This window comes from Cornus florida, unplaced genomic scaffold, assembly GCF_030987335.1.
Source record: "Cornus florida cultivar Cherokee Brave unplaced genomic scaffold, ASM3098733v1 CherokeeBrave_3.0.0_Hap2_Chr10, whole genome shotgun sequence".
NCBI classification, from domain to species: Eukaryota; Viridiplantae; Streptophyta; class Magnoliopsida; order Cornales; family Cornaceae; genus Cornus; species Cornus florida.
In genome coordinates, this window is record NW_026775580.1 from 91,984,443 (window position 1) to 92,056,531 (window position 72,089).

The following is a 72,089-nucleotide window of genomic DNA, read 5'->3' on the forward strand; positions in this document are numbered from 1 at the left end:
AATAATCGAACACAGAATACAAATAAGAAAAACAAGAATAAATAAATTGCTGAAGAGAAACTAGAATAATAATCCAAAACCTCATAATAAAATTACAAACTATCAATAACAGTACAGCAATTTAATAACTAAAACCAAAAGCCAGGTAATTGCAGAATAGTTTATACAACACTACACCAATTACAGTTCAAAACCATAATCCAATTACTTGTAAGATAATATCTAAGATCCCACAATTAACATCCAAACCATGTAAATTACAACCTATAAATAACAGTATAGCAATTTACAATCCAGAACCATCCCAAATAATTACAGAAGACTATTTATAGTTTCAGCAATTTAAATCCAAGAGTTAAACCATGTATTTGCAGGAAACGGTTTAAAGGTTCAACAACTAGCATCCATAGCATGCGTAGATCACATCTAATATATCAATGACTCTATAATGCATTAAAAATAAGTTTTTAAATCACATTATAGTCCCATAAATTGCTAGATTAATTTGAGCAACTTAATTTTCTCCATCAGGTTGCGTGCTAAGTTGTATACTGATATTCTGTTTAATCTGTTAGTACAGAGCCCCAAGAAGCTACAAGTCTAATTGTTATTCAAAAGACTCCATCACACATTTAAACTTTAATTTAGAACTATATTATAGCCCCTTAAATTGTCAAATTAAAATTAGACAATAAATTTCCTTCCAGCCGTTACCCGTACGCACAATTGTTAAATTAGCACACTGTTAATTTCATTCACTTAGAGGTCAAGCTTACTCAATTTAAGGACTTAATAACTCTCAAATCCAACCTTCTAATCCCTCTGTAAAACCCCAGAGTCAATAGAAATGTTCCCATGCTCCAATAGTATCCAAACAGTTCGTAGAATTTTTTTCAGAAAATTACTATTTGAAAGAGCCTGCTCTAAATTCCAAGAGCAGGCTCTTTTTTGAGCCTGGAGCCGGCTCTAAGAATGTAGAGCCGGCTCAATGAGTGTGGGAGCTGGCTCCCACATCCATGGAGCCGGCTCTCACCTCCTTTGAGAGCTTCCAGTCCCCGTTTGCTCCGTCCTCGTCCTTCTGCTTCTTCTCCGGCCTATGTCCACCCTTCAGTTGATTTCTAAAACTTATCCTAGGGTCTTATTAATACCAAAACAGACTCCCAATGGTTTTAGAACAACAATTGAAATCAAATACAGAGATTTAACTAAGCAATTTACTAGCATGCTTAAAGAGCAAAACTGGAACAGACAATAACGAATTTATTTCAGACCACTTTCTCAGACAACAGATAATGAAATTTGACATATAATAATCATGCAAGATCCATTTAAGACTCAACAAATTCCCTAGAGTCTAAAATTACAACCGGACTAACAAGCTTTTCCAATAAAACTGAAAACAGATGTGTACGAATTCTGTAATAGATTCGATTACAACCCAAACAGATTATCAATATAACATACAATTAGCATGTAAGTTTTAGTTTATAATTTATTTAACCCTAGAGACTACCTAGGTGCACAGAACATAAGCCAAAGGGAAGGAGAAAGTAGAAGAACTTGCCTGTAGCTTTGGTCTCAAAACTGTGTTGTCGTCTTCCTAATTTCCGGCAACCACTGACCACCTTCAAGCCTCCTATGGTTTTGGTTTAATCCACCACAACTCTCCCTTGGCCCTCTCTGTTCTCCTTCTAAGTTTTGTTCTGTTTTTACTCTCGTTCAATTCTCTCCAAACTCTTTGTATTTTCACTGTGTCGTGAACAGGGTTATCAAACCCTAGGGACGTATAAGTTATATATTTATAACTAACTCAAAATCCTAAGTCAATAAAAACCCTAGACGTAAATCCTAATTAATTATGTCGGCAAGTCCATAAAAATACTAAAACCCTAAAAGATAATTCATATACTTAATTTAATTAAACAGTTACGTCCATGCAAGAAAATAATTAATAATACAATTAAAGTAAGCATAACAACCAAAAATACAATTAATTTAATTAAAATATACTTAACTAAATAAGGCAATTCAAATACAAAACTAACAGTTTAAAACAAATAAACCAATTAAACATTTAAGCAACTAGCCACATAAAAATAAATAAATAAATAAATAAAGATAATTGAAATTCCAATTTTATTCTTTTTAAAACTAGGGGGTATTACAAATTCCCCCTTTATAAAATGTCCTTGGAGTAGTGAACAAGTCAGAAAATAAACCCTTAAAATATCTAATCCCGCAACTATGTGGTAGGTAGAGTTCGGGAGCATAGGAATAAAACAGTTCGCTCCCAGCACATTTTTGATCGATTAAAGAAATCTTCGATCGATCGATCCAAAATATCTTCGATCAATAGAATAAATCTTCAATCGATCCAAATTTTCAGCATTTTTAACTTTTTTTCTGGATTTTTCTGAAATATTTCTGGAACTTTTGCTTAATTCCAAAAAGGCTGTAATAGACCATTTTTAGCCCGTTTGAACCTTATTAACCTGAAATAGACAAAAACACAAATAAGTACTAAAACGGAAAAATAAAGATAGATGAATGGACTAAAATACCCTCGCTTAGGTGCTAAAATGTGTCACATTTGAGCGTTCATCATCTGTCGTCCACCGCCACCTTCCACCACTGCGACCACCCGCCGCCTTCCAAACCACCACCTATACCACTACTGTATATTTTCCACCTCCACTATCATCTTCATCTCCATCCAACACCACCACCATTTCTTTTATAAAAATTATAAAAGAATGTTATTTTGTTAACTTAATTTATTGTCATTAAGAGGGGTATTTTGGAGAATTCAATTCAAATTCATTATATTCTAAATTTTAAATTTGTCCAACCAAACACTAGAATGATTATTCATATACATATCATATTTGCAACCAAATAATAGAATTAGAATGACTATTCCATTATAATCCCATGCTCATTACATACTTGCATTTCATTCCATTCCTGCAAAACAAATGCAACATAATAGCAATCATATTTGTGGAAGGAGATGAAAGGAACCATTTTATTGAATTTACAACTATACCCTTTTTATAGATTTAATTTTTTATAAAATAATGACAAATTTGATATTAACAAAGTTGCATTAGAAATATTTGTCTTTCATCCCATTTTGAAATGATAACAAAAGTTACTATTCATGCCTTATTGCATTCCACTGAATCCTTTATTTTCCTTCCAACATTTCATACTAGAAACAATCTATCATCTTTATTACCATTATTATTATTTTTTTCCTTTCATTTCCATTGTGCCAAATTGGCCCTAAAATCGCAACATAAGAGATTACCGATTATATATTAAAATTAGAGGTGCAACTTGGGTTACGTAACCCGAACCCACCCAAGCCCAGCTTGATTTTTTATGGGCTTAGACAATCATTTTTATGATTAAGTTTGGGTTTTGGATGAAAAATTCTAACCCAAACTTAATTAGGGTTGAGTTTGGGTTGAGGTGCTATAAACCCGGGTCGAACCTGAACCCGGATTCTATATATTTTTTTTTCCATATATATTTTTATTTGAAATGCATTATATATACTATTCAAATTACGATCACCTTTTTTCTTTCTAACTTCATTTGGTAAATCGTAATTTATTTTATGTTAACATTTAGTAGAATTAATTTTCTAAGAGTTTGTTGGTAATTTATTTATAAATTTGCAATAAGTTTTTAAAACTTTTTTTAAGAGTAATTTAATCATAAAGTAATTCAAGCCCACATTAAATTTGCACCGTGGAGATTGGTCATATGGATAACTTGAATTAGTCTGACTTTCTAACCCGAAATTTAAGTTCGAATTGTAAACCCGAGTTCAAAAAAAAAAAAGAAAAAAAAAAAAGAGATGAACTTGGGTTTAATAGCTAGGGTTGAATATAGAGTTAAGTTTAAGATCGGATTGAATGTAAGGTTAGGATTGGACTCGATTGAACATTTTATATATTGAGTTGCTCCAGTTCGCTTGAGTTGCAGCCTAATTTAAATCTACCGGGTCTAACAATTTTCGAGAAAAAAATGGGGAAGGGGCGGCGCAGATTAGGCCAAGTTATTATACTTACAACTCGCTCGAGTTCCACAGTTATAGGTTAAAAAAAGGAGAAAGGAATTGTGGCGTTTGTAAGTCACAAGGCGCGTTGGAGTTTTGTATGCCTCCCACCCCAACCAAAAAAGGAAAAGAAAAACCTACACCCTTCCCATCTCTCTCACCCAAAAACTTGCAACAAAAGCTCTATACCCATTTTCTCTCACACCCGAAAGCCCTAGATGCAACAATGGCATTAAGCTACTCCCTCTCACACCGAAAAACCCTAGATGCAACAATGGCATTAAGAGCTCTCAACACAATCTACTCGAAGCTCCTCTCTCGAATGGCTGTTTGTTCCCTCCGCACATTCGCTCCCATCAACTCCAATTCCGAATCAGATAATCCAACTAATAATTCGGATTCGGACTTACGTTCAAAACAACTTCCTCATGCCGAAGGTAAGAAAAACAGAGCATTCAATCGATTTATGAAAGACGGGTCAACGTTCCCCCGCAAGGTGTTGAACGACGACGAGAAATATGCGAGGATGGACATGCCGGTGACCCGGAAGCAAGGGCTGAAACTGCTGGTTGCAGACAACTCTCTGAATGCCGTGGAAGAGGTGGATGATGATCCTCTGTCCGTGGAGGAGTACCGAATGAGTTACTTCGGCAACATCGATCTTCCTCAGAGCCTCTACAAGATGGGAAATATCGTAACGGAGCTCAAGGACATTGCGTTTAGCTTGAAAGTAAGTATTACTTTAGTAGAATCGGATATTTAAGTTGTGCTTGTAACTAATAGGTTTTTTTATTTTTATAAAAGAATTTGCTTTATCAATTTGGGACTACAATTGATGGGATTTCAAATACCGGGTAGATTGGAGAAGAAAAATTTAATCCTTTGAATTAATTTTTCTTTAATTAATTCCAAAGCACCAAATCCATGCAAACCCACACCGTCTATAAGGAAACAAATGTCTAAGATCTTCTTACTCTCTAGTTTATATTTATCTCTAGACTCTTGAGTGCTTTCCGTATGTCTAATGTCTTCCTACCCTGTAGTTTTTCTTTTATTTCTATATTCCATTCCATATCACATCTTCCAACTGCACTCAAGTTTAAACACTAAACTATTATATCACGCTCAATGAATTTGCGCCTACTCTTATTTATATTATAAAATTGGTTCTAGAATTATTAAAAAACATATTTTAAAGATATTTACGAGCAATCAGACAAATTTCTAGTTTAGAACATTTTGAGAAGTTAAAGTTCATTTTTTTTATATACTCATTTTACAATTTTATATCTATATATAATAATATTTTCACTTCGAATCCCATCTTACATCCAAACTAAAAACTGAATTTCTTTCTTTCTTTCGAATCCAATTGTTCCAAACATACAAATGGAATTTCATTTTAATTCCTATCTAATCCCAATTCCAACTCCTTTTTCATATTCAAATCCCAAAAGGAACTTTTTTTGGATAAGTAAGGTTTTATAAAAGGCCCTCAAAAGGGGAGCGATCCCAAAGAAGACAACGGCGGACCCACAATCGGCTCTATAGCTTTAAGCTATCCACAAAATTCAAAAGACTATCCATTGAATTACAATCCCGCCCATATACGCAAAAAAATAAAGAAGTAAGAATATTGTATTTAATAGCCCAAATGGGAGACTCCTCTCCTTTAAAGAATCTCCTATTTTTTTCGCACCACAGACCTTACCAAATACAAAGGGGAGTGGCCCTCCAAGCATCTCTGACTCGACTTTCCACTGTCCATCCTTTCTAAGTCTTTAACAAGTCGACCGTGGATTTTGGGAACACCCATGGAAGACCAAACGCAACCCAAAACATAGCCCAAACATCCCTAGCTACTGAGCAATGAATAAGGAGATGGTTGACAAATTCCCCCATCTTCTTGCACATGTAACACATGTCAACCACAATATGACTTCTTTCTCTAAGGTTATCAATAGTAAGGCTACTTCCCAAAGTGACAGTCCACGAGAATAATGCCACCTTCAGAGGAGCTTTTGTCCTCCAAATGGCTTTCCAAGGAAACATAGGGCCAGGGCGCTCCAACATGCATTTGTAGAAAGAATTGACCTCGAACACTCCTCTCGGGGTACCCACCCACAACATCTCGTCCATTCTCACCCTAACCACCACCTGTTTATAGATGAATGCTAGGAAGTCTGTAACCTCCAAAAGTTCCCAATCGTGAAACTGTCTGCGGAACTACACATCCCAAGTCACCTTCCCATTATCGAGTCGATAATAGTTAGCGACCACCGCATCTCTAGCCATAGCAATCCGGTAAATGCGAGAGAATCTACTGGCTAAATCCGAATCCCCACACCATTTGTTTTCCCAAAACTTGGCATTACTTCCGCTTCTAACTTTGAACCGAATACGTTTGGAGAATTCATCCCAACCTCTACGGATAAGTTTCCAAGAGCCCATACCTGCTAGGGTTCTAGGCTCCTAGCCTCCCTAGAAATCCACCCTTCATCGCCCTCCCCGTAATGACAAGCTATAACACGCCTCCAAAGCTTGAACCTTTCTCTCCCGAACCTCCACAACCACTTGCCCAACAATGCCTTATTTAACACATCTAGCCTTCGAATCCCCAAACCCCCTTTATTAATTGGAGAGCACACCCTCTCCCAGTTAACCAAGTGGTACTTGAACTCACCTCCTACACCCCCCACAGAAACTTCCTTTGAATATTATCAAGTCTTCGAACAACTGTCTTAGGCATCGGAAATAGCGACATATAGTAGGTCGGAAGATTTGAAGTGTGCTTTTCATAAGTGTAACCCTCCCCCCTTTGGACAAGTATTGCTTTTTCCAACTTGCAAGCCTCTTCCCAAACCGCTCAACAATCGGATCCCACACAGAAACTCTCCTTGATGAGGCTCCCAAAGGGAGTCCCAAGTAGGAGATCGGAAAAGAGCCAACCCCACACCCCAGAGTATGCCAAGGCATGAATATCATCCACCTCTCCAACTGGTACAATCTCGCTTTTCACAGTGTTAATCTTCAACCCTGAAACAACTTGGAAGCAGGCCAGTACGCACCGTAAATACCTCAACTGAAGGTGGATAGCATCACAAAAGACAATGGTGTCATTCACAAAAAGCAGGTGGGAGATGACCAACTGATTTGGAGCTTTACCCACCGAGAATCCATGAATGAACCCAAGATCACCCGCCCTCCCCATCAGATGGCTAAAGGCCTCCATGACGATAATAAATAAGAATGGGGAAAGAGGGTCCCCCTGCCTCAATCCAAGGGAACTAGCAAAAAAACCAGCTGGGGATCCATTCACTAAAACAGAGAATCGAGCAGTCGAAATACAGAAAAAAATCCACGACCTCCACTTTTGCCCAAAGCTCATTCTCTCCCTCAGGTACATCAAAAAATTCCAGCAAATATGATCATAAGCCTTTTTGATATCCAGCTTGCAAACAACCCCCGGAATACCACTTCTCTCCCTAGCCTCAATGCATTCACTAGCAATCAAAATTGAATCCAGAATTTGACGCCCTCCACCAAATGCATTCTGGGAGTTTGAAATCACCCCTTTGAGAACTCTCCACAACTGAAAACTTTTGTAATAATTTTATACACCACCCCAACAACACTAACTCCTTCGCCTCACATGCTCCACCCTCTTTGGGAATAAGAGTGATGAAGGAAGCGTTGAGGCTCTTCTCAAAAGAACCATGCAGAAAAAAAGAATCCAATGCCCCCATCACCTCAGCCTTCACCACCTCCTAATTCTGATGAAAGAAAGCTAAAGTAAACCCCTCCGGCCCTGGAGCTTTATCCCCATCACAGCTTCTTAGAGCCGCCAACTCCTCATCTTCCCCAAACGGCATTTCAAGCCCGTTTCTATCGCCTTCCGAGATTGTTGCAAACTCAAGCTCATTTGAAAAGTTGTTCATTTGAACTAGACTTGGTTTATAGCGTGCCCCTGTAGAGAGGTGATGATATGCTGTGTTTACATTTTTCTGAAGGAAAGAGGCATTGAAGGTTACAATGACAGAGAGGGCTCTTTCTGCAGTGAGGTCCTATGTTCATATAGAGTAAATTAAATAGAGGAGTCCTCTCCTTCTGAAAGCTTCTAAGGACTAATCCATGTGAGGAAGCCTTTAGTTTCTGGGAGACATTGATTCGCAAAAGATGGAATTTTGCCAGCGGTGGGATTCATGGGCGTAATAGGAAACTATGATTTGTAGTCTCTGCCTATTTTTACATGTCAATTACCTTAGTTCTGTTTTTGCTTCATGTTCTTTTTAAATATTGGAGATTATAGCAGAATAGGTGGTTTATTTTTGCAGTATTTCAATTAAGCTCAACATTTCTGGAAGGGGAATTGTAGCATCAGGCTAGATTGTTTGTCAGGAACCTTTTATTATGACCCCCATAGTAATTATTCAATTAATTTGTGAGTTTCATTGAACAAGATTATGTGCCATGTAGACCACTTTCTTGTGTATTTCTGGTATTCTCCATCCCTTAGAATGAATACTGTTGTTATAGGTGGAATATGAAGCATCCGGAGTGAGCTTTTGGTAGAAATAGCTAGGGGCACTTCCATACAGGATCTTCATGCAAGGTTAACAAATTACTTCAGAAACCCTCCCTCACCAACCCCCCCCTCCCCTCTCCTTTTCTTCTCTCTCTCTCTCTCTCTCTCTCGTGTTTTCAAAAACAAACTCATGAGATGGTGGATAACAATTAGGAAGTGCGAAAAATCGAGAGCCCACTTAGTGACACTGACAGTGCTCCCTTGGCTGTTTTTCTTTGGTAGAACACTTCCATTGATTTTAAAAGTGACATTTATATTGGGACGGAGGGAGTATTATTTATAAGTAACATATCATAAAATAGCGCTTGAAAAGGGAGCATAACCCAAATAGAAAGCTCACAGCCAAAACAATATGCTATATCCTCAAAATATCCCTAAAATTATCATATCTTCTACAAATTTACAATTTCAACCGTTTACCATAACAACTAACAAAAATAAGAATATAGAAAGAATAGAGAATTTGAGTGCCCAAGTAGGAGTCTCCTTCCCATCAAGAGATCTCCTATTACTCTCTCTACCAAATACCTGACCACGAGCAAAGAGGAGCAATTTTCCAAGCATCTCGAACTTGCTTCTATTGTACTTTCTCTTCAAGCTGTAAGCATGCTGTTTGTAGAATGAGGCATGACCAAAGAAACACCAAAGCAGGCAAGAATAAAGCCCTATCTGTCCCTAGTCACTGGGCAATGCAAGAGTAGATTGTTCACCGACTTCTCATCCATCTTACACATACAACACCAATTGACGATCAGCTACGCTGACTCTGCCTTCTCCTGAGGTTTATCAATGGTCAGAATCCTCTCTAAGGTTGTCCGCCCTAAGACCATGGTTGTTAAAATCGCGTTTCTAACTCGTATAATCGCACGATTTTACGATCCAACACACCCAAATGGATCCGAATCGCCTAAAAATCGTTGCTTGTGTAGAATCGCTGGGAGTGTGGGTAGAATCGTGGGATCGTACGATTCTATACGATCCCAGTGATTCTAAATGACTCCATGTTTGTGGTCTTGTTTTGGGTTTAAGAGTTGTCAGAATAAGAAGAAGCCCTAGATCGATTAGCATAGTGCCACAATTCCTTCTCTTTCGCGGTCGACAAAGCAGCTCCGACGAAGAGATAAGATGCCTGAGGAAAAAAAAAAGGAAAAAAAGAGTCGCTGGGGTTTTGGTGAAGAAGAAGAAGAAGCGGAGGAGGAGGAGGAGAGAGAGAGAACAAGAGATTAAGAGGGCTTACCTGAGAAACACGAGAGGGGCTGCCGGCTGCCACTGATATTTGGGAAATTGCAATAGGGGAACAGGGAAATTTGCTCTCTCTCATCTGTTGCTATGGTTTTATCCAACCAGATTGGTCTTGTGCCTTGTTCTTTTCTTTTTTCTTTGTTCTATTGTATAGTTGGGGCTGACGGGCTTTGCAAACTTCAGGTTTTTGAAGCCCAATGTAATATTTGCATTTATATAAATTTTGTCTTACCTCCCAAAAAAAAAAAAAAAATAGGGAAATAGAAAATTTAAAATTTAAAAATTAAAAGATCTGTTTGAATATTTTTATATGAACATACTCCTTAGACAATTGTTTAAGGATAGTTTTTGTTTAGAAAGTTACTTTGAGTTGTATTTTTATTAGTTTGGTATAATCTTACTATTCACGATCCGATTCTACGATTCCAATTCTGCGGAGCCCAAAACGATTGTACGTAGAATCCCGATTCTAACAACCTTGCCTAAGACAGCTACCTCTAAAGGGGTTTTTGTGTGCCCAAATAGCCTTACAAGAAAAAATGCAGCCCTTCCACATTCACTAATCACTTATAAAAGGGAGGACCTCAAATTCATCCTTCTCCTCCTCACCGATCTACAAATTATACAACAGCCCCAATAGCTCAACAAAGTCCTCAACCTTCCAATCTTGAGATGGTCTTATGAATTGTATATATCAAATCAGCCTCCTGTTTTAAGGCGATAACAATCGGTTATGGTAGGAAGTTTGTGTGCTGCAATCCGAAACAGTCTTTGAAAAACCACGAGTAATAATCTCTCTCCACACCAGTTAACCTTGCGGGGTAGCTCAGCTAGTCAGGCTTTGGGTTTTGCTCCCCAATGGTCACTAGTTCGAGACTCCGCAAGGCCATTGGAGGCTTGCGGCTTGTCCGATCGTTAACTTTAGGGCCTCATGGGATTAGTCGAGGTGCGCGCAAGCTGGCCCGGACACCCACGATTACCTTATTTATTGGTCTTTCTGTTTTACTTATCAAAAAAAAAAAATAATCTCTCTCCACACCAGTCATCTACCCAAAACCATATACTCCTCCCATTATTCACTCGAAACCTAACATGTGTTGAGAATTCATCCAACCCTTCCTGATAACTTCCTCACCCACCCCTGCCAGCGCACGCACCTCCAAGGAGCACCAACCACCCCTCCCTTTCCTGAATTATAACTAATGACCCTCCTCCATAACACTTGATCACGCATCTCCAAAGCAACTTCCCCAACAAGGTTTTGTTGAACAAGTCCAACCTTTGAATCCCGAGACCATGTACTTGAATGGGCCTCCTCCCAATTAAAAAGTTGATACTTGAACTTGTCCTCCTTACTGCCCCGCAAGAAGTTCCTTTGGAATCTCTCCATCTTCTGAACAACGATGCTGGAGTTTAAAAGAGGGAGAGAAACTAGGTTCGAAGACTCAAAAGGGTATTCTTCAAGAGTAGAAGTCGCCCCCCTTTGATACATATTGCTTTTTCCACCTTGTAAGTTTCCTCTTGAACCGATCTAACTAGTGGATCCCACGAAGCCACCCTTGTCAGTGGATCTACCAATGGTAAACCCAAATACGTTGACCAGAATGTCCCACTGCACACCCTAGAATATCAGCCAGAAAGTCTCATTTCCCCCACCTTCGCACCGACGCACTTTTCCCTATATTGACCTTTAGGCCAGACACAACCACAAAGCACACCAAAGCACTTGAAGATACCTGAATTGAGCCTCATCTGCCTCACAGATACAACTATTTCATCAACAAACAAAACATGGGATTATCTCCAACTGCAAAGACGTATCCCTGCCCACTCTAAAACCTCTAATATTGCCCAGATCCACTGCTCTCCTCGTCAGCTTACTGAATGCCTCCCTCACATTAATAAACAACAAAGGGGACAAGGGGAACCCCCTACCTCAACCCTCTAGAGCTACCAAAGAACCCAAATGGGGCCCCATTCACCAAAATTGAAAACCTCACTATAGAGATGCAAAAATAAATCCACCTCCTCCACCTCTCCTTGAAACCCATCCTCTTTAGCATACAAAGCAGGAAAGTCCTACATCTTTAGACTTCTCTACATCACGCTTACACATCACACGGGCACGTTGCTCCTCAGCATGGAGCCACATGCTGGCAATTAGAGCAGAATCCAATATTTGCCTCCCTCTAACAAAATCATTCCGGGTCTCCCAATTACATCATTCACCGCTTTATTTAACCTCAAGGGTAGGACTTTAGCTATTAGTTTGTAAACACTACCAATTGAACTAATTGGTCTAATGTCCTTGATGTCATTCGCCCCCCTTCTTTGGGATAAGTGTTAGAAAATTGGCGTTTATGCATTTCTCATACCGGTCATCCCACCTGGAAAGAGTGGACCACCCCCATTAACTCTTTCCTCACCACCTTCCAGTGCCTTATCTTTGTCACAACTCTTCAAGGTACAAACCATCGCCTTTTCCGTGAATGGTCTTTGTATCTCCTCTCTATCCTCTGCTGAGATCACATCAAACTCCAAACCATCCAGCAGTGGTTGTTGCTTGATGCTCTCCATATGCAAGTACTGTTCAAATGACATAATCTCCGTACTAACATCATCCTCCTTGCTCCACACAAGAACATTCACTAGGATTTCTCCAATATGGGTACTCCCTCGGATTGGGCTTGTCCCTTGTTTCCCTTCATTGGGCTTCTTTTGCTCCACTTAGTTGGGCTTGTACTGCCCAATATGTAATTATTTCATCATACATTTCAGTTGTTTAACCATGCGGGAAAAAAAAACCTATGAAATATTTTGTGTTTCAATCCCCTTCCTTGAGCCACAAATGTCACAATCCACCCAAAACCTGTGTAGATATTGTTACTTTTCACACTGTCCTCCGATGCTCAAAATGCGCTTACATGGTTAAGGGCGTCCACACATATAAGCATCAACAACTTCTGCTCCCACGACAATGTGGGAAGTTACAATCACTCCCTCTTAGGACCTAGCGTCATTGTTGGCCAACCCGTGCGCTTATGCACGCTCTCCCATTTTCGGCTGGGGATGGGCTCTGATACCATTTGTCATGACCTAATTAAAACCCATGTAGATATTGTCCGCTTTGCACACTCTCCTCTTGGTGCTCATGATTTTGCTCAAAACGCATCTACATGGTTAGGGGGTATCCACACATATAAATGCCAGGAACTTCTCCCCTCTAGCGATGTGGGAGAGTGTGCAAAATAGCCAATATCTACACTGGTTTTGGGCGGGTCCTTACAAAAAATCCTTGGACTTTTGCCGCCACGAAATCTCTTATAATATAGCAATCTTCCTGAGCACTAAGGTTGCATTCCTCTCCCCTGCACCTCACTAACTTGTCTAAACCCCCGCTCCCTCTGTACGATCAAACACAACAATTGCTAACAAGGAAAAAGCTCTATCTACCTTCTACTTCATACCTTTCTTACCAATGCTTCACTATCTCCTTGAAGCCTTCGCCTGAGGCCACATGTTTTCAAATCTGAATGTGTTTTTTTATTTATTTATTTATTTTTTCTGCCACAATCCACCACAGTCTCGCAACAAAGGGATGTGACCTGAGACTGGTCTAGCCAATGCCACCTAAATAGCGTCAGAATCATCTTCTCCCACTCCCTCGAAATAAAATCTTGTGTGCTATAAATTCTTACATTAAATGTCCTTGTCGAGTAGGACTTCATTCCTCCAGAACGTGGTAACAGCACAAAACCCAGAAAGCACAAAGCACGAGAAAGCGCCATGCTACAATAAATTATATATCTTTAGATGAGATTGTGGACTTTTTGGGTTCTTTGGCTCCGTAGGGTTTTTGTTTGGTTCCTTGTTTATCTCTTGGGATGCGTTCTCCGTTTGAATGCTTTCTAATACATTTTATTTATTAAAAAAGAAAAACACAACTAGAATAAATAGTATAGACAAATCTGCTAAAGAAACTAATCGCTTTTCTTGGTCGTCTTTGTAGTCTAGATTATGTATACTTTTATTTTTAATTAGTATTCCATACTATTAGGGCCATTTCTAACACGAACACGAGACATTGTGTTAAATGGGTCATTTCTAACACGAACACAACATATTTATCCGACACGTTTAATTACACAGGTTAGTTATAAATGGATTTGCAAGTCAAACACGAACATGACACATTTAGTTACCATGTCAATTCGGGTCATAGTTGTTGAAGGTTCAATGTGCACTATGGTGCCAAAGGTCTTTTGGATCCTAAACACAAGGTGCAACATATGTGCATGGCTGATCAAAGGAAGGTGCGTATTTGATCATCATATATATTAGTTACTTCTTCCAGCCCAAAATTCTTCTCCATTTTTCTATTTTGGATTGTCCCAAAATACATTTCCCATTCCAAAAATGGTTGTACTATTTTTTATAACATTCCCAAACTATCCTTCTGACATTGATTTAATTAAAGGAGTGCACTAATTACGGAGTACTATTTTGTCTTTTAACAATGATAAATTTGGAAATTCACTATTATCAATGCAATAAGAAAGTATTAAAAACCCATTACCATAAAAAGTTGGATTCCCTACACACCCTAAGAATTTTGGAACACATTATAAGTTTATAAAGTTTAATTAAACTATTCAACACATACTTGTCAATATTAAAATAAGAAATAACCAGTGGCCTAGCGGTATCGGCTTCTTACTTTTCAAAGGGAGGTCAGGGGTTCAAGTCTCAGAACAGACAAGTGTGTGTGAGTTCCAATTAGGGGGAAAAAAAAAAAGAAAGAAATATTTTCAACTTATCAATTCAATAAAGGGTTAATTTCACTGACACCCTCTCAGGTTTGGCCAAACATCACCTTCAAACATCTTTCGAAAATAACTATCACTTATATTGGAAACTTTTGCTCCGTTTTTCACTCACACCCCAATCGTTAATTGCACAGTTATGACCCAATCGTTAATTGCACAGTTATGACACAATGCAAAATGACTTAAATATCCTTTGACTTTATCAAAACAACTCTTTAGCCTAAAAAATGATAAAAGACAAAAATATCCCTAAAACTATATTAACATACATATATATACATACCCATTTTGTTTAAACACACACACACACACACACACACACACACACACACACACACATATATCTATAGATACCCATTTCGTTTAAACCCATAATAGGTTTATACTATATATATATATATATATATACATAATTAGTTTTAGATATGGACATACACATAATTAATTTTAAAACACCCTCTTTCTTTCTTTATTTCTTTTATTATTATTATTTTTTTTTTCAATAATGGGTTCATACTATATACAGTCCTCACATCTTTAGTTTCCTATTATAATGTATAAATTATTTTGGAACTCCTATTAAATCTGTAACTTATTTTTAATTGTATTGAATTGAATTTGTATTTAATTATTTTTAACTGTTATTGTAACACCCCCAAATCAAATTACACAAAAATTGACAATATATATGTCATACAGTTAGCTATATATATATTGATTATATATAATTAGTTGTTGTATTAGTGAAAGAAATGTTAATGGAGTTTGAGGATCAAGAGGAAGAGGAGCAAGATGAGGAGATTGAGTTGCCACCGAGTTAGGTAACTCGTCTTGACCCTAGATGGAGCTAACACGCTGCCATATGAAGCGGCACCCAGGAAACTAGGTCCCAGGGTGGCTGAAAATCCACGTCGTCGGACTTGGTGGCCACACCGTGTACGGTTGCGGCGGAGAGTTCATGCCGGCCGGCCTGGAAGGCACCTTGGCAAATACGTTGCAAAAGAGCTCCACCCGCTGTGAACGGTGATGGTTGGTGGTACAGATCCTCCACGCCAAAGCTCTACCCAATTCAAAATTTCCAAGCCCATCCAAGGCGTCAAGACCATCGACTCCACCTGCAATCTTTGGTTCGGCGTCCCTCCCACCAAACCACCACCGTCCACGGGACCGTGAATATCCACCACCACCCATCACTGCTAACCGCCGCCAATTTGTTAGTTTGTTAAAAAAATCAACGCTGCAATTTACAGCCGTTCTCCGTTGATGGCACAGAGATGTCGTCACTTACAATATATATTTGCGATTATAATATATATATATATATATATATATATATATATATATATTTTAAACTAGGTCTATTTCTATTTATATAACTGAAGGTATAATGTATATTTTGGAATAAATAGGATTAAAAAATAAGGGGGTATAGTTGTCTTTTTTATATTATTAACGGAGATTTTAACGGAAAAATAGAAATAGACCTAAGTGATAGTTATTTTTGAAAGATGTTTGAGAGTGATATTTGGCCAAACCTAAGGGGTTGTTTGTGAAATTAACCCTTCAATAAATTAGTTAAATCAACATACATATATCTTTTCTATTTGCATATGAATTCAATAAATGTATATTTTTTTGATAAGTAAGATTGTATTAAAGCGCCCAAAAGGGGATGCATCCCACAAAGCAAACACAAGACCAAATGGGGCCTCTAAATACTCAAAGAGCCCAAAATATCAACAATTTCCTCTATAGAATTACAATTTCTCCCTAGAACCTAACAAAAAAGAGTCCTAATAATAGAGAACTTAAAGAGTCCCTATAGGAGTCTCCTTTCGTTCAAAAGATCTCCTATTCCTTTCTAGCCATAGGCACCACCAGATGCATAGATGCATAAGGGTGCAACCCTCCAATAATCCCGAGCTCATTTAATAGAGAACAAAAAAGAGTGCTAATAATAGAGAACTTAAGAGTCCCTATAGGAGTCTTCTTTCCTTCAAAAGATCTTCTATTCCTTTTTAGCCATAAGCACTACCAGACGCATAAGGGCGCAACCCTCCAATAATCCTGAGCTTGGCCCCCACTATACACCCTCTCCAAGCCTCCACCAAAGCATTAGGGAACTTTGGCATGACCTAAAGAACCTTAAAAGTAAACCCCAACAATCCTGAGCCAAAGGGCAATGCAGGAGCAGATGATCCACCGTTTCCTCATCTCTTTTGCACATGCACAACACCAATTGATGATGAATTCAATAAAATCAATGTGTAATAAGAACAATTTGAGCTATGTGCCCAAAAAATAAAAAATTCTTTAAAAATGGGATTTTGATATATCAACTAAGAGAGGATTAGGCTAATTAATGCTCATAAATAATTTCATATGCATATGTATTAACCAAATTAAATGTGATTATGAATCTGAAATAATTGTAATTTTCATTATGCACTACTTTAAACATATATTATCGTAAGTATTCATAATTAAGCACTAAATGCAACTATAAAGTTATGGATTTTGTCAAATATTTCATAATGTTGAAAAATATGATCATGATATGATATCAAACATTCTTTTTTTTTTTTTTGATAAGTAAAAAATATATTAGAAAAACGTTCAAAAGGGGAACGCGTCCCTAATTCGCAAAAACGAAAAAACAGAAGTCAAACCTATGGACCAATAGAGTCCAAGAGAATAAAAAAATCATCAATCGAGGAGCAAGCGCTGCCTCTTACATAACAGAAAAGAAAGCGAAGAATATGAGACTTTAGGTTTGCTAAAGACGATTCCTTTCCTTTAAAATTTCTGTTATTTCTCTCCCTCCAAATGCACCACCAAACACAGTGTGGGGCGACCCTCCAAAAATCATTAGCATGACGAGTAGCAGGGCATCTTCTCCAAGCATTCATTAATTGAAAAGAACGCTTAGGCATTACCCATTGAACTCCAAAAATACTGAATGTGAGATTCCAACAATCAGACGCAACAGGACAATGCATAAGAAAATAGTCCACGGACTCACCATCAGTTTTACAGAGACAGCACCAGTTAACAATGGTGTTACCTCTCTTGTGCAAATTATCCAATGTTAGAATTTTTCCCCAGGTAGCAGTCCAAACAAAGAAGGCGACTCTAAGAGGAGCTTTAGAGCGCCAAATACACTTCCATGGGAAATTATGTCCAATAAATTTAGACAAACACAAGAACATGGATCGAACTCCGTATCTACCATGAAGAGAGGGGGTCCACAAAATGTCATTACAACCTCTGCCAACATCCTTTTGTCTATACAATAGGTTCAAAAAGACGCATACTTCTGCTATCTCCCAATCCTGAAAAGAATGCCTAAAATGCACATCCCACATAACTCCATTGTTATCAAGATGATAACAGTCAATTACGTAAGCATGCTTATTCTCGGTTATACAAAAGAGACGAGGAAAGGAAAGTGACAACAACTAATCACCACACCATAAGTCTTCCCAAAATCTAACATTCGTACCATTACGAACCTTGAACTGAATATGGGTGGAAAACACATCCCAACCTTTCCAAATGAACTTCCAAACGCCAACGCCTCCATTGATAGATACAAGACGAGAGGACCAACCTCCACTCTCCTCCCCAAAACGACACGAGATAACTCTTCTCCATTGTTGATGACGCTCTTTATCGAACCTCCATAACCACTTCCCCAATAAGGCTCTATTCAAAAAGACCAACTTCCGAATGCCTAAACCGCCAAACTTCAAAGGTTTGCAAACTTGCTCCCAATTAACAAGATGATACTTAAACTCCTCTCCTTTTCCACCCCAAAGAAAATCTCTTTGAATTTTTTCGATCCGTTCAGCAGCAGAGCACGGGATTTGAAACAAGGATAAAAAATATGTGGGAAGGGACAAGAGGGTGCTCTTAATAAGAGTGACCTTCCTCCCTTTCGAAAGATATTGTTTTTTCCATCCCGTCAATCCTTTTTCATACGTGTTAATTATCGGATCCCAGGTCCCCACTCTTCTAGAGGATACTCTCAAAGGTAATCCCAGATAAGGGAGTGGAAAAGCACCCACTCCACACCCAAGAACTGCAGCTAAGGTGGAAATATCAAAAACATCCCCCACTGGGACAAGCACACTCGTTCCAACATTAATCTTAAGACTAGACAGCGCTTGGAAGCATGTAAGAATGCACCTCAAATACCTGAGTTGGGAAACATCAGCATTACAAAAAACCAAGGTATCATCTGCAAACAACAAATGGGATATCTCAATCTGATTAGCAACATCTCTACCAACTGTGAATCCCCCTATGTAACCCAGATCGTCTGCTTTTTTCATTAATCTGCTCAATCCCTCCATAACAATAAGTAATAGAAAAGACGACAAAGGATCTCCTTGTCTCAAACCACGCGAGCTCGAGAAAAAAACAGCAGGAAAGCCGTTCACAAGCACAGAGAACATAACGGACGAGATGCAATATTCAATCCATTTTATCCATCGATCCCCGAACCCCATTCTTCGAAGCAAGTAAAGAAGAAATTTCCAAGTCACGTGATCATAAACTTTCTCGATATCAAGTTTGCATTAGACACCAGGAACTTCACTCTTCAACCTAGAGTCAACACATTCTCCTGCGATAATAACGAAATCTAAAATCTGCACCAACAAAAGCATTTTGTGACTCTGAAATAATTCCATCCAAAACATTTCGCATTCTAAGAACAAGGACCTCGGCAATCATCTCACTAGACTGATTGGCCGGAAGACCTTAATGTCAGAGGCGTCGCCCTTCTTAGGAATAAGAGCAATGAAAGATGCATTCAATGATTTTTCAAATGTGCCATGAGAATGAAAATCCTGAAACGTGCCCATTACCATAGTTATTAAAGGCATTGGAGCCTAGGCGCGAGGTGCACGGCGAGGTGCACGCCCGAGTGATGTGTGGCGCACAAGTAAAAATTTAAAACAATAATTCTTAGCAAAAAGAACACAATTAAACAATAAACATCCAGTAATAAAAATACTAAATATATCACAATTAAACCAATAAAGCAACCAGCAAAATAGCCCAATTAAAACAATAAAGCTCCATTAAGAAAAACTGCAAATAGAAGGTATTTAGTTTCAGTTTTGAGTGATAAAACCAAACAATCTTAAACAATCTCAAAGGAAGAAGAAAAAAACAGAACAGAAAAAGAAAAAGGAAAAAAAAAAAAAAAAAAGCAGGAATGGTAAATTTATTTTATTCTTTTATTGCACAAGAAGACAAAGTTCATTGCAATAAACTACTCCCCTTTCTTTCTTTCTCTTTTTGGTCTTTCTTTATTCGTTCCACTCTCTCACGTTTCTATGTTGTATCCATTTTTATTTGATCATTGCATTTCTTTTCTTTATTTTATTCTTTTATTGCACAAGAAGACAAATTTACAGCACATGGAAAAAGCTGAACAACACATGGAAAAGTGAACAACACATGGAAAAAGCTGAATAACACATGGATAAGTAATCAGGCGCGCCTAGGCGCTCCTGAATAAAAGCATCAAGCGCGTTCCAGGCGCGCGCCTAATGAAGGTCGCTGCGCCTAGGCTATTATGAGTGCGCCTGTAGGTGCCTAGTGCCTAGGCGCGTGCCTAGGCGTGCCTTTAATAACACTGTCCATTACCTCATTTGCGCACCACCTCTCAACTCTCCTTAAGAAACCGCATAGTGAATCTGTCTGGCCCTAGAGCTTTATCACCATTACAATTGGATAACGCCTTAAGAACTTCCTCTTCAGAGAACGGAACGTCAAGCCTATCACTATCCAGCATAGAAATAGCATCGAAATGCAAACCGTCAAATTTGGGTCTCCATCCCAAAGTCTCGGTATAGAGCTGCTGATAAAAAGAAACAATTCCCCCATGCACCTCATCTTCTTTCCACAATTCTGAACCATTCACATGAATGTGCCCAATGTTATTGTATCTTCTATGAGCGTTAGTAAGCCTGTGAAAGAATTTAGTATTGCGGTCGCCTTCTTTGAGCCACAGAGCCCGAGATTTATGACGCCACGAAATCTCCTCCATAGTAGCAATCTCAGCAAAAGTCGCCAGACAAGATGCTCTTCTAGAGCGCAGAGACTCTGAGCCTTGCCCTAGCTCATCAAGATGATCAAGTTCAGCAATATAAGCCAGGACTCTATTTTTCTTCCATTCAAGATTCCCAAACACCTCTTTGTTCCACTTCTTAAGCTCATATTTGAGAATCTGAAACTTCTTAGCAAGCACATAACTGGTAGAGCCTGTAAACGTTGCTTCCCCCCACCAGGACTGGACCTTCCCTTGGAAGTCCTCAGCTCTCAACCACATATTTTCGAAGCGAAATGGTGTGCGTCTAGATGTCATACCTCCACAACCAAGGACTAAGGGCTCGTGATCAGACGTGACTCTAACCAAAGCTGCCTGAGTGACATCCGGGAACTTCTCCTCCCAATCTCCAAAATTCAGGAATCTATCTAGCCTTGATAGAGTAACTGGGTCTCTGCCGCTTGACCAAGTGAAAGTTGCCCCTTCCAATGGCAAATCAATAAGAAGGTGACCATCAATAAAGTCAGAGAACTGGGTCATCTCCGGAGACCACCTCCCCCCTGTGGATCTCTCAAATGGAGATCGAACAGAATTGAAGTCCCCGCCTAAGCACTAAGGCAACGAGTTCTTGCCAAAAAATAGGTCTTTCACAATCAATAACGGGTCTATAAACTCCAGAAAAGACCCAACTGAAAGTATCATCTTCCATCTGAAACACTCATGATGAAGAAAATAGCCCTTTCCAGAAATTCGTTCCGGACATCCATTTGCGATCCCACATAATAAGAATGCCGCCCGATGTGCTGGAGGCGTTCAATGCTTCCCAATCCAAGAACCTACTTCCCCAAAGGCTTCTAACCACATCATCAGTAATAGAAGCCAACTTGGTTTCTTGCAAACATATAGCATGGGCATTCCACTTCCTCACAGCAACTTTAACCACCCTTCTTTTGTCCGGATCATTTAATCCACGGACGTTCCATGTAATAATTCGTATCTTCATTGAGAACCAAAAATAATCAATGCCCTTCCTCCCTGCTTCCCACTCCTGGTCCTTCCCCTTTCTTTATTCACTCCATCCTTCCCTTCGTAATTGACATTGGAAATAAGGTTCTTAACCTCCTGATCTCCTTTCCGATGTGCATGTTTCCTATTTTTATCAACTTTTGTGCTTTTAAAGGTCTCTGTATGGTTATTTCCTGCCACAATAACATGAAGAATGGATTGTGTTCGGTCATCATCACCTTCCGAGGAGACACCCAAAGCTTCACTGACCTCGCCAATATTATCAAACACCTAGTCCATACCCAAATCGTTTGTCGTCTCTAGGCAATCAGGGTGCACAGTTGCTAAGGGTTCCATAATGTCCACGTCAGATTGATCAATATCCCAGGCAAGAGGACAGATCTGTTGAGAAGAAAACTGATCTTCAAACTCCTCCCCTTTGCTTTCAACACTGTTCTGATACAAGTTTAATTGCAGATTCAGCTCTGTTCCATGGTCATCCGTAAAATTTGTCATCAAATCATGGGTGTAATTCGTCCCAGTCACGGAGGGTAAACCATTTAAGCCTTTTAGAGCAACAAAGAGCTTAAGTTCGTTAAGTAAAGTCATGGCTAAATCATCTGTCAGCTTGAAATGAAGGTCCCGTCCTACACATACTATGACCCCGTTAGAACAACTAACACTTCCGGACGTGATCATTGAAGACAATGACTCTTTAGCCCGTGGAACAATGGCCTCAGAAAAACCCCTCTTATGATCCAAACGATCCTCCACACCACGGCCACCATTTCCCATCACCTCACAAGTAGGGGTAGAAAATGAGCTCTTAGAATGAGAAACAGAGGTCAAACCTGGAGAAGGAGAAGGAGAAGGAGAAGGAGAGCATGCTACCCATTTATGTTTTTAAGTACGAGTCCATCGAGTGCCTTGGCGACTAGCTGAAGCAACTGGCAGTCTCCACTTTTCTTTCTCAGTCCGACGCTGAAATGAAGAAGAGGAGAGAGTTTGGTTTTGGATTTGAGCTTGAACCTGGGCTTGTCTTTTAGATGGATCTGGTTCGTTGAGAAAGGAAACAGAAAGTGAGTTGGGTCCTCTAAATACCCGTCTTTTAGTGTGGGCTGTCTTAGGCCCAAAGTCAGGCTTGAACTTGAGCCCATTCCTCCCAGATCCAAAACTTAACACTTTAGCTTGCCCTGAACCCCTCCAACCTAAATCAACCTTAGGCCAATTTGTGCGGCCCTACCCAACCTCTTCACCAACCCTTGTAGATAAGGATAGGGACGAATCTGGAAGTGAGCCTCTACGAGCGCCACGTGTAATTTTATTCTTGTCAGCTGCAACGCGCTTAACCGGCGCGTCTCGGCTACTTGATTCCTCGCACAAATTTTTTGAAGTTCTCTATCTTTCAGCCATTGTTGGACCTGTTGCACCACTTCTTTCCCTTTGTTAAGAAGCGAATACCATCCTTCCTCAGTCATAAGATGAGACCCGTCACTGCATTCAAGACTCTCTGTCGAGGGAACCAACTCCGGCGCGACTTCTTCCCAAATCGCCACCTTGTAACAGAAAGTGTCATCATTAATAAACACGAATTGCGGACAGGTCGATCCTATTCTCACTGTAATCCGAATGCTTTCGGCGTCCCTTGTTTCATCTGCAACAACTCCCATAAATCCGCCGCACAACTCCCCTACTTCAACAAATAAAGCATGACACCATAGGTGAAGGGGCAGTCCAAACATCCGGATCTGTTTGAGACCTTTGTCTCTAAGGACGCCGCAACAACCAACCCTAAAAGACCACACATCGATCCACAAGGTTGCAGATCCGCATTGACGCCGGCCTTCCTTCAACACACGTTGAGCTTTTGCCTGAGAAGGAAACCTGAATAGGAGCAACGAATCGGATAAGGGAGTAACCCCCATTCCACAGGACGTATTCCATGCTCACACCGCCCCTTCCTCCACCCGATCACATCCCCCAACTTCCTTGTCAAAACGACCGACCAAGCAAGGTGAGAGAACTGATTTCCTCCCTCCGACAGGCTCCTCGTCGATGTACAAAGACGGCCCTCGATGTGGAACTGCTGACTTCACATCCCTTCTCAGTGAAATTCTTGGAATCCTTGCAATTTCTAAAAAAGATTTCATCGCAAACTGAAACTGAAAAACAAAATCACGATCGCCTTGAAATCGCCCCTAGTGGGGTGAAATCGCCCATAGTGACATTCTAATTTAGTAGTCATTTGAAAAAAGAAAAATGATATGAATAAATTATTGAAAAATAGAGAACAAATTTCACTTACCTTAAAATATTCTGTTCATCTCTGTCAGGTGTCCCAACGGCAGGGGGAATCAAGAGAGGTAAGTGGAATTTACCCAAAAATTGAAAGACACTTTTTTTTTTGGCCTGGGACATACTAAAAAGTGCATGCCAGTGAGCCTGACTGAAGGGGCTTGGCCTTTACTAGGTCAAGGCTCTCTAGCTGAGCCTCGACAAGCCTGGGACTTTTTTAGAGCCTAGGTGTGCCCTTAACAACTATGGTATGGGATGACACTATTGCAATCCAAGCACGATTAGTCAAACGTAAACACATTTATTTCATGTCGTATCAGTTATTGTCACTCCTACCTATTATTTTTATTTCGGGTTGGATCAGTAATAGCAGGTTCATTCTTGTTTGAGGTGGTGGTCTGTGTTTTCAAAATTTTAAAACCTAGACCGAATGCTTGCATTTATGATTGGATCATTAATAGCGGCACATGTCGCGTGACATCTCTCCCATTGCCATCCCCTATATGCCATGTTGCAACCGAGCTGCCTCCCACCCCTTTTTGGTTGTTAAGAAGACCCTCTCCTTTTGTTCGCCTCTTCTTTTTACGTGCTTCAGGCGCTTGCAAAGACCCTTGTCCCCAACCTCTCTTGTCCCTTTTACCTCTACTTCTCATATTTCAATTTCCGGCATACTTCCGATGCACACTTGGCTTCGTCCTTCTCTCACCACCAATCCTTCTCTTGAGTTAACAACTTCTCATGTTGATCTCTGAGCGATGCTACTGTCAGAGTCAATTCTGACATGGTTCTTCCAACACAGCCACCTGATAAAACACCTTCCCGTCCCCCGCCATCACAAAAGCGGGTTTCTCCTCTCTGTCCAGGCCTAAAATTTTATTCTTTTCATGTTTACCTTTTCATTTGCTTTTACGCCCTTAAAATCACCACACTGATCCCCAATTGCAACGAATTGTGGATGGCACCATAGATGGAGCTGCACACCATACAATAGAATTCGCCATTCCTTGCTCTTCCTCATAATGCCAGAGAATCCCACTCTGTATTTAAAAAAGCATCTCCCCACTATGGTTTTCCCTTTTTTAAAACCATATTTGCCTCATTGAGAGAATGTAGCTTGAATAGAAGTATTGGGTCCCCGGCAATGAAGTCACACACCCCAGTCATCACCATTCAAGACTTCATAGCCCACTCTTCTGTCTTCTCGAGGCTTGCGACTTCTGTGTAGAAAAAACCAAAAGGCACAGTTATTAAGTCTCTTTCCTTCTCTCGGCACTCCCACATCTACTTTGATGTGCCCTCCATTTGACGACAATAGCCCGAAAGTGAGAATGCGCGGTAGTCTTACTACCTCCAAAAACCTTCTCCTCTTCATACAGACTTGTCACAAACGTAAGATCACGCTAAAGACAGGTCGACGCTTATCCTTGCCGTCTCTATCGCGCAAAGAATATAATGCAACTCTCTATTGCTGAAGATATCTTGAAATGCTGATGCTCAGTCTTTATAAGTAACATTACATCATCTATCAACGGAATTTTGTTTCATTACTTCTAATCCATGCCTTGGACTTGGAGTACTAATGCCCAGTTGCAAAGGTCAAATTGCAGTCTTTTATTTCTATCGTTCCAGAACATCAATTCCATGCTTGTCATTGCTAGTTTTAAAAAATGAAGACTGCCCGTAATGAGAGCATGTTGTTCACAGCATGAAATGTTTCGAATATCTAATTCAATCTGAATTTTTACATTGTGTTTAGCTATAACTTCCCTCTTCTAGGGAATTTTATTATTATCATAGTTAGTAAATTACGCTAAGGAAAAAGAGAAGAAGAAGGATTTGGGAATGTATGAGTATAATTCGACTTTTTTTTTATTTTTTTATTTTTTTTATTATTTTTTTAATACATTGCAAAATTCGGCCAAATAAACGGAAAAGAAAAATACGAATACGGATACATACATGTATAACACGTATGAGGTGAAAATTCGGGACAAAAAATTAAGCTATACACATCTTATATATTTTCTTCTATATCATATACTTGTAAAGACAATAAAAGAAAATGTTACAATTAATAAAATAAATCCCATTTTATGCAAATTTACACCGTATGCCTCAACTTCCATCGTAGAATCTGGTATTAGCTTCGTGCATAAAGTTGAGTAAGTTGGTAATTTGTATGATTGAGTCATACAACGTAAATTCTAGGACTCAAATACAGATACACTCTTCACGAAATCAATAAAAGATCGAGTCTGAACCACATTGAATTGAATATCATTCGAAATAATATGCTTAGCAATTTTTTTATTTACCTCACTCCTATTTATTTTCTTAATTATTTCTGGCATGGTGTATTTGATGTGAACCCTTTGAAGATGAGGGGGGAAATTTAACAAGTCTACATTGTTCAACATCAGTTGAAGTAATGTAGTCTCAACTTTTTTTTTTTGTTCAGACCACCGGTTGCTAATAGTAATGTAGTGCTTGAGAAAAATATAGAATTAAAATTGAAATGTAAATAAAAATAATTGGGTTATCAGGAAACATAAAATAGATAAATAAATAAATGAATTAAAGGGCTAAACATATAAAATCGTTTCATTTGGGTTAATAGTGAAAACCGTATCTTTCAAACTTCAATTTCAAGCGGGAGCATTTCCCAAAGCATCGTACGTACACGTCTAATTCGTGAATTTACTTCCAGGATTGTCATTTCTATTTTTGTACCTGATTCTTAAAAACAATCAAGAAAGATTCTGGCTTCATGTGATTAAAATGTTTATCTTTTCGTTGTTATTTGTTACTATATTTTTGCCTTTAATGCTGTTTTTATATTTTGCCTCCTTAGGAATCCTTCATCGAATGGTGCGTGCCATTTACATCAAGGAAGGAAATTTTCCAAACATTGACAATTTTATTGCAAGTTCTGTATCTTTTATCAACGAAGGAAATTTTAAAAGCATCCACAATTGCATCCCCAATTTAGTCGTAAGTTCAATATATACATAACTTTAATTTTTAATTTTATTTTTTATCTAATTCAGATTTTTTTTAACAATTATATTGTTTGATCTTTAAACAACATGTTTTTTGTGGACCCCAACAACTTTTTTTCGAACAGAAGCACAACATTATATTAGAAAATTATGGGTTGTTCAAAAAGGGCAACACTGATTGGCATGTGGCTGGGGTTTCCAAGACCAGATATATCTCGATAAATGACTTCATGTGGTTGGTACTCTGGATTCCTAAAAAGTACAAAAAAAGGATTTATAATTACCTGTTTAAGCAGCAAATTTATGTTTTGGAGAGTTCTCCAATGACACTATTAAAATACTCAGTACTCTGTTCTTGGAGAGCACCATTCGATGGACAGTACAAGTTAAATGTTTCTGTGTTTTTTAAGAAAAATCTTGGTGGGACCAAGGAAGCTTGTTGTGGAGAAGTATTAAGAGATTGTAGGGGAAGGATTTTGGAAATTTTCTATAAGCCATTTCCTGATGCAACATCTAGAGATGAAGTATTGTTACTTGGAGTGCTTCATGGGATAGATGAAATTCTTAAAAGGAGATTGGAAGCAAAGGATATATTATTGGAGATTAACCATAAAAAAATTGTCAAGGTGCTAAATCGTGAGAACGATATACCAATTGAATGTCTTGGACTTTATCAGTAAGTTTTTTTGTATAAAGTTCGAGTTTATTCTTAAAATTTATATTCAAGTTTCCAATTATATTGATATAAAACTATTGTGATGCAGCAAAATTTTTGGTTCGTTAGAATTTGATAAATATGAAATATCATTTCAATATTCTCAAGGAAACACGGTAGCTAATAGAGTTGCGTATATAGCTTCGCATCTGACCGTGGGACAGAGTTTTCCCATAGGCGATAGAGGTTTTGAAACAGAAGTCAGGCATGATCGATTGAATATTCCACGATATGAGATCATCCCGAAAGAATCGTCTGATGAGGAATTTGAAGTCTGGTACTTTTACTTTTCTTATAGTATTTTAAATTCCTGAAATGAGAAAGTAATTACTGTGATCTTGTGTTGCTCACCCGGCATTAGAAACAAAAATAAATAATAAGGGGAAATTTAAATTTCTCTATTTCATCAGTATTAAAGTAATCCTAGTAAGTTCGTGTTTTCTATATATTCTAGACTCCATCATGACAAAGAATTTTCTATATATTTTTTATCATATTAGGTGCATCCAGCATGAATAATCGGCTAATTATTTGTTTGTATCTTATCATCATCGAATGAAATGATTATATATGTTTGGATGTCTTTCTTTTCCTGTACAATTTAATTTTTTTTTCCCTTTATTTATTATTTTTTTCTTTGTTACTAAATCCAATGTCTATCTTTATACATCTACGGACACTGTCGATGAAATTCTTGCTCGATCATTACCTTATATATATCGAAAATGATTTCTTGTTTACTAATGAGCAAGAAATTCAATCACATTATACGGTTCCTTAGATATGATGGCGGTCCTATAGATATACAAATTCCCTTATTATATAAAAAATATGCAAGAAACACCCCTATTAGAAAAGAAAAAAAATAAAATAAAAAATTGATTACAACTCATTGTATTATTCATCTTTTGAGCAATTTGTCCATCATTGAATGGATTCGTTGAAAAAGAGCGGCTAGTAATATTTTTTTTTAAAAAAAAAATTTTAAAGTGCTATTTTTGTTTGACAATAATGTCCCTACTAATTTTGTATGTATTTGAATATTAAATGATTTTGTTTGAATGTGTTTCAAGACCTGTCCAAGGAAAATTCTTTGTATTGTCATAGTCTGTCTCTTTAAAAAATATATTCTCTCTAAAATATTTTTTGTGGCCGCCAATATTATCTCTATTTCTATTTTCTTTTTCTCCTAAAATTTTTTCTATGCCAATATTATCTCCTCTCCGAATGATAGATGCACTATATTTTATTGTAAATGAATGAGCCCCCCTTAATTATATATTTATCTATATCTATAATAATAATAATATTATTATTAAATAAATGGATTTGCTTTGATGCAAATTGTTATCAGATGAACTTCAGATTTCTATCAAAATTAAAATTTTGATCTAGTTGCTCTTCGGCTGAACACATACTCAAGCAACACATTTTTTTAAAAAAAAAATTGTTTATTTTATTTTATTTTATTAATGTCTATTTTTATCATATAATGTGCAAGCCAAACTTTTTGAGTTTACTATTAACTTTTTTTTTCTCTTTTTTTTTCCAAGTCCGTTTACCATTAACTTTTCAAGCACAATTTCTCAAAAATCATTAATAAGTAGGATAAAATACAGTTAAAAAAAAAATTATAATTGATAAGTGAGATTGACGTGTAGTTAGTGGCGTATGTCTAAATTTTTTTTTTAGCAACTATAGATTTATATATAGATATTCTTGAATGTATTGGAAGGACAATGGTTGAATTTGGTAAAAGGTAATTAGACACCCACATTCCAATTTTGTTTTAAATATTGGGACACTGATTTATAATCCTTATACTGTTATGTTATGTTTTGACTTTAAAGGTAATTTTGATATTTTGCCCCCCTTTTTTTACTAATGTTAAAGTAAGGTTAATTTAGTAATTTTATCACCAAAATTATGATTTGTCATTTTTTACACTTAACCTCTATATATATATATCTGTGTGTGTGTGTATTTTTGGTAAACTACTCGTGGTTCGTAATGGAAAAATGCATATAAATTGAGCACCCATTTTTGGTAAACTACTCATGGTTCGTAATGGAAAAACGCATATAAATTGAGCACCCTCTTGGATTGAAGGTATGAATTCAAATTTTAGTTTTGTTTTGTTTCTTGATTTTTTCTTTTTTAATTTTTTTTTTTCTCAATATATATTTTTAGCTTTTGTACAAGGCATTCATTGAATAGAACATCATCAGTTAATAATCATATATAAGTCTTGTCAAATTTGGTTTTGAAGATATCCACTTTATCAATTTTGTCACCTTCGCTCCTTCCGACTCCAATTCCGAATCATATATTCCAACTAACAATTTGGATTCGGACTCGCGCTCCAAACAACAACTTCCTCACGCCCGAAATCACGAACGCAAATCCTCTGATGTAATTATTTCAGTAGTTTTCTGCAGCGGAATAATTCTTCTCCCTATATGCAAGCAAATATAATATATCTCTACTTTTATATGTGCTGAAAATAATAGAGAACAAATCAATCACAACAAGCCACAAGAACACAAGCAATTTTTTACGTGGAAAACTTTCCCAGTGTGAGGAAGAAAAACCACGAGACCTAGTCAAGTTAAAATCTCCACTATTAACCAAATAATGGGTACACAAAGTCTTCTCTAATCGCAATTAGAGGTTAAAAAACGTCTCATCAAGATAACAACAATCTTGGCAAAAAGAAAGAGAATTAGAGAGAAAAATACCAAAACTCGGTTACTGTTTACGGGCACGAATCACTGTTCCCGAGTGCAAAATCCAATCTTCACCATTCATATTTTAACTCATTGAGTCTTGAACCTCTCCTCTAAATTTCAGCTCGATCGGACCACGGACGAAGCGGGATCGGATATTTGATGAAATCTGGGCAGAATAGAAAAACCTGCGTTTTTCTACCAAAACCAGGTTACTGTTCACGAGTACGAATCACTATTCCTGAGCTCAAAATCTGATCTCCATCGTTCAGATTGTGCATCACTGAGTCGTGAACCTCTCCTCCAATTTTCAGCTTGATCTGACCACGGACGAAGCGGAATCGGACATTTGATCAAACCTGGGCAGAATGGAAAAACCTGTGTTTTTCTTCTCTTTGTTTTTTTCACTTGCGGCTAACCTCTCTCTCTTTTTATACTAACTTCCTTAGGGTTTTCTTTTCCCTAAAGGCTGGGCTTTGAGCTTTTAATAAAACCCACTTGGGCTTTCCTCCATATAGAAGGAAATAAACCCAACAAATCTCTCCCTTTCCGACTATGTGAAAGGAATCGCCATCCCGACGATCGAATAACAAACTTCAAACTTCTCCTTTGGTAATATCTTTGTCAACATATCAGAGCCATTATCATCAGTGTGAACCTTCTCAAGTTCAAGTAACTTATTGTTCAACGCATCTCTGATCCAATGGTATCGTACATCAATGTGCTTAGATCTTGCATAGAAACTGGAATTCTTAGCAAGATGAATAGCACTCTGGCTATCACAAAATAACACATACCTCTGCTGCTTGAAACCAAGTTCTCTCAAGAACTTCTTTGCCTATAGGAACTCTTTAGTCGCTTCCGTTGCTACAATAAACTCTGCGTCTGTCGTAGAAAGAGCAATACACTTCTGAAGTCTCGATTGCCAACCTACAGCCCCACCTGCAAAAGTGATCAAATAACCCGAAGTAGACCTACGAGTATCTACATCCCCTACCATATCTGCATCTGTGTAGCCAACTAACAATTGTTGTCCGTTTCCCAAACCAAGTTTTAAACTGGAAGTGCCTCGAAGATATCTCATGATCCACTTCACTGCATTCCAATGCTTTCTTCCCGGATTTGACAAGAATCGGCTAACTACACCAACTGCATGGGCTATATTTGGTCTTGTGCAAATCATTGCATATATCAAACTTCCTACTGCTGAGGCGTAAGGAACTCTTTCCATGTCTTTCTTTTCCTTATCTGTAGAAGGACATTGCTTTGTACTCAGTCTGAAGTGGGTAGCAAGAGGAAAGCTAACCACTTTAGTGTTGTCCACATTGAACCTCTGAAGCACTTTTTCAATGTACTCCTCTTGTGACAAATATAACTTCTTGGCACTCTTGTCACGACTGATTCTTATGCTAAGAATTTTCTTTGATGGCCCCAAATCCTTCATAGCAAATAACTTACTCAATTGCTTCTTCAACTGTTCAATCCTTGAAGCATTCCTGCCAACAATCAACATGTCATCCACATAAAGCAATAGAATAATAAAATCATCATCAGAGAATTTTTAAACAAATGCACAGTGATCAGAAGTTGTCTTCTTGTAGCCTTGCTCCCCCATAATAGATTCAAACTTCTTATACCACTGTCTCGGTACTTGTTTCAAACCATATAGGCTTTTCGTCAGCTTGCACACATAATTCTCTTTCCCTTTCACTTTGAAACCCTCTGGCTGCTTCATATAAATCTCTTCTTCCAAATCACCATGAAGGAATGCAGTTTTCACATCCATCTGCTCAACTTCCAAGTCAAGACTAGCTGCTAGGCCGAGTGCTATACTGATCGATGACATCTTTACGACTGGAGAGAAGATCTCATCAAAGTTAATACCTTTTCTCTGACCGAACCAATCTAGCTTTGTACCGTGGCTGTGAAGATAACTCATTTTGCTTCTTCCTATAAATCCACTTGTTTTCCAAAGCTCTTTTTCCTTTAGGTAGCTTCACTAACTCAAAGGTGTGGTTATCATGCAATGACTGCATCTCATCTTGCATGGCCTCAACCCATTCTGTCTTTTATTCATCTTCTATGGCTTCTGCAAAACACTGGGGCTCTCCCCCGTCAGTCAATAACACATACTGCTCTGCTGAATACCGAGTGGAAGGACGTCGGTCTCTGGCAGACTTCCTGGATGGAATCACTGGTGGAATCTCTGGCGCTGTCAACTGCTCATCAGTCTCAATATCTCCCTGAACCTGTAAGGGAACATCCACATCACATGTACACTGGTGGTCATCCTGACCATCATTCTCAACCTGAGATGGCAGATTCTTCAGAGGAGCTGGATCCATATCAGTCAAGATATCACCTTGTTGAGACATAAATTTCCCTGCTTTCTCAATATCCTGAATCGTCTGATCTTCTACAAACACGACATCTTTGCTTCTCACAATTTTTTTCTCAACTGGATCATAAAGCTTGTACCCAAACTCATCTTGGCCATAGCCAAGGAATATACACTGTCGCGTTTTCAAATCAAGTTTGAACCTTTCATCTTTTGGAATATGCACGAATGCTTTGCACCCAAAAACTCGCAAACGATTATAGGATACATCCTTACCTGTCTAAACTCGGTCTGGCACAGCAAACTGTAGAGGAACACAGGGTGTAAGATTCAACACATGAACAACTGTGCTCAATGCCTCCCCCCAAATTTTTTTTGGCAATTGGGCTTGTGAAAGCAAACATCTCATTCTTTCAACCAGTGTCCTGTTTATCCTTTCTGCTACGCCATTCAACTGAGGAGTTTTTGGAGTTGTCTTTTGATGCCGGATACCCTGTTGTCTACAATACTCATCAAAAGGACCAGAATACTCTCCGTCATTATCAGTACGACTGCATCTCAGTTTCTTCCCAGTCTGTCTCTTAACTAGGGCTTGAAATTGCTTGAACACTGCCAACACTTGGTCTTTTGAATTCAAGGTATATACCAACAACTTCCTTGAATAGTTATCTATGAAGGTCATAAAGTATCTAGACCCACCAAGTGTTCTCGTCTTCATAAAGCCACACAGATCTGAATGTACCAAATCCAGTATCTCTGACTTTCTCGAATGAAATGAATTCTTGAAGGAGACTCTGCTCTGCTTCCCTGACAAACAATGAGTACACCTTTTCAGAAGTGTACTTTTCAGTCCACATAGTAGACTTTTCTTCCCTAGTAGAGCTAATCCTTTCTCACTCATGTGAGCCAGTCTCTTGTGCCACAATTCTATTGTATCATTATCCTCCATCGCATTAACAATGTCGTTGGAGATCTTTGTTTGCAAAACATACAGTGCAGAGTGCTTCATACCTCGAGCCACAACCATAGCACCCCTAGTGAGCTTCCATTGGCCATTATTGAAAATGCTGCAACACCCTTCATCATCAAGTTTACCTGCAGAAATCAAATTCAAACGAATGTTAAGAACATGCTTCACATCTCTGAGAACTAACTTCATGCCATTATTCATCTTCAGATACACATCCCCAATTCCAATGACTTTAACCAAGCCATTGTTGCCCATCTTTACTGTTCCAAAATCGCCAGATTTATAAGATGTAAAGAAATTCTTCCGAGATGTAGCATGAATGGAGGCAACACTGTCAATCACCCAACTAGTCTCATAGTATGCAACATTTATCATCTTATCATTATAAACAATGAGGAAGTCTGCAGGAGTGGTGGTAGCAACTCTGTCATTACCATCTTTGTCATCTCCATTCTTCGTTCCCTTCCCTTTCTCATTCTTGTTTTCTTTCTTCAATTGCCTGCAATATTTCTTGATGTGTCCCTTTTTCCCGCATTGATAACACTCAACATTTGCAAACTTGTTAGACTTGCTTCTGTTGTTATCTCTGTTCTTCGGACCTCTGCTTTTACTTCTCCCCCTCTTTTCTGTAACTAAGATCTCTGACTGTGAAGAGGATCCCTATGTTTTTCTTCTCATCTCTTCATTTAGCAAACAACTTTTGGCCATATCCATTGTGATTACACCTTCTGGAGCGGAGTTAGATAATGAAGTTCTGAGCGTCTCCTACGAGTTCGGTAATGAACCAAGCAACCATAACCCTTGTATTTCATCATCAAACTTAATACCCATTCCAGCCGACTGATTAATAATTCCTTGGAATGTATTCAGGTGATCAGATAAAGGAGTCCCGTCCTGGTATCTCAAAGCCATCATCTGCTTAATCAGAAACAATTTATTATTTCCAGTCTGTCTAGCATATAGCTGTTCAAGCTTACTCCATAGAGAACGTGCATGTGTCTCTCCACTAATATGGTTCAAAACATTATCATCTACCCACTGCCTGATATACCCACACACCTGTCGATGTAACAAAGTCCATTCCACATCAGATTTGTTTTCTGGTTTTTCAGCACTAAACACCGGTAGGTACTAATCTTTTACATAAAGAAGATCCTCCATTTTTCCTTTCCATATGTAATAATTTGAACCATTTAAATTAATCATTCTACTCGTATTTGCTTCCATAACTCAAACTGCCAACCTGGCAATCTGTCAACCTAGAGCTCTGATACCACTTTATTGGGAGAGATGACAATAAACAAATACAGCGGAATAATTCTTCTCCCTATATGCAAGCAAATATAATATATCTCTACTTTTATATGTGCTGAAAATAATAGAGAACAAATCAATCACACCAAGCCACAAGAACACAAGCAATTTTTTACGTGGAAAACTTCCCCAGTGTGAGGAAGAAAAACCACGGGGACCTAATCCAGTTAAAATCTCCACTATCAACCAAATAATGGGTACACAAAGGCTTCTCTAATCAAGCTTACTCCAAAATAATCAAGCTTAATCCTTTTCTCTGACTGAACCCTTTGACAACCAATCTAGCTTTGTACCGTGCTCGTGAACAGTAACTGGGTTTTGGTAGAAAAATGCAGGTTTTTTATTCTGCCCAGATTTCATCAAACGTCCGATCCCGCTTCGTCCGTGGTTCGATCGAGCTGAAATTTGGAGGAGAGGTTCACGACTCAATGAGTTAAAATTTGAACGGTGAAGATCAGATTTTGAGCTCGGGAACAGTGATTCGTGCCCGTGAATAGTAACCGGGTTTTGGTATTGTTCTCTCCAATTCTCTTTATTTTTTTACCAAGATTGTTGTTATCTTGATGAGATATTTTGTAGCCTCTAATTACGATTAGAGAAGACTTTGTGTACCCATTATTTGGTTGATAGTGGAGATTTTAACTGGACTAGGTCCCGTGGTTTTTCTTCCTCACACTGGGGAAGTTTTCCACGTAAAAAATTACTTGTGTTCTTGTGGCTTGGTGTGATTGATTTGTTTTCTATTATTTTCAGCACATATAAAAGTAGAGATATACTATATTTGCTTGCACATAGGAAGAAGAATTATTCCGCTGTGTTTGTTTATTGTCATCTCTCCCAACAGGTTTGACCACGTATTTCTTCATAAAACAGACACTAAGTCTGCATTTGACAATTACACCACCATTTATAAGTAATATCATAGGAAACTAAAAAATAACATTACCATTTGTAAAAAGGAACATCACCACTTAGGTAATATATAAGTGTGTGTGTATATATATATATACATATACATATACAAGAACGCTTTGAACTCAAGGTACTTAATATATATACGTATATATAAAACATGTTGAATTAAGTTAGATTTATGTGTAGTTATTAGTTTTTCAACACTATGTAAATACCTTTTTTTGATGGTGAAGGTGGTGAGTGTGACAATTAATATTAAATTTTGCCAATTTTTTTTCAAAAACATGTTAAATAATTTATACTTAAGTGTATGTTTTTTTTAATATTTGGAAAAAAATAAAGTTGTGGCTCTTTTCATTATTATTAGAAACATCAAGTGTTTTGTTTGTTGTCTAAAGTTAATCCAAGTGACTTTAATTTTGGTTTAAATTCTTTAAATTAACATGTTAAAGTGTTTTTAAAATACTTTAATTTCAAATAATAACATAAATGATATGTTGAATTGAGTTGCGTTTATATGTAACATTACTTAGTCTGTATTATGTGCATATCTTATTTTGAGGGTGAAGATGATTTATTTTGTTAATTTAGCTGTCAACAACCTTTACTATTTAAGTGGTGATGTTACTTTTTAGACTCCTATGATCGTACATATAAATAGTGGTGAAATGTTATTTATAAATGGTGGTGTAATTGGCCAAAAACAATCTCAGTGTCTGTTAGCTGAAGAATGATGTGGCCAAAAATGAACCACTTAAAAATTACTGCAAGAAACTATATGGGAACCACATTCGCGCCCAAAAATCAATGGATTCATGTGATAAGTTCCTCGCACCAAAATAAAGAAATGGTTAATGATACAATCAACCAATGGATTATAACTTAATTAGTCCATTGCTTAGATTCATCCAGTCGAAGTAACTAACAACTCCGCATTCAAGTAATAATATTATTAAATCATCAAAATTACTTTGATATGTCTTTTTTAGTTTCTATCCACAGATTCTTTGTGAATTTATACTACTTTTGTTCTTTCATTTCTTTGTTTCAAATCGTTCTTTGACCTCTTCAAGTAAGAAAAACATAATATTCAATCGATTTCTTAAAGAAGGGCCAGCATGCCCCTGCAAAGATGATGATCAACACTTGATCAATGTAATTATTTGACTAAGGAATTGATGGATAGAACCTATCCGAATCTAACCAATTCGGTGCTTCAGTTCTTGTTCCTCACTAGTTCAGTTTCAAATTTGAATAATATTGCCCTTTGCTACATTTTTCATATAGCATATTTTGAGGGCCCACGTAACGTGAGTGTGTTTATGATGCATGTACCCTCATTTTTCATTGATTTTCATTCTAATGATATAATTTTAGTACAAGTATGTGATCCAAAAGCTCTATTTATAGCTTACGAGCTTAGAGTACTTCTCTATTCTTTTGCATCATCCTCATAATATGTTGCACATTTTTTTTTTTTTTTTCATTATTTGTCATTCGAAAAAAGTCCAATTTGAATTTGGGTAGGAGCATCCTATAGATTGATACCCCATATTAAAAGAGATAAAACTAAAAAAGAAAAATATGAAGGAGGGAGGAAATTTGTAAATCTTATCTCTAGGTATCCTAGTGGGATTCAAATAAATACATAATACATAGATGATATTTGTTCAGAGATTTGGTACGTTCAATCTATAGTTTGTTGCATACTATTACTTATTATTTTTTTCATAAAAATCTTTTTTTACTTCAATTCTTAATTCTTTACGATCAAACCTGGACGGAGTCGGCAAGTCAAGTGAGACGGCGAGAGCTACTACAACACTAGTAAGTGGGAGCGTGCGGGCTCGAGTGAACATCGGAGGTTGGCTGACTGTTGCGAGGAGGGACATGGATCCCGTCCTGTTAAGGAGGTCATGTGCCTCAAAACAGCGTCGTTTTGAGGCACAACAGCTCACTCTTATTATAATCTTCCAAAAAATAATATAAAAAAAAAACTTGTCATTTTTATATTTATTCTCTTTATCTTCTCTCATTCCATATCTCTTCCTATCACTTTATTTTCATAAGTCACTTCTTGAAGCGAGATCTAGAGATAAAGTATTCTTACTTAGAGTGCATCATGGGATTGATGAAATACTCCATAGGAGAACGAAAGCAAAGAAACTAATATTGGAGATTGACCATAAAACAATTGTCAAGGAGAAGCATATACCAGTGGAATGTTTAGAACATATGAGTAAGCATTTTTGTATAAAATTTGAGTTTATTCTTTAAATTTAGATTCCTGTTTTCAATTATATTGATATAAAAACTATTGTTATGCAGAAAAATTGTTGATATGTTGTCAAAATTTGATGTTTATCTCAAATATTTTCAACACGCTCAACGAAACTCTGTATCTAATAGAGTTGCCTATATAGGGACACAGTTTTCCAATAGGCGACCGACCTTTTGAGACACAAGTCATGTGTGATCAATTGAATATTCAATGATATGAGATCTATCCGAAAAAAATGAAATGAAGCTGAAGAATCATCGATGACAAATAGTTTGATAAGGAATTTGAAGTCTACTTTGTTTTTAAAAATGTATTTTAAATTTCTGAAAGAAAAAAGTTAGGGTTAAATGCTCTGACACCCCAGGTTTGTCTTTATTGCTCATAGATTAAACTAATAATAATAATAATAATAATAATAAAAAGCCTAAACCTCCTTTCAGGTTTGGTTAACTTTGCTTTGACACCCCCTTTCATTAATTGACCGTTAAAAAAAGTCAAAAGTCAACTAATTAAAAAAATGTAATACCAAAACTGCACCAGAATATGAGATGTATAATGCCATTAATGAGTTTGAGACCAACTAGGCCATAAATGACGTGGACCTTGACTTTTTTTGTTTCATTTTCTATTGAGTTGGATGTTTAATTGAGGTATATGATTGTTAAAGCTAATTATATACTTCAGACTAATGTTTTATTATTTTCAATCAATTCAATTCATAAAATGAAGGAAAGCAGAGGAAAAAAGAAAAGAAGAAATAAATAAGGAAAAAAGAAAAGAAGAAATAAATAGAGAAAAAAGATGACATCGTATTATGAACATTTCTTGTTTTTCTTTTCCTATTAGTTAGTGAATTTTGAACCTCATAGCCTTATCCTTATTATAGGGTTGTCCACTTTTTTCCAGAGCAGAAGGGCAATTCTCATAATCGGTAAGGCTTTCATTATATAAAATATATTAAGTAATCGTCGATCTATATTGTTAGATTAATAAGTTAAATTGTGTATCATGATTCAAAATCAATTTCATAATAATTTCATTGGATTGATTTAAAAATATATATATTCATAATATTAATCAATTTCGTAATAATTTGATTAGATTGATTTAAAGAATAAATCAGAAATGCTAGATGTTGTTTTTTATGATGATTTTATGTGAGATTGGTAGTGCACTTCTTTGATTCATGTCTTATGCCTAAATTAAAATGATATCTAAGTTAATTTAGGTTGATATTTGTGTCCAAATTAAAATTACTTATTTTGGGAAAGAGTAGTTTTGGTATTATATTTTTTTAATTAGTTGATTTTTGGCAATATTAAATTAAAATGATATATCTAAGTTAATTTAGGTTGATATTTGTGTCCAAATTAAAATTACTTAAATTGGGAAAAAGTAGTTTTGGTATTATATTTTTTTAATTAGTTGATTTTCGACTTTTCTAACTATTAATTAACAAAGGGGTGTCAGGGCAATATTAACCAAATCTTAGAGGATGTTTAGACTTTTTTTTTCACTAATTTAATTTGTGAGTAATAGAGGCAAACCTGATAGAGTGTCGAGCATTTAACCCCATTCTAAACCAATAATTACAATCACATTTATTTCTGCTCCTATTTCTTCTAGGCTTTAGAGCAGCTCCATTAGTGCTCTGTTTGGCGAAAATGGCACTACTTTTGGAAATTGCATGCTCCAATGGAATATGGGAAAAGTGGGCCCCAAATTTGTGATCGTCATGGAGGTCGCCAAAAAGGGCGATTGGGAAGGCGATTGGGGCTCACTTTTTGTGGGCCCATTTTTGTTTTCTTTTATTTTTTTAATTCAGACCCGGAACAGAGTACCAACCCAAAACACTGTTCCTAAGGGCATGCTTTGCTGAAATAAAAGCTAAAATTCAGATTTTTGGATTACTTTGGTCTTTTCTTTTTTTCTTTTTTTCTTTTTTTCTTCAAAATAATTGAACCAATGAGCCGTTAAGGCATTGATTGGCTAACACAAACAGTGCCTTAAAGGTTTTTTTGGGCAAAAAAAAGTTTTAAAAAATTGAAAAAAAGTGATTTTTTTTCGTTTTCAAAATTTTCAATCTTCCTATTAACATTATAGCCGTTTTAGGTACAATTTTTTTATTTATATGATTTCCCTAACAAATTGAAATTTATTTTAAAATATTATTTTTTTTTTATTAAAAAAAATGTGTCTTTGTTTTCACTATAAATTAATAAATTAAATGATATTAGATATTGTATTGTTTACAAGATTTCATACATATTGGCTAAATAATTTAATCAACAAACAATTTAATTTTTTATTTCAAAATAAAACATTACACAATAAATATTCCATTACATAAACTTCAGAACAATTTAAAGATAAAACAATGCAACATAAATTAAACATGTTCTTCACCAAAGCGGTTCCACAAATTTTCAATTAAATCTTTCCTCAACCACGTATTTGTCTCTTTGTTGCGAATTTGGACTTAGCGAGAATAGATGTGTGCCGCTAAGACTGATGGATTTTGAATTAAAGTGGGAATCGAGATTGTCTCCTCTGGTGGCGGAGTCCATCTTCCAACATTGACATGACGCTCATCTTCAATGATCATGTTGTGAAGGATGATGCACGTTTTCATTATAAGGCACAAGTCTCCTTTATCCTAACAACGCACTGGTCCTTGCGTTATTGCCCATTTGCTCTGCAAGACCCCAAAAGCTCGTTCCATATCTTTCCTACAGGCTTCTTGTCTCTGAGCAAAAAGTTTATCTTTTATTGTAGTTGGGTGTGGGATAGTCTGCATCAAAGTTTCTCACTTAGGGTATATACCATCAGATAGGTAATACCCCATTGTATGGTAATGGCCGTTCATAACGAAATTAACCGGAGGAATTTAGCAAGTAACGATACTGTTGAACACTGGAGAATGATCTAGCACATTAATATCATTGTGTAAACCTGGCATTCCAAAGAATGCATGCCAGATCCACAAACTTTTGAGGCAACTGCCTCCAATATGAGCGTAGGCGTATGAGAGCATCATTTGTGCGTGCCATGCCACGCCACCGGACAATTCTTCCACTCCAAGTGCATACAGTCGATAGAACCAATCATACTTGGGAATCCTCTCCCCTCTTCTTCTTGAAGTAGTGGTGTTATGTCGGCTTCGTTGGGTGGGTGCATGTACTCTTCCCCATACACACCAATAACAACCTTACAAAATGTCATCAGGGTTTCAATGGCAGTGCTCTCGCTGATTTTAATATACTCTTCACAATGATCAGTTGCACAACCATATGCGAGTATATGTATTGCAGTTGTCATATTTTGTATAGAAGACAACCCCAAACGACCTGTTGCATCCCTTTTTTTTTTTGGATGAAGTAGTCGTCATAAGCTTTAACATCATTCAAAATATGAAAAAATAGTTCTCGTCGTATCCTGAATCGTCTGTTAAAGTACTCCGGTGGATATATGCAATTCTTGTCAAAGTAGTCTTTCATTAGTTGACGATCGCCTTTCTCTCGATCGCGATGAATGTATCGCCTTTTACGCAGTTTAAAACTTCTGATGAAGAGGATGATGAAGAAGATGATGAAAAAGATGAAGAATTAGAGTCTGACAAAGGAAAAATCGTGATGAGGAAGCCATTGGAATTTTGAGATTGAAAGATATATGAATTGATATTTTGCTAGAATAAGTTGAGATGAATGTAATGATGATGAGATGAACAAATAGTTGTTTATATAATATGAAAAATATAACCGTTAGGAAAAAGTTAAAAAAATAAATTTTATTTTAAATATTAAAATATTAATATTTTTGGAGAGCGAAAATGCACCATTGGAGTACATGCGATAGCTAAAATTTGGAGACTCTAAAACGCTAACGTGGCTATAGGAAACGCTGATATGGTTATTGAAAAATGTTGATGTGGCAAATTCGGAGAGCCTAATTTTAGAGAGTCTATTGGAGATGCTCTTAGGGGCAATATGGTATTTGCTGTGTGTATACATCGTACTGGAAATCATACTACAAGAAGGATTGCAAAAAAGATTCTGGCCCTACAAAATGCCGCCTTAATTATTTGGAATGTGACGCTCTTAAGGGCAAATAGTATAAACGTTTTTAAGGGTTGGATCCTGACAATCATGATCACTTTCAAGTATGTAATATTTAAAAATATAGTGACAAAAAGTAGGGCTGCAACTCGGGCAGGTTGGACAGGCATGGCACTCATCTCGGTCTAGGCCCATATAGAAAATCTTTAGCCCAAGCCCAGCTCGAGCCGACACTAAGCCCACCTCAAAATAATTTGTGTGTAAAAAATAAATCAATTAATGCTGCACCTATGACTTGAACCTGAAACCTTAAACATAAATCTCAAGCACATTACCAACTTGGCTACTACACTCTTGTGACTTAAGCATAATTATAAATATACATAATATTTTCAGACTCGGGTTAGGCTTCGGGCTTCATCCATATCAACCCAAGCCTAGCCCGAATTGAATTCGGGTTCAAAATATATAGCCCGGGCCCAAACCAAAATTAGAAAAACATTACCCAAGCCCATAAAAATTCGGGCTGGGCTCGGGTTATTTTGGATTGGGCCCGCCCGAGTTGTAGCCCTAACAAAAAGTGTGATCTTCTCAAAGTTCATGGAAAAGTACATTTTTATTGTTTATGATTGGGTTTTCAGAACTTTTATGCTCCGTTTGGTTGGATGGATGGAAAAATTGATAGCGGGGGGGGGAGAAGGGATAGATGAGGCATTCCTAGGGAAGGAAGGGGAGATGTCTCCCTCAAATTTTATTTGGTTGCATGGAATGAATAGTAAAAAGGATGGATGAGATGACACATTATTATTTTTTTTAGTTGGAAGGAAGGGAAAAAGGGTTTTTATATTCTTTTTACCAATATACCCTCATTATTTAAAATTATAAAAATTCTATATTTATTCCAAGTTTATAGGAAGGTTAGAAATGAAAAATACATATTTTTGTTAATTGTTACTTCTTTCTCTCTCCTCTTCCTTCCAATTTTAGGGGATAGAAAAATACAAAGAAATGAGGGATGAAGCCTTCCTCCCTTTTTTCCCTTCCCTCAAACCAAACACGAAAAAATTATTTTATCCACCCTCTCATCCATCCCTCCTTAATCCCCTCCCTCCAAACCAACACTGCATTAGGAATGTTTTCTGCAATTTTTATCACTTGTATTCATAAACAATGATGTTGTCTTTATTTACTTATAAGGAATTACAGTTAGTTCTCTATTGATTTTGAAAGTAACAAGGCTCGTTTCGAAAAACTTATGATGTGGAACATCCCAATGTAAATTTGCATAACAATTTTCAGATTAGGTGTCATTTCTAGCTTGAATGACAGGCTAATTATTTGCCTGTATTTTATCATCAATTCGAATGAAACGATTTTATATGTTTGGATGCATCTTTCTTTTCCTGTACAATTTTAATTATTTCCCCCTATATTTTTGCTGTTACTAAATTTAATGTCTTTATCACTTCAATGTGTTTGGCTCATAAAAAATCGTGGTCCTTTCCAAGTGTGTAAAGGAGAGTGGGTGTCACAGTCGTATTAGAAACTGTTGTTGTTTCAAAGTGGATTTTCCAAACAATATTCCAGTTGGAAGTTGTAGGGATCAGCCGATTGAATGAAGGATTGGAATAACCATCTTCAAAGGTTCTTTTTGTCTTGAAAAAGGACTTTAGGAATGTTCTATAGCTAGTGGAAAGAAAAAATGTATTGAAAGTGCGAGACTTGTAATTGAAAGAGCTATGGACTGCTTGCTGGAAAGTAAGAAAAGTAAGTGTTGGACTTAAATTAGACATAATTGAAGTATATTATTGGAATGTAAAGATAAATGAAATGATAAGTAAAGATGTTGTATTGTTGTGTGTATTGAACATGATTTGCATATTAAGCCTAAATACTCTATTTATAGAGCCTTCTTGTAACAATTGGAAATGTGATCTTTCAGCCTTCTCTCAACGTTGACAAGTGTAAAATCATATTCTTCCGTAATCTACAACTGATAAATAGTGATCTTGGTGGTTGTATGCATGTTTGCAATCGTTTACCCACATTCTGGAACTGCCCAAATGGAAAGGCGACGGTTTCCAACAGCAGTTGAAAACGTCCACCTTGAAGGTTCGGATTATGCCACGTGTCTCATGTCTTCCTTAGTCTTCTCACAATATTGACACATGTAAGAACATGATGTCCCATGAATTACAACTTTGAATGAGTGATTTTGGTGGTTCAATTCCAATTGAAGGCTTCTAGCCACGTTCTGAAACAGCTAAATGGAATAGGCTACGATCTTCGAACTGCCTATAATGGCCTCTAACTTGCAGGTAATTGTTTTCTTCTCTGCCTGCCATGTGTCCACTTAGAAAGTCACACGTCTTTCCAACTGCAAGTAACTGATTCCCTCTTTGGCTGACACGTGTCTTATTTAGCAACAACTTTCTAACTGTAAAAAACTATTTCCTTCTGCCATGTATCAACTTGGAAAGTCACACGTCCTTCCAGCTGTAGGTAATTGCTTCATTTTTTGGCTGACACATGTCCCTGTGTAGTTACTTGTACTAAATGGCTACATTTTTCACATGTTGCTTTATGATTGAATATTATTTGTATATCACTCTTCCAATTAGAAACGCTCACATTTCTAATAAGAAACGCTCACCTTTCCATTGGGATCGCCACGATAACCTTTCCAACTGAAAGATATTTATGGTATAAACAGGGACGGAGCCAATGAAGGCCTTGGGGGGGGGGGGGGGGGGGGGGGGCAGCACGTGCCCCCTGAATTGGCCAGCAACCTATAATATATGTGGTAATTTTAAAAAAAAATTCCATATAAATGAAAAAATTTATATAGTGCCCCCCTCAAATTTGTAGTTTCTAAAATTATATTTTTATTTTTTCTTTATTTTCTCTTTTACTCTCCACATTCTTAAATTTCCTTAGTAGAAAAAGTCAATTTTTTTTTCCTCAATTAAAACTTTTTAACTATTTCCTTTTAAAATTTTCTCATTTTTCTTTCCTTTTATATTTTAATATTTTTCTTCTTTTTTGTCTTTTGAATTTTATAGTTGTTACACACACACACTCTGTATTTTTTTTTTTTTTTTGGCAGTGTGCCCCCCTCACTTGAAATCCTGGCTCCGTCACTGGGTATAAACACAATGTATTGTATTAAATCGAGTAATGGAATATATATTATAGTAAGAAATTCATATACACTATAGTTGGATATGATTATTATTATTATTATTATTATTATTATATATATATTTTTGGCCAGCATGCTTGGTGTCCATGAAATTCTTGCTCTTTGATAAGCAAGAGATCGAAAGTGATCTCTTGTTCACTAGTGAGTCACATTATTCATAATGACCTTTAGATATGATTGATAAATTACTCATGGTTCGTAATAGAAAACTACATATAAATAGAGCTCCGTCTTTCGATTGAAGGTATTAATTCTTATTTTTTTCCCTACATATATTTTTAGCTTTTGTATAAGTTATTCGTTGAATAGAACTTCATGAAATAATAATCATATATAAGTCTTGTCAAATTTAGTTCTAAAGATAGCCACTTTATCAATTTTGTCACAATTCATTTCAATCTTCATATGGTTCATATTTCATTTGTTTGATGGATAAAAATTTATATCTTAGACAACAAAATAGTTTAATTGACAATGGATCCAGTGGGACTATAATTACCTAAAGGAGGGTTGCAGTTTCATTGTTGGGATCAGCGGCTCCAAATGTCCATGCAGCCCTATGATTACCAAATATGACAAACCAATATGTAGTTGCAAATTGGTGATTAAATTATACTTAACTTTTTGGGAAATTACCACACGGTCTAGAATTGTTGATCAGACCAATTACTATTTGATAAATAAAAATTAAATAAAATGTTATATATTTTTGACACATTTTTGTTAAATGATGATCGGTACTAAGATCATTGATATGGATCAATTATCATTTTATTCAAGTATCAAGTGGTGATTAGCGTGGAAACAATGATTAAAATTACTTTATTTTGATTATTTTATTTATTATTTTAGTATGAGTCAATTAGTTCAATAGAAAAGAGCAATTAATTTTTTTTTTACTTTATGAATGGTAATTATGAAGTATCACTATTTTAATTACGATATTGTGGTATAAAAATGGCGATTAAATTTTCTACTAAAGGTAAAGATAAGATAGAATATAGGCTATATTACTTCTCTTATTTTTTCCTTTTTCAACAATAAATCCCAATCCCATAATATATTATTACACAATGGTCAAGTCATATTAATGGGTGGGTCATGATTTGTAGCTGTTATGGCCAATATATTTATGTAATTATTATTATGTATTGTAATTATATAATTAAAAAAACCATATACATATATATATATATATATATATATACACAATGGTCAAGTCATATTAATGGGTGGGTCATGATTTGTAGCTGTTATGGCCAATATATTTATGTAATTATTATTATGTAATGTAATTATATAATTAAAAAAACCATATATATATATATATAGATTACATATAGTATAATTTGTTCTATTTCAAGGACCGAAGTAAAACGCAAAAGTTCCACAAATATAAAAACTGAAACCGAAATTATTCTAGCGAGGAATCAAAACGTTTCAGTTCTATTTCAATTCGTTGGGTTTCACCGACTCTTTATGTATCATTAGGTTTCGTTTGTGTTAAGGCTGAAATTCGCGCAGTCCGATACGATACCGTTTTCCTGCAAGGAAGAGAGGAGAAGATCGATGAACCTTGACGGCACCGGTGTGGTGCCTGCCAAGAGCTCTCCAATGATCAAATTAGTCACGGAGGTTTAAAAAGAAGGCAGGGATTAATAATAGTTTTTACGTCGTACCTTCTTTAATGGCTTGGTGCCCTATTTATGGCTGTCGATTGGAATCAAAATTGTTCCGCCGATGTCGATGGTTGATCTTATCTCCCGCTTGTGTGAAATGATGGGAGATTTGTTGCCAGATTTGTCGGGATATGATTTAATCCTTTTGACCTCCTCCAGTTATAAAAGGATTATTCTTACCTGTTGAACCACGTCAGATTTCATTATCTTTGATAATGAAATCTAATCAATCTTATCGAGGGTAGGGTAGGTTTATATTTTTCCCTATCAGTTGCCCCACATTCCCAAGTTTGCACGTCTAGCTTTGGGAATGTAATAAATAATAATAATAATAATATTTTTTTTTTTCAACCCCTGTGAACAGTCCCCGCGGGTACTATTCGCGTGAATAGTAACTCATGATTTTTTTTTTCAACTCCTGTGAACAGTACCCGCGGGTACTATTCATGTGAATAGTAACTAAGGGATTTTTTTTTTTTAAATACCCCTGTGAACAGTACCCGCGGGCACTATTCACGTGAATAGTAACTCAGAAAATTTTTTATTTATTTATTTCGCACCCGAGGGAACAGTACTCTTCCTTTGATAAGGGAATATATTGTATGAGTTTTACTCCTTTAATAAGGGAATTAAACTTTACGAGTTTTCTCAGCTCGTCCATTTAGTAAGGGAATTGAACTTTAAGAGTTTTACTCAGCTCACTTCTTTAATAAATGATTTTTATTTACTATCCCTTATTGTAAAGAGATATTAATTATGGGATTCATCCAACCCGGGTCCTTGTAGTACAGGATATTCATTTATTATCCCTTATATTACGGGATATGGATTACGGGATTCATTCAGCCCGGGTCCTGATAATACAAGATACTTATCCTTATAGTCCGGGGATATGGATGACGGGATTCATTCAGCCTGGGTCCTTGTAATATAGGACACTCATTTACTATTCCCTTATAGTACGGGGATACGGATTACGGGATTCACTCAGCCCGGGTCGGACACTCATTTACTATCCCTTATAGTACGGGGATACGGATTACAGGATTCACTCAGCCCGGGTCCTTGTACTACAGGACATTCATTTACTATCCCTTATAGTACGAGGATACTGCACGTATAAACTAAAAGGAATTTTATTAACAAAAAAACATGTGACGGAGCTACCCTCCATTTAAAATGATTAACTAAGATACCCCCAATCTTTATTGTGAATGACTTGATAAGGTTAATTCCAGCCGTGAGACAATTTCTAGTCGATATACTCATCTGAATCCTTCTCATGATATGTGCTGTTGCTCTGGCTGAAGAAGGATTTCTTATATTTGGTATTATTTTCATCTCTTGCGAAAGGGGCTGGCCTCTTCTTGTCTTCTCCTTTCTTCTTTGCACTCATGGTGTCTTTAGCGTTGATGTGTTTTTGCGCTCTGACCAGCAACTCTATCATGCTGGTGGAAGGTTCTTTTGATAAAGAGAACAAGAATCTGGAGGTTTGGAGTCCTCTTATGAAAGCGGTCAAAGCTACCTTGTCGTCCACCTCTTCTATCTGCAACATCTCTGCGTTGAATCGGGTGATGTATTCCCGAATCGACTCTTCCTTTTGTTGCTCCACGGTAAACAGGTAGGTAGCCGGCCTCCTATGCCTCTGACCTGCAATGAAGTGGCTCACAAACTGCTTACTCAATTCTTCAAAGGTGTTGATGGTTCCTGGCTTCAACTTGTTAAACCAAACTCTCGCTAATCTCGTAAGTGTAGTGGTAAAAGCTCAGCACATGATTTCATCTAGCACAGTGTGTAAATGCATAAGAGCTTGAAAAGTTTCCAGGTGATCGAATGAATCTTTGGTCCCATCGAAGCTTTCAAACGAGGGTATCCTGAACTTGCTAGGTAGTGGACATTTCATAACGGCGGGGCTGAAAGGCAGGTTGGTCCTTTGTACCCGGTCATCTACAGCGGCATGACCTTTCCCTTTCATAGCCTGCATTACATCTTCCATTTTCCCCTTGAGATCCTTGATCTGCAAGTCGATATGGGTAACTTTCTTTGTCTTTTTCTTAAGACAGAAGGCTATGCTTTCAGGAGGTCGGGAACTCCGTGGGAGAGATGGGTGAACCACCTCTCTACGTTGGGTTCCCACCTGGCTTTGTTCGACGTCAGTCTCATTTTGTGGGGGATGATTATCCTTCTCTTCAAGATTCCCATTACCTCCGTTTGGACTTGAGAGATCTTGTCCTGGAAAGTTTTGTTGAACTGGTGGAAGAAGGTGTTACAAGAGTATTGCATTTTGCTGGATCAACTGGTTCATACCCTGACTCAAAGTTTGAACCTGCAGTTCCGACACTGCAAGCCGTGTCTGGTCAGTTGGGACATCCAGGTTTTCACCCGACTCTACCCTTTGACCAGATCCCTGCGACGGTGTTCCTTCGGTAACCATATCGGACTACAAACTTATATACCCAACGAGTAATTAATTGATTCAAGGGAATCGTCGTTCCCACAAACGGTGCCAACTGTTAAGGCTGAAATTCGCGCAGTCCGATACGATACCGTTTTCCTGCAAGGAAGAGAGGAGAAGATCGATGAACCTTGACGGCACCGGTGTGGTGCCTACCAAGAGCTCTCCGACGATCAAATTAGTCACGGAGGTTTAAAAAGAAGGCAGGGATTAATAATAGTTTTTACGTCGTACCTTCTTTAATGGCTTAGTGCCCTATTTATGGCTGTCGATTGGAATCAAAATTGTTCCGCCGATGTCGATGGTTGATCTTATCTCCCACTTGTGTGAAATCATAGGAGATTTGTTGCAAGATTTGTCGGGGATATGATTTAATCCTTTTGACCTCCTCAAGTTATAATAGGATTATTCTTACCTGTTGAACCACGTCAGATTTCATTATCTTTGATAATGAAATCTAATCAACCTTATCGAGGGTAGGGTAAGTTTATATTTTTCCCTATCAGTTGCTGTGATACCCCCGAATTTCCGAATGCGGGTTGGCCAGGCCCACGCCCGAATACCCGAGGATATCAAAACAAATTGATAATAAACGAACACAGAGTACAAAAGAATAAAAAAGAATAAATAAAATGCTAAAAAGAAACTAAAATGATAATCTAATAATAAATCTCATAATATATTTCCATTAATTAATAAACTCTTCTGATACAACTGATCCTCCAAAATACAACTCGGGAATCCATACTGTGTGGACCCCTAGAAAATCCAAACTAAACAAATGACAGTAATCTAAAACAGGAAACTAAATCATAAAGGAACTCCTATGTAGCATCGGAAGAATGAAGTAGACTGATCCCCGCTCAGCACGAACAACCTCTACTCGTGACGAACACCTGAAAAATAATGGTGGGTCAGGCCCACAAACAAGTTCTACTCTACTACAGTCCAAGCAGAGATCCGATACACGTATACATCCTAGTCAATCCAACAGTAACTAGTAGTCCGTATATATATATATATATACACACACTAAAAGAACCTCACTAGACTATAGGGTTGTGTCAACCTGAATAGTAAGCAACATGCAAAACACACATATAGTGGGCATGAGTACCTAGACCTACCAGGGTACACAACTACACTATATCTAGCTACACATCCCTGGCGATATACGCGCCCTAACCATTGATCCTGAGACTCAAGCTCATATCATGGCACCATACTTATATATATATAATCTAGTAACCATCCTATCCAGTATAAATTAATCCTTCATAAGTCATTCAACTTGTTCAGCTGATCTGACGTGAATATAAGTAGGACTTAACATTTTAGTTAATCCATTCCCTTATATAATAAATTAATCCTCCATAAGTCATTCAACTTGTTCAGCTGACCTGACTTAAATATAAGTAGGACTTAACATTTTAGTTAATCCATTCCCTTATATAAAATAGGTAGGACTTAATTGATAAGTTAATTCATCCCTAGAATGCCACCGTCCCATACCGGTGCATTAAACCACACAATCCAACAATTGATGTAACAATTAAGGAAAATACATCAAACATTCCATAAATAACTATGATAAATATGATATCAAGTTATCACATAATAGGAATGACTTATTATTTCTTTAAACTTTCTATATCATATGTCCTACACAAATTGAATCTTATACATGATGATATTTTATTATACCGTTAAATAAGGATTCTCTATATCCAATTCATCCTACACATTTAATCTCAATTGCTAAAACATTTTAAAAGATTAAATTCATTTGTTTGTTTAAAACATTCAAATAGCAAGCATCATTATGATTGAGTCTATTTAAATTCATTAAAACCCAAACCTAATCCATATTTAATGTTCAGGAATCCTAGGCATGTTTCTACGTTCCATCATTCCACAGGTATGAAAAATACATAATTTAAACATGTAAAAATTCACATAAGAAATCAAATCAAAATCATGAATTTTATCAATTCATAACACAAGAACAAATATGAACCAATTTCATAAAACCTATGTTCTAACCCAATTAAACATGCATAATTATTTAATTTTATGTGTTTAATAAATCCTGGAATTTCCTAGGCATGTACAGAAACACGAATCAAAGGGAAAGAGATAGAAGAAGAACTTGCCTTAAACTTTCGGATCGAAAGTTAAACTTCTTCTTCCTTGATCTTCTCTCTACAGGGTTTTTCTCCTCATTCCTTCCTTTTCCTCCTTACCTCTCTAACACTATCTCTCCAGTATATATCACGTGAATATTTCTAACCCCCTTTTACAACCTATACCTATATATTTATAGGCTAAATAAAATAACCCTAACCCTTTTCCCAATCCAAGTCAACTAAAAAAAAAAATGAAAATAAAAATATTAAAAAGGTAAGCAAAATATGTTACGTATATAATTTATGTATATGTTTATTAAATAAATAAATTATACACATTCCATTATTTATTAATGGATTATCCAATAATATTTAAGTTACCATAATATTATAAAGTAACTTAAAACATAACACGTATCAAATTTATGTATATTTTATTATTTAAATAAACATATACATCAGATTAAATATTACTACCCAAATTACCATAAAAGTAATTAATAAATTACTTTCTCTTTTATATATATATTAAAAGGTAAGTAAAATATGTTACGTATATAATTTATGTATATGTTTATTAAATAAATAAATTATACACATTCCCTTATTTATTAATGGATTATCCAATAATACTTAAGTTACCATAATATTATAAAGTAACTTAAAACATAACACGTATCAAATCTATGTATATTTTTATTATTTAAATATAAAACATATATATCAGATTAAATATTACTACCCAAGTTACCATAAAAATAATTAATAAACTACTTTCCTTTTTATATATGTATATAATATATATCTATATATATACATACATTATCCATGGGTAATAATCCATACACATCCAACCTCCTATCCAAATAGTCCATGGGACCCAATTGGTTGGCCCATTACTACTAACCATAAAATAAAATAAAACATTTAATCATTTAATTTACAATTAATTACAATTAATCAAATACATCATTTAAACACACAATCTAATTAAACAAATAATACAAATAACACCTAGACAAAATACAAATAACACATAGATAAGTAGCCAATTAATCAAGTAACACTTAATTCAATTAAACACATAAATAATTAGTCAAATAATCAATTAAACAATTAAAAAAAATACAATAAAAATAAATAAATAAATACCAAGACTATCCTTTTAAAATTAGGGGTATTACAGTTGCCCCCCATTCCCAAGCTTGCACGTCTAGCTTTGGGAATGTAATAAATAATAATAATAATAAAATTTTTTTTTTTTCCAACCCTTGTGAACAGTCCCCGCGAGTACTATTCGCGTGAATAGTAACTCATGATTTTTTTTTCAACTCCTGTGAACAGTACCCACGGGTACTATTCATGTGAATAGTAACTAAGGGAATTTTTTTTTAAAATACCCCTGTGAACAGTACCCGCGGGCACTATTCACGTGAATAGTAACTCAGGAATTTTTTTTTTTTTTTTTTTTTGGCACCCGAGGGAACAGTACTCTTCCTTTGATAAGGGAATAAATTGTATGAGTTTCACTCCTTTAATACGGGAATTGAACTTTACGAGTTTTACTCAGCTCACTTCTTTAATAAATGATTTTTATTTACTATCCCTTATTGTAAGGGGATATTAATTACGGGATTCATCCAACCCGGGTCCTTGTAGTATAGGATATTCATTTATTATCCTTTATATTACGGGGATATGGATTACGGGATTCATTCAGCCCGGGTCCTAATAATACAAGATACTTATCCTTATAGTCCGGGGATATGGATGACGGGATTCATTTAGCCCGGGTCCTTATAATACAGGACACTCATTTACTATTCCCTTGTAGTACGGGGATACGGATTACGGGATTCACTCAGCCCAGGTCGGACACTCATTTACTATCCCTTATAGTACGGGGATACGGATTACAGGATTCACTCAGCCCGGGTCCTTATACTACGGGACACTCATTTATTATTCCTTATAGTACGGGGATATTGCACGTATAAACTAAAAAGAATTTTATTAAAGACCATCATTGCCTAAAGGCTTATTAAAAACAAAAAAACATGTGATGGAGCTACCCTCCATTTAAAATGATTAACTAAGATGCCTCCAGTCTTTATTGTGAATGACTTGATAAGGCTAATTCCAGCCGTGAGACAATTTCTAGTCGGTATACTCATCTGAGTCCTTCTCATGATATGTGCTGTCACTCTGGCTGAAGAACGATTTCTTATATTTAGTATTATTTTCATCCCTGGCGAGAGGGGCTGGCCTCTTCTTGTCCTCTCCTTTCTTCCTTGCACTCATGGTGTCTTCAGCGTTGATGTGTTTTTGCGCTCTGACCAGCAACTCTATCATACTGGTGGGAGGTTCTTTTGATAAGGAGAACAAGAATCTGGAGGTTTGGAGTCCTCTTATGAAAGCGGTCAAAGCTACCTTGTCGTCCACCTCTTCTACCTGCAACATCTCTGCGTTGAATCGGGGTGATGTATTCTCGAATCGACTCTTCCTTTTGTTGCTCCACGGTAAACAGGTAGGTAGCCGACCTCCTATGCCTCTGACCTGCAATGAAGTGGCTCACAAACTGCTTACTCAATTCTTCAAATGTGTTGATGGTTCCTGGCTTCAACTTGTTGAACCAAACTCTCGCTGATCCCTTAAGTGTAATGGGAAAAGCTTGGCACATGATTTCATCTAGCATAGTATGTAAATGCATAAGAGCTTGAAAAGTTTCCAGGTGATCGAAGGGATCTTTGGTCCCATCGAAGCTTTCGAACGAGGGCATCCTGAACTTGCTAGGTAGTGGACATTTCATAACGGCGGGGCTGAAAAGCAGGTTGGTCCTTTGTACCTGGTCATCTACGACGGCATGACCTTTCCCTTTCATAGCCTGCATTACATCTTCCATTTTTCCCTTAAGATCCTTGATCTGCAAGTCGATATGGGTAACTTTCTTTGTCTTTTTCTTAAGACAGAAGGCTATGCTTTCAGGAGGTCGGGAACTCCTTGGGAGAGATGGGTGAACCACCTCTCTACGTCGGGTTCCCACCTGGCTTTGTTCGACTTCAGTCTCATTTTTGGGGGAATGATTATGCTTCTCTTCAAGATTCCCATTACCTCCGTTTGGACTTGAGAGATCTTGTCCTGGAAAGTTTTGTTGAACTGGTGGAACAAGTGTTGCAAGAGTATTGCATTTTGCTGGATCAACTGGTTCATACCCTGACTCAGAGTTTGAACCTGCAGTTCCAACGCTGCAAGCCGTGCCTGGTCGTTTGGGACGTCCAGGTTTTCACCCGACTCTACCCTTTGACCAGATCCCTGCGACGGTGTTCCTTCGGTAACCATACCGGACTGCAAACTTATATACCCAACGAGTAATTAATTGATTCAAGGGAATCGTCGTTCCCACAAACGGCGCCAACTGTTGAGGCTGAAATTCGCGCAGTCCGATACGATACCGTTTTCCTGCAAGGAAGAGAGGAGAAGATCGATGAACCTTGACGGCACCGGTGTGGTGCCTGCCAAGAGCTCTCCGACGATCAAATTAGTCACGGAGGTTTAAAAAGATGGCAGGAATTAATAATAGTTTTTACGTCGTACCTTCTTTAATAGCTTGGTGCCCTATTTATGGCTGTCGATTGGAATCAAAATTGTTCCGCCGATGTCGATGGTTGATCTTATCTCCTGCTTGTGTGAAATCATAGGAGATTTGTTGCCAGATTTGTCGGGATATAATTTAATCCTTTTGACCTCCTCCAGTTATAATAGGATTATTCTTACCTGTTGAACTACGTCAGATTTCATTATATTTGATAATGAAATCTAATCAATCTTATCGAGGGTAGGGTAGGTTTATATTTTTCCCTATCAGTTTGAATGGAGGGAATTGAAGAGATCGTGAATGAAAGGAAATGACATGTTGGAAAAAAGTTAATTGTTTTTGGATGAGTTCAAATAATAATAAATAAAAAAAAGAAAGAATAGGCTCCTTATTCATCCTGTTCTAATATTTTTATAATTCTAAAACTCCTCTCAATAATTTTTTTTTAAAATTATTAATCTACTCATATCTTATTTATTTAAAATAGTACATAATAATTTAATTAGTATTTGTTTTTTCAATTACAATAAAAATTATTGCTACGTAGTATCTTTTATTTTCTCTTCTCTGTAACTAAACTAAGCCTTAAAAAAACCTCTACCCCTCCTCTCTCTCTCTCTCTCTCTCTCTCTCTCTCCCCAAAACCCTAGATGTAAGAATGGCATCAAGAGATCTCATCACAAGCTACTCGAAGCTCCTCTCTCGAATGGCTGTTCGTTCCCTTCGCACCTTCGCTTATTCCGACTCCAATTCCGAATCATATATTCCAACTAACAATTCGGATTCGGACTCGTGCTCCAAACAACTTCCTCACGCTGAAGGTAAGAAAAACAGAGCATTCAATCGATTCCTAAAAGAAGGACCAGCATATCCCTGCAAAGATGATGATCAACACTTGATCAATGTAATTATTTGACTTGAATAAGATTGCCCTTTGCTGCGTTCTTCGCATAGCATATATAACAATTTTTTGTATTTTTTTTTTCTTCATAGTGTTGTGGAAGACTTTTGGTTTACCTTTAAATTTGGTTTGGGCTTGAATTTGGATATTCTGTAGGAGTTCAAATTCAAATGGAAATTACATCTTCATCTGTCATATCATATTTGGCTGACTAATTCTTGCATTGTTAGCCGCAAATGATGATGAGGAACACTTGCGACAGCCGGCAATGGTTTATAAGCTTAGAGCCTGATGCAGTTAGAGATGTTGTGAGTAATACCTTTTTTACTAATGAAGCTGGTGATGCAATCAACGGTGAGGGCCCAGGTAAGTGTGTTTATGATGCATGTTCCCTCATTTTTCATAACTTTTCCATTCGAATGATATAATTTTGTTACAAGTTATGTGATCCAAAAGCTCTATTTATAGCTTATGAGCTTAGAGCCTGATGCAGTTGTATATTTTCATTGTTTTAACCTCTACTTCTCTGTTCATTTGCATTATCCTCGTAATATGGTGCACAATTTTTTTTTTTTTTTTTTAATATTTGTTATTTGAAAAAAAAAAAAAAATCCATTTTGAATTTGGGTAGGAGCATCCTATAGATTGATACCCCATATTTAAAGAGATAAAAGGAAAAAGAAAAATATGGAGGGGGGAATTTGTAAATCTTATATCTAGGTATCCTAGTGGGATTCAAATGAATACGTAAAACATGGATATTATTTGTTCGGAGATTCGGAGATTTGGTATGTTCAATCTATAGTTGTTACATAACAGTACTTATTCATTTTTCACAAAATTCATTTCTACTTCGATTCTTAATTAGTTATGACCAAACCTGGACTGAGAACAGAACTCAAGTCATGGTCATGATAAGAGCATGAATTTGAGGTTGCAGTTTACAATTATGAAAAAATTGAACCAGAAAGCAATGCAAATATTAGTTGAAGTTACATTTCTTATCCATTATTGAAGTGCTAATGCTGCTGCTTCTTATTCTTCAATTATTTTTTTTTTTTTTTTGGTGATAACTAACATATCATAGAATAGCGCTTGAACGCATCCCAAATACAAATCTCACAGCCAAAACAATATGCTATTTCCTCAAACTATCCTTAAAAATCATCGTATCCTCTGCAAATTTATAATTTCAACCATTTACAGTAACAACTAACAAAATAAGAATAGAGAATTTGAGTGCCCAAATAGGAGTCTCCTCCCCATCAAAAGATCCCCTATTACTCTCTCTCCCAAATACCCGACCATGAGCAAAGAGGAGCAACCATCCAAGCATCTCGAGTTTGCTTCCTCATTGTACATCCTCTCCAAGCTGTAAGCATGCTTTAGGTAGAATTAGGCATGACCAAAGAAACACCAAAGCAGACAAGAATAAAGCCCCATTCCAGTCACCAGGCAATGCAAGAGTAGATGGTTTACCGACTCTCATCCATCTTACGCATACAACACCAATTGACGATCAGATACGCAGCCTACGCCTTCTCCGGAGGTTATCTATTGTCAGAATCCTCCATAAAGTTCTTCACCCAAAGAAAGCTACCTTTAAAGGGGTTTTGGTGTGCCAAATTGCCTTCCAAGGAAAAAGGCAATCCCTCCACGTTCAATAATCACTTATAAAGGGCGAACCTCAAAAGTCAAATCTCCAATGAGAAGCCACTCCCCTGCCCACTCATCCTCCTCCCCACTACCTATCTACTGATTGTACAACATCCCCTGGAGCTCAACAGAGTCCTCCACCTTCCAATCTTGGGATGGTCTTATGAATTGTGTTATACAAAATCGGTCTCCTGTTATGAAGGCGATAGCAATCGGCTATTGCAGGAAGTTTATGTGCTGCAATCCGAAACAGTCTCAGAAAAACCACCGGAATGTGAGTGCATGCATAAGATGCCCAGTGAGTGTTAAAGAAGAAATAAAAGAGGACATTAGAAAGAAATAAAAGAAGAAAAAGAGCAAATGAATTTGTTCCGAATGATGATATTAATATCATTCATGGAGAGGATAAGGAAAGGTCAAATTGCAATCATTTATTGCTATAATTCCAGAACATCAGTTCCATGCTTGTCGTTGCTAGTTTTAAAAAATGAAGAAAAAAGTCCGTAATGAAACACATGGTCGAGAGTTTGAAATGGTTTTGAAGATCTAATTCAGTTTGAATTTTTGCATTGTGTTTAGCTATACACCCTGCCTAATTGTACAGCGTGGCTATGCCACACAGGCGACACCCGAGCGGTAAGGACTTTACATGATGACTACCACGTGGCATGAGGCAAGTGGAGTGCTAGTGTATTCCAGCTTAGTGTAGAGAAATATACAGTATTGTAGAGAGAGTCGGAAGATTTTAGAATATTGGAGAACATGTAAATATGTAGAGAAGTAGAGAAGAGAAGATTCTAGATGAGTAGGGAATTTTGTTGAGTTTGTAAATACGTAAAATATGTATGAAGTTAAAGAGAGTGGTGAGGAGGCCTATAAATAGATGACTAGTGTCATATGTAACCAACAAGTCCTAGAGTGTGAGTTGAGAGCCAAGTGTCATTTGTAACCAAGTTCTAGAGTGTGAGTTGAGAGCTAAATAAAGAACTTGAGCTAGCCTTCTACAAAGCATTCTTTGTAGTAATAGAAGTGTTCATTCCTTGTACAAAGCATTCCTATACAATATGATTAACTGGTTTATAATTACATGTTTAAGCAGCAAATTTATGTTTTGGAGAGTTGTCCGATTAATTTACCAAGAGACGGTATATTTGCATGTATTTGGCGTCAGCCACCTGTTGGTTGGCACAAGTTAAACGTCTCTGGGTTTTTTAAGGAAAATCTTGGTGGGACTAAAGAAGCTTCTTGTGGAGAAGTATTCCGAGATTGTAAGGGAATGATTTTGGAAATTTCCATAAGCCACTTCCTGATGCAACGTCTAGAGATGAAGTATTCTTACTTGGAGTGCATCATGGGATTGATGAAATTCTCCGAAGTAAATCAGAAGTAAAGGAAATGATATTTGAGATTGACCATAAAACAATTGTCAAGGTGCTAAATGATGAGAAGCGTATACCAGTGGAGTATTTAGAACTTTTTAATTACGCTTTTTGTATAAAGTTTGGGTTTATTCTTTAAATTTAGATTTCTGTTTTCAATTATATTGATATAAAAACTATTGTTTTGCACAAAAATTATTGATATGTTGAAAAATTTTGATGTTTATCACATAAAGTTTCTACATCCTCAAGGAAATGCTATAGCTAATAGAGTTGCGTATATAGCTTCACGTTTGACCTTGGGAGTTGGGACAAAGTTTTCCGAAAGGCAAAAGAGGTTTTGAGACACAAGTCATGTGTGATCAATTGAAGATTCCACGACATGAGATCTATCCGAAAAAAGGAATTGAAGCTGAAGAATCATCGGATAACGAATCATCCAATGGTGAATCGTCTGATGAGGAATTGTCTTCAGACAAATCTGAAGTCAGGCACTTTTACTTTACTTTTTAAAATGTATTTTAAATTCCTGAAAAGAAAAAGTTATTAGGCGTGATCTTTTGTTGTTCACCTGGCATTGAAAACAAAAATAAATAATAGGGGGAAATTTAAATGGGCTCTATTTCATTAGTATCAAAGTAATCCTAGTAAGTTTGTGTTTTCTATATATTATAAACTCTACATAATGACAATTACACTTTTTTCTGCTATTTTTTCTAGGTTTTAGGGGCAACATGGTATTTGCTGTCAGTTGACGTGCTGGAAATCATACTGCAAGAGGGATTGCAAAAAAGATTCTGGCCCTACAAAATGCCGCCTTAATTATTTGGAATGTGATGCTCTTGACCATGAGGATTGCAAGAATTGGGCAAATTGCAGAAATTTTATTAAGGGTTGGATCCTGAGAATGTTATCAAGTACGTAATATTTAAAAAAGCAGTGACAAAAAGTGTGTGGCCTCCCCAAAGTTTCTTGAAAAGTAAATTTTTTATTGTTTGTGATTGGGTTTACAAAAATTTAGGAATGTTTTATCCAATGGGTATCACTTGCATCCACAAACACTTCGTTGTTTTTATTTCATTACTATTACTAAATATTACCGTCAGTTCTCTGTGGATTCTGTAAACGTTTTATTCTAATGGGGCTCAACCCATAATTGAAATCTTAGTGCTTAGAGATAAAAATGGAAGAATATTAACAAACCAACTTGGTGAGATTGATTTTTCAATCCTTGAAGCTGGTCTAATAATCTCTCATTACCTGTTCCAAAACCTATATAAATTTGTTATACATATAAGCACAATGAGTTGCATGGACCATTTGTTCCGGTGAGAAGACCGAGCATCAACGACCCAATGGTAGTGACCAAACCAGACGGTGAAGATGAAGAACTTTGAATTCCGTCAAGAAAAAGATGAAGAACTTCAGTGACCCATCATCTCCGGCGAGTTGCGGACCCTTGCCCAGATCAAGTGTCCATTATTACACAATGGTCAAGTCAATATTAATGGGTGGTCATGGTTTGTCACTTCTATAGCTCTTATGAAAAAAAAAAAAAAAAAAAAAATTATTCAATGTCCAAATTTAGAATTAATGAATTATAAGTTTTCAAGGTGATATGTAATTAATGTATTGTTTTCTTTTAAAATTATTAATTTGTCTTAGTTTAAGGGCTAGTTTGGTATGAAGAAATGAAATAAGGTAGGAATGAAATGAACTAGGGAATGAAATGAGAACACATTCATTCGTTTGGTCATGACTTAAGAAGGAAAATTAAACTATTTATATATATATAAATATGTGTAAATATATATTTTCGATGTATATTTGGAAATTAAAGAAGAAATATCAAGAAAAAATTGACTTTTGTTGGATCTCCTAAGTAAAGTCATTTTTAATGTTATTTTGGGCGAATTATAAAAAAAAACCCTTTACTATTACCCATTTGTAAGAAACCCCATTGTGAATGTTTTTGTCAAGAAACTCCCCTCAACTATGAGAAGGGGGTGATTTAACTTACCTCCGTTTAACAATCTTGTGAGACAATTTTTTCTGAACAAATTACCCTTACATTTGGGTTAGTAGCTTCAGTTGGGTCTTCACCAAAAAAAAATAAAAAAATCTCCCACACTTTCTAATAACTGTAAGAAAAAAAGAGAGCAATATATATTTACCACCCATTAATCAACCAAATGGAGCGCAGTTCAATGACCTAGCTTAAAAAACAATATATCCCTTAGAGAGAGAGAGTGCTTCGGAGTTTTTTGCAAGCAGCATACTGGAAATTCCTGTGTGTTCATTTTCGTCGCTGTCATGAAACAGGAAACCAAAAAAAAAAAAATAGTATCAAATAGTAACACACAGGGTTTGTTGACTTGGATCACAATAACAAATTTATGAAATTTAAGAACTTCAATATAACATTATGGATTTTATGTGTAAAACTTGCATAGTGTTTCTACTAAATCTATTTATTACAAAAGTTAAAGTGAAATCATGGAAATGTGATCAATATATGATGAGTTTGAAACAAGCTTGAGATGCACAGAACAAAATTACACATCGAGTGTCTTGTGTTGCGAGACTGTTGTGTCCTTTCCTCTCTATTGGCAAACCATTGAACTGTTCTTCTTGCAATTGGCAACCAAAGCCTCCTCAATCTTTCCTCCTTGACATTATTTTCAGGAAGAGAAGTGTCTCTATTACTATTTCTCATGCCCAACTCTGTGAATCTTGGACGAACTGTTATATCTGACATCGATCTGTGTGTGTTGGGATTCAAAAATCTTGATGTTTGACTTTGATATATTTTGGACTCCAAAGTGTTAGGAAGATCTGAATCAGTTTGGTTGATTTTATTGACCCTGCTCTCAAACACTCTCTCCCTCTCCATCTCCTCCTTGATCTTCAAAATTTCTGTGTCTTCAACCCCACTTGGTGTCGCGGATTGATCATTATTTACATCCAAGGAAGAGAATCTATTGCTTGACATAGCATTAAGGATCTCCGAATTCAGGAGCATGAGGTCAGAAGAACTCACACTGCTCCATCTATTCTTGAGGACCACATCAGACATAATGATCCTGTGATTGAACTTATGTAGAGCTTTTTCATTTTCGTCGCTGTCACAATCTACTTGGATGGGAAATTCTTCTTCTTTCTTACCCTTTTCAGATTTCCTAAAGCTGCTTCCAATGCTAAATCTCGAAGAACCATGATGGTCTTCCTCTCTCTGGACAAAAAGCTCCATGGTTGAGTACACGAAGTATGTAAGGTCATCAGCACTGACCTTAACCCTGCAAAGAGGACAGCTTGAGTGCTTCTTCAGCCATTGTCTACGAACTTGGATATGTAAGGGTAACTTGGTCAGAAAAAATTGCCTCACAAAATTGTTAAATGGAGGTAAGTTAAATCAACCCCTCCTCATAGTTGAGGGGATTTCTTGCCAAAAACATTTACAAGGGAAATTTCTTACAAATGGGTAATAGTCAAAGGGTTTTTTTTGCAATTCGCCCTATTATTTTTGCTCCGTACTTTTTTTAAGTGATCCTCTTGTTGGAAATTGAATGATTTTGATGAAATGACCATTCCAAGAAAGGAGGGGAATGAATATTCCATCTTTAAAATTACTTTGTGAATGAAATTAAAAGCATTGCATTCCACTTTATAGGGAAAAGTGCACAAAAAACCCCTGTACTATGGAAAAATCTACAACTAACCCCTTGAACTACCAAAAATGCAAGAAACCCCCTTGAACTATGCAAAAAAGTTACAGATCACCCCATCCGGTGACCAGCCGTCCAGTAATGAGCATGTGAGAATCACGCGACAAACAAACTGAGTTTTTTGGCCAATAATGCCCTTCCATATATAAAAATACCAAATTGTCCTCTAACCACCACCACCACCGTCTACGACCACCAACATAACCACCACGAAACCCCCCTGAACTCATGCCAAAACACACCGTTAAACCAAATCAAACCCACCTCCATCGGCATCTCAACGGCACACCATTAAAACCAGTACACAAACCGACTACCACCCCAATCCCGCCACCCATCTCTGCAAACCCAAAACCACCACCGCACATCACCCTATTCCAGTAACCAAATGACACATCAAACCCATAACCACCACCACGTTCAACCAAAAGCGTCACCGCTCCTCCACCCAAAACCTCCACAATCACCACTCATCCCCATCACAAAGCCAACACCAATTGGAATATATATATAGTTTGGCTTTGGTTGTATCATCAGCTTCGGCTCTGATTCTCTCTCTCTCTCTCTCTGTGCAGAAAAATGAGGCCCAAAGACAGGTCGCTGTGGATAATTGAGGGTAATGTTATCTTTTGGCTTTTCCAGCACCCTATTGTTAGTTCAAAGGGGTTAAATGCAACAATTTGTTAGTTCAAGGAGGTTTTATGTAGTTCAACGGAATTAGTTGCAAAACCCCAATAGTACAGAAGGATTTTTTGCACTTTTCCCTGCTTTATATTATATAAGGGGAAAAATCTGAAAAACATCCCTATAGTTTTAAATTTGTGCAAATTACACCCCCATAATTTAATTTGGGTCAGAATTCTGATAAAAAATAGATATTAGTTGGTCATGTGCATGGTACATAACCATTTTAAACCCTTTATTCCCAAAATTACCCTTCTAATATTTCTTTAGTACCCTTCATCATATATATATATGATTGTACTGATTTTTCCTGAAGTATGATTCAATTGATTTTCCTTTCGATTAATTTATTAATTTGTTATTAATATATTATATATAAAAAAATGTATTTTTTTAGGGTAAAAATTTGTAAATCGAGTATAATAAATTTCATTATAAATAGTTAAGTTTCATATTAATGATTCCTTACTTTAATCCAATAGGTTTTTTTTTTTTTTCATAATTGATACTCACACATGCATGCCACTAGGGGTGTTCAAAAAATCCAGTAAACCGAAAACCGGACCGGGCCGTACTGAATTGGGCGGTTTGGGCTAGTTGTATAGCCGTTTGGGCTAATTGTATAGCGGTTTGGTCCAGTCCTGGGCCCAAAATTATGGAACCGTAATTTTTCGGTCCGGTCTTGGTTTAGGGTCGTGCTGGACCAGACCAGCTCGAACCGTTATTATGTTATTCTTTATGTATATACATAAAATCATATCCTAAACCTAAATCAAGTAAAGTTCTCACGTACTCCATTTCTTTCTTTTATTCTTTAAATTTCTTAATTTCTTTAAAAAAAAGTCAAATTTCTCTTTTCAAATATATCTCAATTTTCTTTCCTTTATTTCTTCTTAAAATTCTTCTTTTTTTTTTCTTTTTTCTTTTTTTTTTTTTTTGCGTATTATATCAATGTTGGTTGATTTTTTAGGAAAAAAAAAAAAAAAAAACTTTGCCCCCTTTAAATTAAAATAAAATAAAAAGAAAATCTACCGAAACCGACAAACCGAACCGATTTTTCACAGTTTGGTTTGGCTTGGTTCAAAATAGTGGAACCGTTATAAATAGTTTAGTCTCAAAATACAATCAATCTGGTCCAAACCAGACCGTGTGCACCCCTAGATGCCTCTTTGGATGCTAGAATTCTTGACATTCCTTTGAAAAGTAAAGGCCAATACTACTAGGCCCGTTGGTAATACAAGGTAATACAATAGGATTCTTAATAGGCATACGCAAACCCAAATGATTTAAACCTATAATAAACTCACACTAATTCCATTTTTAAGCTTATACCCTTACTATTGTAAACATTGACACTCCTTAATTTGTCAAAATAAATATTAACAATAGATTTTTATTTTAATACATTTTAGGGTACTAATCAAATATATAATTATATAATCTTATTAAAAAAAAATTAAAATATTATTAACTACAATATTGTATTTTCCTTACTTTTTTTTTTTTTTTGAATTATATTACACTCCACTAACATTGCACGTGCACTTTACTGGTGTGATAATAAAGTCATTCTATAAGGGTATGATAATATTGGGACATCCTAATTCTAAAATTAATACTTAACAAATTCTACCAAAAATTGAGTGATTCAAGCTAAAGTAACAATACAATTAATAAAAAGATATGAAAAGGCATAAAATGTCATAATTTGTTATTTTTTAGAATCAAGGCATAAAATGTCAGAATTTGTTCCTCCTATTTATTATCGTGGTCATAAATCATAAATAATTAATTGAAGAAAAAAACATAAATTTCAATTATTCATCCTCAGTTAGGCATAAAATGTCATAATTTATTACTTTTTAGTACATAAAATGTCAGAATTTGTTCCTCCTATTTATTATCTGCGTCATAAATCATAAATAATTAATTGAAGAAAAATAAATAAATTTTAATTATTCATCCTTAGGCATAAAACGTCATAATTTATTATTTTATTTCCCAAATAGTCCAATGAAAATTACTAATTCATGATTATATACAAGTAACCTTTATGCTAGACTCCAAATACAATCAATTTTAGTCTACGGTTAAGTACATGAAATTAACAAACTGGAACATGCATTTAAAATTGTTTAAATATTTTATTGAGTTAGTATGAACATCAAACAAATTTAACAATTGAAAACATAGAGTTACAAGACTAACTTACTAAGGCTTCCTCTCTGCCAAAGTTGAGAGATTAGAACTCAAATAAATAATAAAATAACAACTATAAAACACGGCATCATGAGTAGAAGAAGGATCTTCTGTATTTTATTTGTCACTTGCATAAGCCTCCCAGCTTTGCTTCTTAAGAAAATGCACGGCCTTTAGTGCCCTTATAACAGCTTCCATTTACAATTCAAACAGTGGCCAAGTCAACCCCCAGTGCAATCATGAGTCCATTGACTACAGTAAGACAGTATAATTTTCATTATCCATAAAGATCCAATCCAAACAGGTAATAATTCAATCACCAAAAATTCCATATGCACACTAATCAAATCAAAATCAAAACATATTGTAGAGGTAATTATTTGTAAAAGCTGAAGATAGGGCAAGAGGATATGCCAAAGTTGAGTTGTCGATCAACAAATGAAACTCAAGGAATAAATTTGAAATGAATAGACAAAAATTCAAAAGGCAGGAAAAGCAATCATCAGTACCTTATTTGCCAATCATATGCAAGTTATACTCTTCTTGATTGCTAATGCCAAGGAGGCAAACTGATTTCTTGATAGAAGATATGCCGCAGATACTCTCATTGCTGGGGGTCTACCAGTTCTCGAATATTTAACACCTATAGGAATAGGATGTGTCTTTTTTTTATCCATGAGTGGGAATGTAAAGTATGACCGTGATGAAGGCATAAAAACAAGGGGCCCATATTGGATGAATGTTCTAATAGTTTTACATGTGTCTGAACTCTGTTCAAAAATACAGAAAAAGCATACTTGTTAAGGCTCAAGGTATACACTAAAGTGCCAAAGGTCTCCTGGAGCACAAGCGCAAGGCACAATATAAGGCACAAGACTGATCAAAGGCGCATGTATGATAATGATGCATATTAAAGATTAATTTAATAAAAATTATTAAACTATGCAACACATACTAGTCAATATCAAAATAAAGAAATCTTTCCAACATTTCAATGATGTGCTTAAATCATATCAAAATAATAATTCTCTAAAAATGGGATTTTTGACCTATCAAGCTAAGAGGATCCAGTAAATTGATGTTGCATAAATCATTTCTTAGGCGTATACATTTAGTAAATTAGATGTGATTACAAACGTAAAACAATAAAAAAGCTATGATCAAGTAAACATTAAACATATATAATCACGTTTATTTAGAATCAAAATGAATGCAATTAACGTAATAAGTCAACCATAAATCTATGAATTTGTCAAATATATCATAAAGTCAAACAATATGATCCATTAAATATGATCGTGATATTATACAAAACATTTTAATTTAATGGTCATTAAATAAAGAACGTAAAATGCGTGAGTCTGGGGGCTTGGGCTTGGGCTTGGGCTTGGGCTTGGCCTTTAGTAGGTTGAAGCACTCTTAACCGAGCCTTGACAACCCTGTCGCTTTTTTGGATACTAGGCACACTTTTAATGTTGATCAACATTCCCGCTTTGTTACTTCTTTAGCCAAGAAAAAAAAAATTAATGAAACAAAAATTACAAGTACGCATACGAGGGTACCAATATTTCTCTAAAAGTGAGTCTTAACTCATTGAATGTTTGGCACTCCACTGTTGTAAGGATTTAATTGGTAAAATTGTTGAAATAAAGAAAAATGGAAGAAAGACATCCTCAACATCCCTGATTTGCTACTTCTTTATCCCAAAAAAGAAAAAGAAAAAAATACATTTAATGAAACAAGAATTACAATGCACAAGGGTACAAAAATTTCTCTAAAATTGAGTCTTACTCATTTAATGTTTGACATTCAATTGTTGTCAACAGGCTATCCGTTATCACACATAGAACCTTTGGATTAAATGAGGTTGGAAGGAAAACAAAACACACGACTTTTGATGCTCATATATAGCCAAAGAAATTTGCTAATTGTAGAAGTTATATATATATATATTCCAGAATTTCAAGCAAATTGTATAAAACAATAAAATGTAAAAAGTGGACAAGTCCACCGGATAAGATCTCTAAGTGAGAGACCAAGCCCAATTAGAAACCATCACTTATAAATGGGAATAGGATACAAAAAAAGCCCAAAACAAACCCAAGCCCAGTAACAATTCTCAAGCCGATCTCAAGTCAAGAGGCTTCCTTGGAGGATGGCAGGAGGAGGGGCAGAGACCCCAGCTGAGCAAAACACGATAAGATTGGGGTGAATCTTTCAAAAACCCACCCATGAGCCTCTCTATGATGGAGGAACAGATTTGGTCCAAAACATGGTTCAGGGAGGAGATCTTGCCTCTAAAAACCCAAGCATTTCGTTTGATTTCCAGTGGTGCGATGACGCATTAAAAGACCTATCAATATAGAACTCATGATGTTGGCTGACTCAGTAGACTTAGTAATATGCTACATACAAATAATTTTCTGTTGTTCTTTTATCAACAAAATCATATAGAACCATCGCCCTGAAAGGTAGAGAAACATGTATATGGTTTATAGATGAAAGGGGTCAGAATTAGTTTGGTTTGGGAAGTGATCGATTGCAAGATTGTAGATACAAAAACTTTTCCGCACTAATGAAGTAATGCAACCCTAAGGTTACCTAGATTCAGATTATTAAGAACAATTTTTTGGGGTATAAATAAAAAATTGTGGAGAATATCGTGGAACGGCTCTTAATAGACACAAGACCAAATCTGAGATTATGTAAAATGCACCTCTAGCCTTGAAAGCTTCTTGCTTTGATAGACTAAAAAAAAGGGATATAATAGAGGATGCAGAAAAGTACGTAAAAGTATGAAAGTAAAGAGTAGATTTCAATAATATTGTAATGAGAGCCTGGAATAGTCAGGACTATGCAAATGGCCAGGACTATGCAAATGGCCACATAAGACACTTCCAAAACCCAACTGAAGTTACTGAACATACAGGAAGAAAGAGAGTAATGCACTATAAGATGAATAGAGGGAAGATGAAGAGTAGAGAGAGGCAGCAAAAACATTTGGAATTTTTCCAATCAACCCAACCATAGTTTTGGGAATGGGTAAGAAAAAGATAAGCCACGAGATCATCACCCTCGTTTTCCAAACCTCCAGTGCTAAGATCCTATGTAGGTAGAATCAATGCATCATATAACCAACCACACATAGGTGATCCTCAAATGCCACATAAAAAAGCTGATAATATAGTAGCATCAACCTCGGATATGAGAAACACCAAAAATGAGTGTTTGCTAGGTCGGGAGGAATGATAAGTGGATGGGAGAGAGATGAGTTGCTCAAGTATTCATGAATATAATTCTTAACAGCACACAAAAAGATTAAAATTTATACTTCAAAATATGTGAAGCAAGAATTTACCATCCCTAATGAGAAAAACATCAGCAAGGACAAACTACTGTCTATGTCTCTTACCTTTTCCTTGGAAAAACTGTTAGACAGTGAGGGAGGTGGCATGCAGAGATCCTTTGAATAAGACCTCAATGTTAAACTCTCTTCTGTGTAAAACAAAACATAACAAAATCAGACTACTTTAAGGCTCCGTTTGGTTAGATAGAACTAAGCAAGAAAAGAAAAGAAATGAAAAATGAAAGAAAAGTGAAGTGAATGAAAAGAAAAGTTATTTTCTATCAAGCATTTGGTTAGCATGAAAATTTATTCAAGAAAATTGTATGAAAATATTAGTTTGTTAGTTTGGATAGCATGAAAATGAAAAGAAAGTGATTGTGCATACCAAAATTACCCTTATGATTTCAAATACTAAAAAAATAAATAAATTTGTGTTTGATGATATCTATTTTTATCAAAGTTTTAAAAAAAATGATGAATTATTAAAGTTAATAATATAATTATTTATATTCATTTATATTGTATAAAATAAAACAATACTTCAAGACTTCTTAGGTAGAACCATAGAAGTAAAACTAACTATTCATTTAAAAGGAATAAGGAGGCTTAAAAATAAAATAAAAAATAAAAAAATTGGGCTCATGGACTCATGGGCTTTCAACTAGAGAACACAAAAAAGCAAAACATAAATTATTCTATGTATATATAATATAGGGGTATATATATATATATATATATATATCAAATACAATGTATATATTTGGAACCCAAAAAAAAAAATCGTCCAAATAGTATTGCAAAAGAACATGTTTAGAGAGAACTTGCCTTTTAGAAGTCCACTAAAATAGAAATTGTTAGAAAACTTGCCTCTTTGAAACTCAGTAGAAAAGAAACTCAGTTAGAAAAGAAAGAAGTTAGTTGTTTTACATGATTCAGTTGTTGGATAAAATAGGAACTTTAAATAAAAAGAAGCAGTTTTCAAGAGAAAATATTATTTCCTCGTGTTTTATGTGAGAAAAGTTTTGGGGGAAACTAGTCTAATGTGGGAAACTATATTTTCTATTACGATTCTTTTTCCATCTATCCAAACTCTAAAAAAAATTAAAAATTTTCTCTTTCCTTTCTTTTCGAGTTGATTCCATCTAATCAAACAAAGCCTAATGGATTTTTTCTGGAAAATTCCTTTGAAGCATGAGTCACTTGAAGTGGAAATCAACCAATCACCTAATTCTTCCGTTGCCTCTTTGATACTTTCACTTACACTATGGCATTTTAATGTCACGAAAAAATAAACATGCATTAGAATACTAGAGCTTATTCAAAATCAAATCACCTAAAGAAAGAGAGATAAGAAGATACAAAATTTTCACCGATCAACTGAACAAAGTAATTAGGTGCCAAACCAGTCAATGTCACTTAAATCAACATCTTTGTCGTTTATAACAAACCCGGCTCTCTCAAGCAGCGCCTTAATGTCGTTGACCACCTTTTCTTTTGGAATCTATAAGAAAACATTAAGGGAGTAACTTTGTGAAGTGTTGGGTCAAAACTTAAAACATGAGGAAACTGGTAGTAATACGAGTTGAAAGATGACCTCTTTCATTCAAAAGGAAAAACAACTAGCATTCACAACACCCCCGTGGTTTGCCTCTTTGACACCCAATTCTTTCATAGTGACACCTCCTCAGATTCGCTCCATTAGACAAAGACACTCCGTGAACGCTCCGGCACATGGTAAAATGACCTGAATGCCCTTTTACTTGTGAAGTGACACTTTGAATAGTTAAATTACCAATTAACCCATTCTAACTAATTTTAAATGTCCAAAATAACCTCTTCATCTCAACCACCTACCCACAATGCTGCCACCACCACCACCCACAGCCACCACCTCTTCTTTCTTCTCTTCCTTCTCTCTCTAAAACACATACATTGCAATCCTCTGCAACCACTACTCCATGGTCGAACCATCAAGGTCCAGACCACCCTCAATCACCCCAATTGAAGTCTTCGCCATTCAAGATGGCCCCATATAACCCCTTCACTGACAAAACAAATAACTAATGAACCAATTAACGTGTTATTTAAATATTTGTTATAACCACTTTTTGGACAATATGGTAGTGGTTGGTCAATTTTACCACTTTAGTGGAAAATACATGCTATATATTGTTACACGTAATTACTATAAATGGTTAAATTACGTAATAAGTTCTAAATTATTTTGTGCTAACACGTTAATTGTGCAATTAATTTCATAATCTAATTTATGGTTTAATTATTTATGTTGATGTCCTTGTGATCTATAAACATGATCTATGATTGTATTATTCGTTATATCTCTAATTTATGCCTTGTGGATGAAATAAATGAATGTATGTGATGTAATCATTGAGATAACTAATAAGGTAAACTCATTGTTAGATATGGCTTTATATATGACAGAATCATTAAATTAGCTACAGGGACAGAGGCATAATTTTTTTTTTTCAGGGGGGCACATTATACACTAAATACATATAAATTAGTATTTATGGAGTATATATACATAAAGAGACATAGGTGGATGTATATAGAGATTGATATTTCTGGGATGAGATAAATTAATCAATTACATATATATAATATAATAAAACAATTTAAGAAAAAACATTTAAGGAAACATATATAGTATATAAAGGAAGGAGAAAATTCAGGGGGGCGTTATTACACATTTCCAACATATGTGACGTTTCTGATTTTTCTCATT

At 36.2% G+C, this 72,089-nt stretch overlaps 3 protein-coding genes across 11 annotated transcripts in view; 2 read left to right on the forward strand and 1 right to left on the reverse strand.

The window, feature by feature from the left end:
• The first annotated feature begins 4,121 nt into the window (after positions 1 to 4,121).
• On the forward strand, positions 4,122 to 28,220 carry LOC132280210 (uncharacterized). Its single transcript, XM_059782382.1, has 3 exons — positions 4,122 to 4,796; positions 26,932 to 27,755; positions 27,844 to 28,220. Exons 1-2 carry the CDS (start codon positions 4,167 to 4,169, stop codon positions 27,067 to 27,069), a joined length of 768 nt encoding a protein of 255 aa, XP_059638365.1. The 5' UTR covers positions 4,122 to 4,166; the 3' UTR covers positions 27,070 to 27,755; positions 27,844 to 28,220.
• Positions 28,221 to 56,075: 27,855 nt separating this feature from the next.
• On the forward strand, positions 56,076 to 59,826 carry LOC132280211 (uncharacterized). Of its 3 annotated transcripts, none has more exons than XM_059782385.1 (3): positions 56,076 to 56,354; positions 56,582 to 56,717; positions 59,623 to 59,826. In XM_059782385.1, the coding sequence occupies exons 1-3, from the start codon at positions 56,109 to 56,111 to the stop codon at positions 59,652 to 59,654; spliced, it is 414 nt and encodes a 137-aa protein (XP_059638368.1). In that variant the 5' UTR covers positions 56,076 to 56,108; the 3' UTR covers positions 59,655 to 59,826. The 3 variants fall into 3 exon arrangements, with proteins under 3 accessions (XP_059638368.1, XP_059638367.1, XP_059638366.1); XM_059782384.1 differs by having other exon boundaries at positions 59,672 to 59,826; XM_059782383.1 differs by lacking the exon at positions 59,623 to 59,826 and having other exon boundaries at positions 56,582 to 57,039.
• Positions 59,827 to 65,899: 6,073 nt separating this feature from the next.
• LOC132280212 (uncharacterized) overlaps positions 65,900 to 72,089 on the reverse strand; it is a 21,741-nt gene continuing 15,551 nt past the window's right edge. For 5 of the 7 annotated variants that reach the window (XR_009471517.1, XR_009471516.1, XR_009471511.1 and 2 more), the window contains 3 exons: positions 69,407 to 69,489; positions 66,504 to 66,764; positions 65,900 to 66,246 (listed from right to left, as the gene is read on the reverse strand). The gene's annotated coding sequence lies outside the window, so the exon portion shown is untranslated. The remainder of the gene's footprint in view (positions 66,247 to 66,503; positions 66,765 to 69,406; positions 69,490 to 72,089) is intronic. The other 2 variants (XR_009471514.1, XR_009471515.1) reach the window with 2 other exon arrangements.

Bases quoted from the DNA above. Each gene is read 5' to 3' on its own strand.
- LOC132280210 (XM_059782382.1), top strand. From the start codon at position 4,167: ATGCCTCCCACCCCAACCAAAAAAGGAAAAGAAAAACCTACACCCTTC. The intron at 4,797-26,931 runs GTAAGTATTACT...TTGCCTCCTTAG, and splicing joins ACATTGCGTTTAGCTTGAAA to GAATCCTTCATCGAATGGTG.
- LOC132280211 (XM_059782383.1), top strand. From the start codon at position 56,109: ATGGCATCAAGAGATCTCATCACAAGCTACTCGAAGCTCCTCTCTCGA. The intron at 56,355-56,581 runs GTAATTATTTGA...TTGCATTGTTAG, and splicing joins ATGATCAACACTTGATCAAT to CCGCAAATGATGATGAGGAA.